General features: G+C 35.4%; 6 protein-coding genes, 2 long non-coding RNA genes and 1 pseudogene across 11 annotated transcripts; 6 read left to right on the top strand and 3 right to left on the bottom strand.

Annotated features, from left to right (window-relative positions):
- Window positions 1–8,939: 8,939 nt before the first annotated feature.
- On the bottom strand, window positions 8,940–10,845 carry LOC125584513 (annotated as a pseudogene).
- A 168-nt stretch (window positions 10,846–11,013) lies between these two features.
- Window positions 11,014–15,674, top strand: LOC106389179 (choline transporter protein 1-like). Its single transcript, XM_013829380.3, has 9 exons — window positions 11,014–11,308; window positions 11,387–11,745; window positions 11,821–11,966; window positions 12,030–12,213; window positions 12,295–12,368; window positions 12,449–12,562; window positions 14,344–14,970; window positions 15,054–15,281; window positions 15,372–15,674. The coding sequence occupies exons 1-9, from the start codon at window positions 11,127–11,129 to the stop codon at window positions 15,570–15,572; spliced, it is 2,115 nt and encodes a 704-aa protein (XP_013684834.1). The 5' UTR covers window positions 11,014–11,126; the 3' UTR covers window positions 15,573–15,674.
- A 1,127-nt stretch (window positions 15,675–16,801) lies between these two features.
- LOC106389182 lies at window positions 16,802–18,312 on the top strand. 4 transcript variants are annotated; one of them, XM_048753103.1, is made up of 4 exons: window positions 16,802–17,016; window positions 17,285–17,394; window positions 17,480–17,614; window positions 17,806–18,312. In XM_048753103.1, exons 1-3 carry the CDS (start codon window positions 16,847–16,849, stop codon window positions 17,593–17,595), a joined length of 396 nt encoding a protein of 131 aa, XP_048609060.1. In that variant the 5' UTR covers window positions 16,802–16,846; the 3' UTR covers window positions 17,596–17,614; window positions 17,806–18,312. The 4 variants fall into 4 exon arrangements, with proteins under 4 accessions (XP_048609060.1, XP_013684836.2, XP_048609061.1 ...); XM_048753104.1 differs by having other exon boundaries at window positions 16,894–17,016; window positions 17,293–17,394; XM_013829382.3 differs by lacking the exon at window positions 17,806–18,312 and having other exon boundaries at window positions 17,480–17,798.
- Window positions 18,100–19,944, bottom strand: LOC106389180 (ribosome biogenesis protein BRX1 homolog 1). Its single transcript, XM_013829381.3, has 7 exons — window positions 19,575–19,944; window positions 19,258–19,336; window positions 19,046–19,170; window positions 18,857–18,958; window positions 18,712–18,780; window positions 18,531–18,629; window positions 18,100–18,434 (listed from the first exon to the last, which is right to left on the bottom strand). Exons 1-7 carry the CDS (start codon window positions 19,911–19,913, stop codon window positions 18,297–18,299), a joined length of 951 nt encoding a protein of 316 aa, XP_013684835.2. The 5' UTR covers window positions 19,914–19,944; the 3' UTR covers window positions 18,100–18,296.
- A 2,079-nt stretch (window positions 19,945–22,023) lies between these two features.
- LOC106385794 (NAC domain-containing protein 55) lies at window positions 22,024–23,388 on the top strand. Its single transcript, XM_013825694.3, has 3 exons — window positions 22,024–22,272; window positions 22,355–22,623; window positions 22,723–23,388. Exons 1-3 carry the CDS (start codon window positions 22,092–22,094, stop codon window positions 23,164–23,166), a joined length of 894 nt encoding a protein of 297 aa, XP_013681148.1. The 5' UTR covers window positions 22,024–22,091; the 3' UTR covers window positions 23,167–23,388.
- An 11,649-nt stretch (window positions 23,389–35,037) lies between these two features.
- LOC106374907 lies at window positions 35,038–36,129 on the bottom strand. The gene is made up of 3 exons (XR_001275136.3): window positions 35,889–36,129; window positions 35,675–35,785; window positions 35,038–35,543 (listed from the first exon to the last, which is right to left on the bottom strand). It is a non-coding gene; the product is annotated as an uncharacterized LOC106374907 (long non-coding RNA).
- A 2,526-nt stretch (window positions 36,130–38,655) lies between these two features.
- LOC106389178 lies at window positions 38,656–39,986 on the top strand. Its single transcript, XR_002656994.2, has 3 exons — window positions 38,656–38,989; window positions 39,066–39,110; window positions 39,600–39,986. It is a non-coding gene; the product is annotated as an uncharacterized LOC106389178 (long non-coding RNA).
- Window positions 39,987–41,509: 1,523 nt separating this feature from the next.
- LOC106384322 lies at window positions 41,510–43,261 on the top strand. Its single transcript, XM_013824307.1, has one exon. It carries the CDS (start codon window positions 41,510–41,512, stop codon window positions 43,259–43,261), a length of 1,752 nt encoding a protein of 583 aa, XP_013679761.1.
- A 4,493-nt stretch (window positions 43,262–47,754) lies between these two features.
- LOC106404091 (NAC transcription factor 56-like) lies at window positions 47,755–49,195 on the top strand. The gene is made up of 3 exons (XM_022712877.2): window positions 47,755–48,009; window positions 48,260–48,567; window positions 48,952–49,195. The coding sequence occupies exons 1-3, from the start codon at window positions 47,820–47,822 to the stop codon at window positions 49,192–49,194; spliced, it is 741 nt and encodes a 246-aa protein (XP_022568598.2). The 5' UTR covers window positions 47,755–47,819; the 3' UTR covers window position 49,195.
- The last annotated feature ends 22,151 nt before the right edge of the window (window positions 49,196–71,346 follow it).

Genomic DNA, 71,346 nt, shown 5'->3' on the forward strand with positions numbered 1-71,346 from the left:
GACATGCATAAGAAAAAAGATGGCAAAATTATAAATGAGTGGTAAACCTGAAGTTTACTGATATATAGCCATCTCCAATAATGTTATCGACATTATTGTGAAATGTTGAAAAACCAGAAGTTTTTCACATATAGCATGTCAAGAAAATAAAGGAAACCATCATGGGTGATGAATCATCAAATAAGTTCATAATATGTGATTTCTTTAAGCTGACCCCAAATTAAGATCTCACTCTAAAGGATCTGAAACATAATTCATCTCAAATGGGAAAACTGAATATGTTATTGGTTCTAGAGTGGGATTCAGTACGAGATTTTTGACATGGAGTGTCATCATCTCGATAGGGAAAATTAAAGAATCCTAGTGAGTAGAACATTGAAAAATTATGTTCGCACTTGAAAAAGAACTTGATAAATTAAATTCAAGTAAGATGATCCACATGATCGGGTGTAATGTAGTTGTGCATGTAATAAAGACATATACAATCCAGAGGGATAAAGTATATGGATACTTAAAAATATGCTCGCAAGTTTGCTAGAAGCATATGATAAGCTGATGGAATGAGATATGTGAAATGGATTACAATGAAAAGTAGAATAATCCATTTACAAAATGTCTGCCAGACATTTTGATGAAATAATGAAATCTCATATTCCAGCTTAAAATGCTCCAATAATAAAATGTGTTCTAAAAGGACGATATATGAGTCTATGGCACGCTAGAGACGTGATAGACCACTTTGGTTCCAAAGAGTCCTCGAAAAGGAGTAATATATGAATAGAGGATGAATCTCATGATGAGACCGTTGATATGGTTAATATTACAGTTAGGTACCTGGGTAAATCATCGATGATGATAAAGAGATCTCGATTAACCATATCAGTACGGATAAAAAGATGGAACCAAAGAGAAAATAGATTGTCGACGATAAAATGAAAAAGCGCTATATAAATAAGGATTATGAATCTACCTCTATGTATGAGGGTAGAGTGAATTGATTGGCCATCAATTCGATATAAAGCTCGTTAGAAAAATGAGAGATTTTTGGACCAAAAGTCCAAGGTATAGTTCTCCAGAGAATGAAATAAAAGATGACCTTGAGGTATGAAAAACAGCTTGTTCCGAGGTCCTGGAGAAAATTTAAAATAGATGCAATATATTGAAATGTCTGGCAGGACAAAAATGACTTGAGTTGCATCTTGATATTTAGTAGTCCCTTGAGAGTTAAAGATGCTCACGGGAATGTATCGAACTCTGGAAGAGTTAGAACAAGCCGTGTATAAGGTATCTTGAACCGGTAACTGGTGATATATTTATGGTACGATTTGGCGATTACCATTTTAATGAGGATGAATTTCCAGCGTTAGGGGGAGGAATTTGAGAAATTCCTGAAGAGATTACATAGTGTACATAGTCGTTGTTACACTTGATCCCCCTATGGATCAAAGAGAGCTAGAAGTTCAGAAAATTGTGCATTTGCAAACCAGTTACCAGATGTGTTCACAGATACGACATGATATACCCACTGAAAATGTTCCATCAAGATTTGATGTTCCTAAAGAACAAAGTGATGGTAACAAAATAAATGTACCTAGGGTTCAGTTAAAGAGGGGGAGACTAGCGGGTTCTAGAGATAAAAATCCCCGAAAGAAATTGGTTGAGAAAAGTTGCAAGGTTCCTGAAGAACCTGATACTGAAAAATGTCTGAAAGAAGACATAAGTGGAAAGGTTCAAAGAGAACCTGATACTGAAAGATGTCTGAAAGAAGACATAAATGGTAAGGTTCCAGAAGAACCTGATACTATAAGATGTCTGAAAAAGGCATAAGTGGAAAGGTTCCAGAAGAACCTGATACTGAAAAATGTCTGAAAGAAGGCATATATGAAAAGGGTCAAGATGAACCAAATAAAGATGATCCAGATGACGAGAAGGGAACAGAAAAGTATGAGATTTACATCAACTACGCCCTTGATGAAAAGTAATAGATAAAAGATGTTGATGGAATGTTCTCATTTTCTGTGTCCAAAGATATCGATCATGAAAATGATGATCCCGATCCAAGGTCTATTTTGGAATGTTAAAAGACATGATTGGGAGGAGTGGCAGAAGGCCATTCGAATTGAATTATTCTCCCTAAATAAAAGGAATGTCTTTGGACCTACAGTCATAACACCTGAGAATATAAATCTTGTTGGGTATAAGTGGGTAGTCGTGAGAAAAGTAACACGATATAAAGCCTGATTAGTTGCCCAAGATTTTTCTCAGAGACCAGAAATTTAATTTGAGAAACATATTCCCCGGTAATGGATGCAGTTACGTTTAGATTTTTGATGAGCCTAACGGCATCTAAAAATCTTGAAATGCATCTTATGGACGTTGTGACTGCATATTTGTATGGATCGTTGGATAACGATATATATATGAAACTCCCTGAGGGATTGAAAATGGGGCATTAAAAGAAAAATCCAGGGAGATTTGTTCGTTCAAGTTGCAGCGATCACTTTACGGATTAAAGCAATCCAGATGCATGTGGTACAATCGCTTAATTGAATATCATTTGAGTAAAGGATATGTGAATAATGCGATATGTCCATGGGTTTTTATAAAGAAATCGTAGGTTGATGATGCTCGAACTCATATGAAAGAGGAGTTCGAAATGAAAGATCTCGGCAAGACAAAGTTTTGTCTTGGGCTCCAAATAGAGCATCTCCGAGAAGGAATATTTGTGCATCAATCAAATTATACGAAAAGGTTATTGAAACGCTTTTATATGGATAAAGCGACTCCTTTGAGTACTCCAATGGTTGGTAGAACTCTCGATGTTGAGAGAGATCCTTTTAGGCCTTGCGAAGATAGCGAGAAGATATTAGGTCCTGAAGTACCTTATATGAGTGCTATCGGTGGGCTTTTGTATCTTGCAAACTGTACTAGGCCTGATATTGCCTTTGCTACTAATCTACTAGCAAGATATAGTTCTGCTCCTACTCGCAGGCACTGGGACGGAATAAAGCATGTATTTCGTTACCTCCAAGGTACAATTGATTTAGGGTTAATTTATTTTAGAAAACCCGAGTTTGGTATGGTTGGTTTTGCAGATGCAGGATACTTATCAGATCCTCATAAGGCTCGATCGCAAACCGGCTATATTTTGACGATTGGTGGAACCGCAATCTCTTGGCGGTCCCAGAAACAAACTCTGGTTGCGACATCTTCAAATCATGCATAAACTATTGCGCTTCACGAAGCATGTCGAGAATGTGTATGGCTTCGATCAATGAGTCAACACATACAAGAAGCAAGCGGAATAGTCAATGAGAAAGAGCCGAGGAAAATATTTGAAGACAATTCGGCTTGTGTTGCTCAACTTAAAGAAGGCTATATCAAGAGCGACAGAACAAAGCACATCCCTCCAAGATTTTTCTCGTACATAAGGGAGCTCGAGAAAAATAAAGAAGTGGACATCGAATATGTACGATCATGCAACAATCCAGCTGACTTGTTCACCAAAGCTCTTCCGACTACAACATTCCGAAAACACATCTACGGTATCGGAATGCGGCATTTGCGTGACCTGTAACGACGAAGCTAGGTCCACTACTTTCAGGGGAAGATTACGACAGTGTACTCTTTTTCTCTTGTCATGGTTTTTATCCCAATGGGTTTTTCCATGACCAGGTTTTTAACGAGGCACTACGTAATACAAGATGACTAATCAAGGAGATGTGTTAGAAATAGTGATTAGTCATCAAAAGACACATGTCTTTGTCTTGATAGCTAAGTCATCCTTGTCGGATCAACACTTGTCTTACTTATGTATCATAGGTGTTGTCTTGAGTCGGTTTATGACTCATATATATATATATAGCTTGTGCTGTAACACAAGAAGAAAGAATAATGAGATAGCTCTCTTCTCACTTACATCTCTCTCTCGTTGTTTTCCACTCACACCAAACATATACATAAATAATTATAATAATAGATTTAAATATACACATATACATAGGTATATGTCTCTTAAGCTAATATTCAACGACAATAAATATTTTGGAAAAAGCAAGGAGCCCATGCTTTTCAGTTTTCTGATACCTTTTTGTTATATTCTCGAAGAGTTGAATTTTCAAATGGTGATTGTTGTTATACTTACACCATCTCCAATATATTACTTCGTATTTTACTTCCAAATAGTGCAACACCAAAATGGAGTAAATTTTTACTCTAATGTATTACTATATTTTTTACTCCAAAAATAATATATTTTATTAATAATTGTTAAAAATACCTTAAACTTATAAAAGTTTACTAATTAACCTCAACTATTTTATGTTTATAAAAATTCATTAAAATATAATTTATTTAAATTAATCATTTATTAGTAAAAAGTACAAGAAATGATAAAAATAAAATAAAAGGCAATATATAAGTTGTTTTAATAATCGCATTAGAATATTTTCTTCACAAATGATCAACTAATGCATTACGTAATGAAACATAAGCTTCTTTATCTTTGATATTCTACATCGAATAAAATGTTTTTGAAATCAGACATTTTCATCTTCTGCAATTTTGATATTTGGATTTGGAACTTCTCTTCCAAGTTCAGTTGGTGCATTGAAATCACGTTCATCCTCAAATATCATGTTATATAAAATTATACATGTAGTCATGATGTCATGTTACACATCTTTTTTCAAAACCGAAAATGTCCTTTCACAATAGCGAAAAGCAACTGTAGATCATTTTATGTTATCTTTATTTTATATTATTATTATTTTTTAATTATAGTATATATTTTTATGTAAAATTATTAAATAATGGAATATCTTGTTTATTTATGTTATGGTATCATTTTAAATATTATTTAAGTAAAAAATAAAAACATTAAAGATTTAAAGGACTATTTCACAAATAAAAAAAGTTCAACACCAAAATAGAGTAATGGATAAGATTACTCCATAAAAATGGAGTAATCTAACCCATTACTCTATTTTGGGGTTGAAAATAGAGTGGGGTTGGAGAAGATTTTACTCCAAAATGATGTTTGGAGTACAAAATGGAGTAGGGTTAGAGATTCCCTTAAAAGTCAGTAAAACCAACTTTTTTATTTTCCTCCTCCTCTGCAAGTTTTCTATGAGTTTAATTAAAAATTAATTAAAAAACTACAAAACTTTCTCATAATTTTGAATGTGTAACCCACATCCACTTCTAATTTTATTTTCTGTGAGTCTGATTAAACAGGTTTACCCATCCCGTTCCGTCCCGTACCGCAGCGGGTTAGTCATCGAGCGGGTCACAGCAGGCCTATTCCGCGCGGACTGCGGTCTTCAAAATGTCGGCCCAAACCCATACCGCAGAATATATAGGCCTTCCCGGGCCGTCCCGCGGGACGCCTCCTTATCAAACCGCCTGCTATAGCTTCTTTCATGAATGTTCAAGTAGAAGAGTTGTGTAAGAGAGTTAAAGAGAGCTCATTTAGCTTCACTAAACCCTTATCAAAATTAATGCCACAAAGCTCCGTTTATGCTTGCGTTCTTGAGTTAAAAGTGTTCTTTTTTTATCAGCATAAGCTTTTGTTAAGTTTGAATCTGATTGAGTCGTTGTCTTTGTAATAATTTGGCTCAAGTGTTGTATGTCTTCATCAAACCATCTCTCTTTTTAATTATTTGGATTGCAAAAAAAATTGTGAATCACTTTGTCAAATTATACAAGTGACGTGATATACAACTAACTTTTCTCCTAAACAACACCATTGTAACCAAATTTAATTTAAAAAAAACACCACTTCACAGTACCGAAAACAAAACCAATTAACTTAAACAAGAAATGTCACATTGTAATAAAGAAATTCATAGTTGTGTGTAATAAAAAGAGAAAACCAAATCAAAACACCACTAGAGCTCGAATTGTCATCGCTGAAGTTCGAGTTGTCATCGCCGGAGCTCGAATCATCATCACCGGAGCTCGAATCATCATCGCCGGGATTCCTTATGTTTTCTGGGGGAAAATTCACAAGAATCGCTTTCTTCTCACTCTCTTTCTCTTTTTTTTCAGTTAAAATAAGAAATGAAGAAAAAATATGGGTCCATGTAATCTCGCATGACCCGTTTCGGCCCATCCCGCAAAAGGCCTAGTCCCGCAAAGATCCATCCCGCGAGGCCCGCAAATTTGCGGGCCTAGAAAACCTCATCCCAATACCATCCCGCGACAGTCCTTTACGGGTCAGACCCGCAGTCCAGATCCATGATTGCCATCTCTGAGATTAACATATGCTAAGAATAATCTATTAATTAAATAAAACCAAATTTCTATAAGTTATACACATAACTTTATTTTGCTATCAATGAATTTATAGTGGTCCTTTTTTATTCATGTTTTAAAGATACTAGAATCTTTTTCCGCGCTTCGCATGTATTATGTATTTTAAGTTTTTATATTTTTATATTTTTATATTTTATTTTATATGATTTATTAAACTTATAAAGATTATTAATATTTTATATGTTTGAACAAAATGGTTTATTTCCTGTTTCATTTTGGGAAATTAATGGGGAAATTATCTTTAGTCTTTGTAAGACCAAGTTCCGGTGAGTATAGAATATGTTTACATATCATAAAACAAAAAATCACACAACGGACACAGTAATGATGAGGGAAATAGTTTTTATTTTCTAGCCATTGGCAATCATTGACATTTGATCTTATTTAGTATAATGTAATTTTTTGTATTTTTATCTTTCTTTGACTGTGCTTTCAAACTTCTATTAATGTATATCGAATTGTTGAAGTAAAATATTGTTAAAATGAGTACCAATTTTCCTGCATTTTTATAAATTTAAAGAATATATTGAACATTTTTTTGTATTTTTATGGTACCAAATTAATTAATTTATATAATGTCAAATGAATGTCGGTTTGATTCGATATTGAGCATTGAAAACAAATTGGGTTCCTTTTTACCTTGATAAATTGAGGTTGTCAGATTTTTTTTGGCGCTGGTTGGTTTCTTTTAATAAAATCGGTACAAATTGTTTTTAAGTGTTTAATATAATTTAAATCAAACTGGTTAACTTGGACCTGTTTAAATCTGATGACAGCTTTTGTTAGACGTTTGTGTGTATATATAGGATTGAGATTGTAATAACTATAAAAATGTAGACATTTCGGTTATATATGACTTGGTATGGATGAGGTTTTTCTAAAAAATGTTGGGGGAGATAGTTTTAGCGTTACAAAGAAAGTGGTAGGTCTAAATTTTGATATATTGGTTACATTATTCAAGATTTTTATTTGCGATGACGAACACAATGCCAGTTTTCGGGTTAATGTTGTCAATGTGGCTAAGAGTGAGACTGAGACAGCGATTTTGTGTATATCCATTTAAGGTGAGCATGATGTAATATATGTCTGTTTGATTCGAAGATGTGTAGATTTGAAGTAAGACAAATACCGAACTGAGTGGATAATAATTGATGTTTATGAGTGAGCAGAAGCTAGGAAGGATTTCAAGTTGTCGACAAAAAAGTAGGAAATATGTTTTAGAAGTGCATGGGCACTTGGTCGGCGATAATGTATACACAGTTTGAGTTTCTCAGAGTGTTGTAGTGTTTAATCATTTTACAACAATTTTTTATGGTAATGAAATATACTTCAGAGATGCTCTAACTCTTCTTCAATTGAAAAGAATGTTATGTTTTTGTAATCTATGGGAATTATGTATGTTAATCGTGTACATCACACTGATTTAATATACAAAGTGTGTATTGTCATCATGTGAATGTAGATGATCTTTCAATTGATAATATATACACATAGATCTATAGTAGATCCTATAATAAGATCTATTTTTTCAGTCATTGTAATGGGTGTGCCATGGTCATAGGGGTTGGAGAATTTAATGGAGATTTCAAGTTCCATATTTACAGACCCATCTTTTATCTTCCTTCTCTAACTGTACAAAAAGAAGTTTGAAGCTAAGATTTATAATAATTAATTTTAAAAATGACATTGTAATAACCATGCTATGATTTGATATTAGAATAGTATTTACAGAATCACCTATTTTCTTATAAGAAGAGACAGTGCCGCTAAAACAAATGATTTTACGTTTGATTTTTCATGGTGATTTAAGATATAGTTTATGTTTTGACCATCTCTGTAATAGTAAAATTGCTTATTATCCTACTCATATCAGAATATGTCGTGATGACTATCAAATATGTGAAAGCTACATTCAAATAAAATCAAATTCGTGTAATAGTGCTAGTCAATTGTAGTTGTAATTATTTCAGATTCTCATCTTCCTCTGTATATAAGACATATGTAACACTTATAACCTACAAAGAAGAAAAGAAAAGTAGGAAGAACAGGAAAAGAAAAGCTTGTTTTGAGAAGGAAAAACAGATATGAGAGAAAACAGAGATTAGCGTAACTGTAATTAATCAGCTTTGGGTAACTTCTTTATACATAGTTATTACAAAAATAAAGGGGTGTTCAAAAAACTGAATCCAAATCTAAGCTTTTAAGGGGAAAATGCTTCATAAAATGCTATTACAAAAATAAAGGGGTGTTCAAAATACATAGTTATTACAAAAAATAAAGGGGTGTTCAAAAAACTGAATCCAAATCTAAGCTTTTAAGGGGAAAATGCTTCATAAAATGCTAATGAGAAGGGCTGGTGAAGCATTTTTTAAAGAATAGTTCAAGTGTACCTACTGTTGTCTCTATAAAAATAGCTTAAACGGAGAGCACTCACAGAGTCAAGAAAATTATAAATATACACGCAACGTTAGCCAATAGTTTCAACAGCAGCCCTCACCAGATTCTCATGTCCCAAGTAACAAAAGAAGAAGCTACTCCGGTCGATCATGATGAACGCTAATATTGCTCCTTCACGGGTCTTGTTGCAACCATTGCACCTGGATCTGGAACTATTGCAAGAATCTCTGCAGACACATAGCTCGATTCCAGCATGTGTTCCATAATCTCATCCGGTCAGAATGTCAGATCAAAGAAAAAAAAACTAAAGATGGTTGTTGTTAGTGCAGAGTTCACAATGGTGCAAAAATGGTAGGGAAAGGAAGCTGTTATACACCATTATGCCGACCAAGGAAAGCCGTCTTCTGCACCAGACTTCTCAACCATCACAAAGTACATAATCTGCTAAACATTTTTTTTCATTTATCATATGGTTTACTAGGAAGATAGATACAAGAGAAGTAAAAAGAAAGATGAAACCAACCTGGAAAAGGACAGATGTTGAAGCCAAAACTATACCCAAAAAGATCAAAAGAAAAATCTTCAAAAGCTGCAGTTACACAACCTGCACCTGTCAGTAGTTACAATTAGAGCTATCTGAAATTTGATCAAGAGATTCAGCGCTTTAAATATGATAAAAATTTTAAATAGATAGATCAACCCTACTTCCAAACATATTATATACCTGAGTTGTTGGATTGCCTTTACCAAACAGAGATAACTGGCAATCAAAACACCGAGAAGAGGTGAGTCTCTTAATGGTGATATACAGAGAAATATTGACTCCTTACAATCTTGCAAGAACAAATGCAATGTTAGCATTGTAGAAGTTGGAAACCAAGAGAAGCCTTTTGGCACTGGCCAAATCGATTCCTTTGGATATAGTGTATCCCATTTGTCTATAAGCAATGAATTAGCCAGTTGCTAACACGGCCCAAAGAAAAGCAAAAGCAAGACCAATTCATAATCAGTATTTCGTGGGGTGGGGGAAGTGAGTAAATTTTAGTTTGACGAAAGGAGATAACTTTAATAGTTAATAATCATCAATAGATGAAAGGGTTAGAAGAGTTGTCGAGTGTGGATACTGCGTAATCACAGCTTTATTGATCGAACCCATGATTAAGCTCCTCTCTGTATAGGTTTAATTCTCTGAGAATTTAGAAATCAAGATATACACAGTCACCAATTTTCTAAATTTCATAACTTTAGGAAGCAGTCGAATCATAAGAGCCAATAAATTACTGTTCCTATGTCCTAAATCGATCAAACTTAATCCCAAACACTTGGCAGATCGAACCTATGAAGTATTAACGAAGTTGGATGCACATAAGAAGAAGATTCAGAGGAAGAGTACTTAATGGATGAGCCAGGTTGCGTTTCGGCTTGAACCTCCATGGAAAGATGAGTGCTTTCGAGTTTGAAATCTTGTTATAAAGTTGAGTATTGCTACGCACATGATCAAAAAGAAATGGAAACTGAAGAATAAACGCGAAACGCTGTTCTTAGCATCACGGGAAGATAAACATGTGATTGAATTGATTATTTTTCAGCTTTTCATTGGATCAATTGTTTTAACGATGAGCATCCTATATTCCTATATATAGAGAGTTGCAGGAGAAGCTGAAGAGTGAGTGGACATGGAATAATTGCTTTGTTGAATGCGGGAGTTATCTCATCGGAGGTGGAGACACCGGAGAGTTGAAACTGATGTATGATGATGCTAAACGACAAATAGAGGAAACGAAAAGGTGACCGTCGGATTTGTGTTGAGATTTTTTTTGAGAAATGATGCGGCTATTGTTTATGACATGTCACAATATAATTGGCTAATTTTTTTATCTGAAGTGTCATCCCTCTTCATTGAACATATCTCTCTTTTAACATTGTTAGATAAACAACAAAAAATTGAATTAACGAATGTTTAATCAAATGAATGGCATTAACAGTTACATTTGCAGATCTCACAAGAGGGAATAAGAACAAAAAAGTTTTGTTTTAAATCTATACACAAAAAGCAGAAGAACAAAGAATTTAAAATGGGTAACACATTAAGGAAGGAATTAAAAATGGTAAAAAACACTCGAAGCCCATGAGAACCAGACATGGATTCTTTAGTTTTCATGTTCCACGGATGATAGATTGAACAGTACCATTCTTTTTTGAAACACTAACAGTACCATTAAATTTCATCCTTTACCAAAAAGAAAATCACTTTAAATAACTAAAAGACACTAATACCCTTCAAATGCTTTCACACTCTTCTTGAACAATGAACGCAGAGAAAAGAGAGAGAAGACACTCTTTTAGTCTTTAGCAAAAAGGCTCCTCCGTGTTGTTCTTGAGGGTTTTCAGACAGTGAAAGAGAAAAACAAAAGATGAGAGGACCTCTGGGAGCTGTGATTGGAAGATACACCTCAAGCGACGGGAGTGACAAAGATGGGATCATCAAACACAACAGAAAGTGCAGAGACATTACCTTTCTCGTCATCTTCATTGCCTTTTGGGTCTCAATGATTGTTAACTCCAGCTTCGGCTTCAACCAAGGAAACCCATTAAGGTAAAAGCTAAGCTTAAGCCAAAGTTTGTGTCTTTAGTACTATTTGTGGACTAAAGTATTGATTTTTATCATCCACAGACTCACGTATGGATTGGACTACGAAGGGAATGTGTGTGGCAGCAGCCACCGTCACCGTGACCTTGCTCAGCTCGAGCTTAGATACTGGCTAAACCCCAACCAAGTCTACGAAAGCGGTTTGAAAGACGGAGAGACCACATTGGCTAACGCTAGAACCATCTGTCTCTTGGACTGCCCTGAGCCTTCGGATGATACTCTCAGCTGGGTCTGTGACTATCCAGACGGCGAGATACGTCTCAAGATGGATGATTGGATCGACAGGAACTATGATTACTTTGAGTTTCTTACTCCGGAGATGAGGAACTCTTCTCTTCAGCTTCAGGGTCCTTGTTACCCTTTAATCTTCCCTAGTGTCAATGGTAAGAGAGAGAGAGCACAAAGGTTCAGTCTTTTGTTTTGTTTCTTAATTTGTAACGAACTTTTTAATTATGTAGTTTATTGGAGCTGCCAGTATATAGCACGTGCTTCGAACTCATCACTGCGGCATTGGGAGCAGATGGGTGGTGTGAGTATTCAGGAGGATATGATCATAGACAAATCTATCAGAAGATCAGTGAACTCTCGTGCCTCGGTTCTTAAGGTTAGAGAATGATCATCTTTCTCTGCTTTGAAGAATGTTCTAAAGTGGTTGTTTAATTTGCAGCGCTATGTGGCTGATGTTGGCAAGTCATGGCCGGTTCTGATTGTTTGTGGAGGCCTTGTCCCGTTGTTTCTATCCATTGTTTGGCTGCTCCTTATACGTCACTTTGTTGCTGCCATGCCTTGGATAACTGTTGTCCTTTTCAACACGCTTTTGATATCTGTGACCATCTTCTACTACTTGAAAGGTTGGTTTTAAAGAATGCTATGTCTCTGTGTTTTCAAGTTATTTGGATTCATTCCACTCTGTGTCTTTTTTTTTTTGGTAGCTGGGTGGATTGGGGATGATGCTGTGACACCTATTATCGGTGAGCATGATCCATACATTCATGTGTATGGTCGAGTAAGTTCAACCATCATCCGCTTGTCAATTACATTAAATTATGAGACCGTTTTAGTCTCAATGCTTATGCTTGTTCACAGGAGCGGACTCATGTCCGTATAGTCGCCCTTCTGATGACTTTCATCTCAGCTGTTGCTATCCTCACTTCTATAGCCATCATTCGCCGCATCCTTATGGCCACATCAGTCCTCAAGGTGAGTAGTAGTTTGGTTACTAGTTTGGTTTTGTTATGAACGAACGAGAATCAACCTGAAGAAAGCAAAGAAACTGAGAGCAAAACGAAAGCAAATACTCGTTTAAGAGTGGTGATCTTCAAATTTCTAATAATTTATAGACGTTTTGAAAAATTCAAAATATAACATATAAAAAAATATAAATGTTTTTTATTATATATTTAATGTGATTTTTAATATCTTTTAATAATATAAAATTTTTAAAAAGAACTAAGATACAAAAATTGTTATCAAATATTTATTATTCATAATAATTAATTTTCACATATATGTTAATCATATTAGGTAATTTCGTAGCTTTTATTTAAGGAAAGTGCAAAACATTTTTTGGTACGTTATTTATCAATTCGATAGTTAGTTTAATAAAAAGTGTAATATAAGTTAAGATGGACCAACCTATTTTTCTAAGAATAGTATATTTTATATAGTTATTTATTAAATAAGAATTTATAATCATACGGTTCTATGATCATTCATATCATTTTATAACAAAATATTTAAATCATCGATAACAAAATTTTCAATCTGAAATCTTTAATAAGTTTATAATTTATAAATGTTCTTGAAAATTCATTGAAACTTTTAATATTAAAATATTTATGTAATCCTATGGTATATAGTGTTTAATCTATATATATATATTTATTTTATTATTAAATGATATTTTTTACTCATATGGTTTTAAAATCATGTGTATCTTCTTATAATAAAAATGTTAAACCATTGATCATTAATTTTTAACATAATAATTTTAATAGTTTTAGTCATTTATTGTCGTTTTTAAAAATTCAAAATATAACATATACGAAAAAATCTAAATTTTACTTTTATAGCTAATTTGATTGTTTAATTTATTTTAATAATATAAAATTAAACAAAAAATGATGGAGGAGATATAAATTGTTATCAAATCTTTATTATTAAAATCATTAATTGTCATATATATATTAGTCATTTATGGTAATTCCGTAGGTTTGATTTAAAGAAAGAAAATAACATATCATATCATTATATCATATAGTTTGACCAACTTATGTATCTAACAACATATAAAAATCGAATGTGGACCTACTTATTTTTCAGTTGAATGTAATTGACTACCTAATTGAGTGCCACCTATGCATTGGGGCCTATTTTAATTAATACAAAATTGAGGTTACATCTTTTCAAATGTTCCTCAATTAATATATAGGGGATGTGAATAAATAAATTTACAATCTTTTACACCGTATTTATAGCAGCTTCCGAACTGGATTTCCTTTCCTTTTAGGAAAACATTCTTTTCCTAGAAAAAGTAATTTTCCTAATCCCGGCTAGGCCTGTGGGTTCGGTTAATTCGGTCGGTTAGTTCGGAATCTGAAATCTCATAAAAGTGAACCGAAAAATTTGGTTTCGGTTTTTGGTTAGTTCGGTTTCAAAAATTTTTATCAATAGTTTTGTGGTTAGTTCGGTTGAATTTTTAGTATAAATTGAATAAGAATCAAAAAATTTTGGTTATTTTGGTTAGTTCGGTTATTTCGATTCGGATTTTGGTTAGTTTGGTTTGGAATTTCGGTTAAGATTGGTTCTGTGTGGATTCTTTTTAGATAACCGATTACCGAACTGAAAACCAAAATGTATTTTAGTTGCCGAACTTTCTAACCTATTAACGAATACTGGTGCACAAAGATTTAAGACCCTTTCAGAATTAACAGGCTTTTACCAGAAATGTCATTTAGTTGTGTGTTGTGATATTCTTCCAGGTAGCTGCTAAAGTGATAGGAGAAGTGCAAGCTCTGATCATATTCCCAGCTATACCATACGCAATGCTCGCAATATTCTACATGTTCTGGCTATCTGCAGCTCTCCATCTATTCAGCTCCGGTCAAGTTGTTGAGAACAACTGCAACAACACCAACTGCTGCGCGTACGATCTCGTGTTAAAGAAAGTAAACTGTGAGCATTGCTGTGGTTACAGCATACGTTACACTCCTCACATCACCGTTGCCATATTCTTCCATCTATTTGGTTGCTATTGGGCCACACAGTTCTTCATTGCGTCTTCAGCCACAGTGATTGCTGGCTCAGTTGCTTCTTATTATTGGGCTCAAGGGGAGGAAGAAGCGTCGCCGGAGATACCTTTTCTTCCTGTTTTCGCCTCGATGAAGCGGCTTGCACGTTATAACTTAGGATCAGTGGCTCTTGGTTCGCTTGTTGTCTCTTTTGTGGAGTCTGTTAGGTTCATTTTAGAAGCTATTCGACGTAGGACAAAAGTGAGTGGGACAAGACCTGATCACTGGCTTGGGAGGATGGGTTATTACACTTCACGTGGCTGTCTTAAAAGCGTTGAGTGGACTATCAAATCAGCTAACCGCAATGCTTACATAATGGTAAGTTGGTAACAGAAAGTCTCTTCTAACTTTTTTAAACAAAAACAAAGCTCAGTTTTTGATGACGTGTTGTTTTGTTACAGATTGCTATAACGGGGAAAAGCTTCTGCAAATCATCAGCAATAGCTACAGAGCTGATTAGAAACAACATTATGAGGATAGGGAAGGTGAATGTGATAGGAGATGTGATATTGTTTCTAGGGAAGCTTTGTGTGAGTCTCTTCAGTGCTCTCTTTGGGTTTCTGATGTTGGATTCACACAAGTACCGGTCTTCTCACAACAAAGTCTCCTCCCCTCTCTTACCCGTTTTGGTAAAAAAAAAAAAAAACATTTTCTTTTCCTCTCTAAGACTGAATAGGTTTTGGTTTTGTGAAACTCTCTCTTTGTCTCTATGTGCACAGGCGTGCTGGGCTTTGGGGTATGTTGTGGCTACACTTTTCTTCGCGGTGGTGGAGATGTCGATAGACACGATCATACTCTCGTTCTGTCAAGACTCGGAGGAGAATGAAGGGAATGCTCAGCATGCGCCGTCTCTTCTGCTTGAAACTTTAGATAGCAATCATGAGGAAGAGGTCACTGATGATAGATTCCATACTATATAAGTTTTGTTTCTTCTTTATATGGTTTCAAGAAGTGGGATCTTTTTTCTGTCAAAACATTATTAGACAAGTATTTTTGTAATGTCAGATGATGGTTTGATGATTCTTCGATTCTGAAACCAAAATATATATATATATATATATATATATATATATATATATATATATATATATATATGCCAAATAGAGCTGTAAACTGGGTTAGTCCACGTCCATTAGCCAATATCCATTTATCTATTTATTGTGTACATTAGGAACCATGTCTATTAAGAACCAGATCCACTAATACCCATGTTTACATGGGCTGTCATGAAGTCCATAATGGACCATATAAGAAAAGTTTAAATTTTAATCAATAAGCCTACAAATTTTACGGTTTTGGTGGAAAACTCGATTTTGCGGTTTCGGTGAAAAAATCGATTTTGCGGTTTTGTCGGAAAAACTTGGTTTTAACGAACAAACTCGATTTTGCGGTTTTGACAAGAAAACTCGATTTTCCAATCTTGCAAAGAAAACACGATTTTCTCGTTTTTGCCTCGAAAACTCGATTTTTCTGGTTTTTGCGGGAAAACTTGATTTTCTGGTTTTGGCGGGAATACTTGATTTTCCGGTTTTGGCGGAAAACTCGATTTTCCGGCTTTGGTAGAAAACTCGATTTTCCGGCTTTGGTAGAAAACACATTTTTTTGGTTTTGGCGGAAAAACTCGATTTTACGGTTTGTGGGGGAAAACTCGATTTTCCGGTTTTGACGGAAAAACTCGATTTTCTCGTTTTGACGGGAAAACTCGATTTTGCGGTTTTGGCGGGAAAACTCGATTTTGCGGTTTTGGCGAGAAAACTCGATTTTGCGGTTTTGGCGGGAAAACTTGATTTTGTGGTTTTGGCAAGAAATGAGTTTGCGGTTGTGGTGGAAAAAAATGTTTTTGCGGTTTTAGCGAAAACACTTGATTTTATGGTTTTGTCGGAAAATTCGATAATAAATTTCAGAAACCCCAACTTTTTGTGACCATTGGACCGACCGTATCTACGTAGTACAAATCCGTTAACGTCTATTACCCATTTATCTTGTGATTCTTATCCATTTATAATCCGCATGGACAAATGGGTATCACCAAAATAGACTCGGACATGGGCAACCAATGGTTAGCCCACCCATTTGACAGCTATACTGCCAAAGAATTGGGGGTAATTTACATGTGAGATGGTATAATTAGAAGAAGAAAAAGAAAAAGGAACAAAATGTGATTTGTCTAAAATTTGAGGATATATATAATAATATGTATGCAGTCCTTTATATTTTATTTATTGTGGAAAAATCCTCCATAGTTTTATTCTTATCAAATTTAGCCCCTTCTGTTTCATTTTCCGTCATTGTTTCCTCTTCTTCCTCCCACCGTCAACAATTGTCTTCTCCGTTCTCACTCCTTTCAGTCGCCGACGTATTCTGGTACGCTCTCATACTCTACTAATGTTCTCATCCATTTTGTTTATCTAAACAGTTCATTGATCTACGTTTCGAGCAATCCCACGGCTTTGATTCCTCCTCATCTTGTTGCTTCTTTAAACGACGAGGGTAGCTAGATAGATAGGATAGGGTTGTTATCCGATACCAAAGAAGAAGTCTTTAGGACTCTAGTGTACTCGTGAACGCAGGCTGATGCAACCTGAAAAGTTGTTACTTTGATGTTTTTGAGTCATAAAGTTTGCGTTTTTAGTGGTAAAGCTACAAGCTTTGACGGGGAAGTAATGATGGGTTCGAGGGGAGTGATCAGCGATAAGTGGTCGATGAGGATTCTATGGGGATGTGCACTCGGAAGCGCGATCGGTGATGATCTTATCTCCCCCCCCCCACTTTGGTATGTTCTTTTTGTGAGACACCATTGTTAACCATATATGTATGATTGTATTAGGTTTATACATGGTTGCTGTGGAAAGACAAACTCAGAACAGGGCACGTGCTTTGGCTGAAGGTATGAGAGCTGCTGAGTCCCAAGGTGGTGGTGGTGATGGTGATGGTAGTGTCTGAATCTACCCAAGTGCCATCAGTTGAGTTTCTGTTTCTTTTAGATGTATGGTAACATTCTGTTTGTTCCAAAGGATGCAGTTTCTTGTTGGCAAATAAGGTTTTGAATACTTAGAAGTTGCTGAACATACAGTTTGTTGTTATCAAAAAATCCTCTTACTCTCTCTCTCTCATGCTGTGTTTATGATATCACTTTTTCATGTGTATTATCAGCGAGGTAATTTGCGTTTATGGAGGATGTGTGTTGTGTGTTCTTCAATGTAAAAGTCTCACATCCTATATGAGCCTGATCATAAACTGCAATTCATGTGGAGTGAGCCATTAGAACCTGATTCTTAAGAATGGCTAGTGAAGTAGAAGTGGCAATGGGGTATGGTGTTGGCAGGGGATATAGAAGTGGCAATGGTATGGCATTGGATTTGGAGAAGAAACTGGCTCTAGTGGAGGCAGTGGCTTTGGAGAAGGAGTTGGCTGGTGGTGAGGTTCAGGTCCATGGAAACACAAAAGTTTAACAAAATCACCACAAGATATCATATTTTGCTTTAATAAAAGCTTCACGGTAAGTTGAGTAATCCAACATTACAAAATGTGTGAAATTTGCTTCAAGACATAGTATTCATTAGCTGCAGACAAGATGTGTGAAGAAGCATGCAAATGGAAAACAAAATTCTCTTAAATTTGATTGTTACGAGAAGAAAACTTTTTCATTCATCATCCTTCCACATGTCAGCAAACTCATCAGGCTCCAATGGGTTCGAGATCTCATGCATCTTCTTCCTTGTTTTTGCTTTGATCTTCTTTGCAAACTTCCCAGCTTTATTTCTCTTCTCCAACGCTCGGATCTTAAGGAACAAAATCGAAAACAAACATATGATTTACAGGTGCATCAGCAGCAAACGTGTTCTCAATCAAGCTGAACAAAGAGAACTAGTCAGTACCTGGTTTGGAGATACGTAGAATGGGTTCTCGTAAAGGGTTGGACCTCCAAAGCTGCCTCCAAATATCTTAATCGGATTTAAACAAAACCTTGGACCAACCTGTCATCCAGTTTTATACTTCAATCAATACTAACTAATCAGAAACATACAAATTCATTGTTACTAATAGTCATAGCCAGACCTCTACAAGGGTCATTTTATCCAGACCACCTCTTGCAACCTTGTCTGCCTCATTATGAGGTACTGATATCTGCAACAGACATTAACTAAGTTAAACCAAACTGAAGTAATGTGTAATCCCAAAGATACTAAAAGTTCAACCAAACCTGGTAATTACGGAACCAGATATGGTCATCAACAATAGAGAAAGCAAACACATGGTCATGGTAAGGTTTAGACTTTCTATGTTCCTTGGGGATTCCAAACACCTGGACGAGATAGGAGAAAAACTAATCAGCATGATGCATAAACCAAAACTAATCAGGAGGCAGTAACATAAGGATGTGGATAATGACCTGTGTTAACATCTCTTTCAAAAGCTTCCAATGCACATCTTTATCAAAATTAGATGAGAATGTCAAGAGTGGCCGTGACCCTTTCAGATGGTTTCCAGTGAGCTTCAGCTCCTCCATTGTGTGCACTAAACACCATATAGAAAAGTTAAAGAGCCATATAAGTCAAAGAGTGATTAGCTCCACAAGCTAAGACTAAGGACTAGAGACAATACCAGCATTAACCAAGAACTTAACAGAGGGTCCACTAGGAGACTTAACCATCCACATGTAAAGATCTTTATGCTTCCTACACTGTACACACAACAACAAACAAAACCCAACCTCAGTTTCTTGAAAGAAATCAACAAAGATGTTGACTTTACAGTTTACTAAGAGCAGAGGCACAAAGGAAACGACTTTGAATAAGAAAAAGATGGAACCTTTACTTCAAAAAACAAGCAAGAACAAAAACCCTTTAACTCCACAAGCTCCTTAAGAGCAGAGGGGCAAAGGAAACCACTTTGAACCAGAAAAAAGATTGAATCTTTACCTCGAAGAACAAGCATGAAGAAGACCCTTTAAGCTCGACAAGCTCATTAAGTGTAGCGCCTTTACTGCTCTTAGCTTCGACTTTACTATCTTTCTTACAGTGAGGTAGAAGCGACACCATGTTCAGCATCAGATGCCGATACCTGAAACTGATACGACGGGAGCAAGTGACGAGAACCTTCTCTTTGTTCCTGAACCCAGGCGCTGGTTTAGTTTCCTCTGCATCTTGAGCCTTATCTTTCCAACCCAGTAGAGTTCTTTTAGGTCTCTCCGGAGCAGAGTCGTCTTTCTTCGGTGGTGCCGCCGATTCAGTCTCGCTGTGCTTTCTCTTCTTCCCCATTGCGAGACGACGACGATGAAAGATTCAAAATATCTTCTAGGGTTTTAGTACCAAAGAGACGACTTGTTTCACGAGCCAACGACAACGTTTCGTAATTTAAATATGGGCCGAACTTTAATGGGCTTTGAAATGCTTTCTACAGAAAGTTGAAGATATGCATAAAAAAAAATATTCTATTTACTTTCCAGTAACTAGGAGTTTTTCTGCACCATGCGCAGAAATATTAATTTTTAACATAATATTTTTTTATTTCAAAAGAAAATTTTGATTTATATTTCAACATTATTAATTTATATTTTAACTTTAATAGTTATAAAAAATCATAAACATATTTTTGTAATCTTATTTCTTTTGATTTGGTATAACTATTTAAATTTTATTTTATTTAAATTTTAATAAAGATAAAATTATATTTTATAAAAATAGTTTTAATTATATTATTGTGTTTAATGATTATTTATTTTAAATAAATAAATAAATATAAATATATATATATATTCCCATCTAATTTTAAATATATACATATATATATATTTACATATAAATATAAATTCTAATAAATTTGAGACTTTGTTTGTTTTAATTAAACTGAAAAACATTTTTGTTAATTTAAATGATGAAGATGAACAGATAAATTTAAATAATGTTTAAATATTTAACTATCAATTTTTTTTGGATTAGTGTTACTTTATTTAGTTTATTTTTATTAATGTGAGATATATATATACATATATATTATTATTTTAATTTTTATATATGAATTATCAATATATTCAATAGTTTACCATAAATAAATATTTATATGAAAAACTGACATTAATGATGATATATGAGTTATTTTTATTACCATATTTAAAATTCCTGCAAAAAAATTTAAATTTTTATAAGGAAATTTTACATCTCACAATTAATATGATGTCATGTCACTATTTTCTAAAACCATGTCATCTATTTTAAGTGTCATGTCATCTTTTTTTCAGCGAGAATGATTGTAATGACGACATGTATATAAATCACTTCACAAATATAGTCTAGGAGATTAGGTATCCGGCGGACCAAAATCCAACCGACTAATTGCACCGACAAATCCTTAAGAAGCCTGCCCAGTTATTTACAATGAGAATTATAATCTATGTCGTATGGCCACCAGATAATAGGTTTGGAAAATAAATTTCCGTCTTTGTTTACTCACCAACCATTCAACTCCATGTAAAAGGTTGTAATCTACAGTATGCCATCTTGAGAATTGAGATCCACGTCATAAAATTTGTTTATAGGATTTGCTCTTGTTAACTAATTTTCATAAAATTTGTTTATAGGATTTGCTTATGCATGACCATAGCGAAAAAGAGAAGAACAAATCTTCAAAAACAATTTTAACCAACCGTCTCTTTATCATTTGGTGGATCATTAATTGTTCTTTTAACCTCCCACATGCACATACATATATGATGAGAAAATCATGAAACAAAAACCACTTAATTTGCTGAAAAGAAAATCTTAACATACAACCTTAAAGTTTTTTTTTTTTTTTTTTGCTTTGACAAAGGGATATAATTATATATACATATGAATCTTTAAATTACGTGTATTTTCTTCTTTGACCAAAAAAAAAAACAATTTGGCACATACCCATTAGAAAAAAGAAAGAATATTCTGTTCGTTTTCAGAATATTATTTATATACTTTTCGTGTTTTGTTATTTCAAATATGTGTATCCCGTAATTTGCAGGAATTAATCACGAGTCTTGAACAATAACCTACTTTTGCTTTCACCGTACAAAATATCGTGGAGTTTGTGTGGATATTAATTCCCTAACATTTGGGAAACCTTTGACAAAAAGAAGAGAAGACACTTTAGGTAAACAGTAAAAATCATTACATGCAATTCGGACACACAATATTAAATTAAATAATTAATACTATATAATCAACTTTCTTGCATATGTTCAACGAACCCAAGTGATCCCATAAATCACGACGCTGTAACTGATCCACTTGTCACGATAAACTCAAAGTGGGACCCATGTTGTGTCTGCACGTTAACGAAAATCAAGCGGCGATGTAGCAATCTCTCTCCCTCTATATATACAAACGCACACACAAGTAGCAGAGCTTCATATCTCTAAATGTGAAAATACTCAAAACATAAAAGAAGAAAGTTCAACGAAATATCAAATGGGTATCCAAGAACGTGACCCGTTAACCCAACTAAGCTTACCACCGGGTTTCCGGTTTTACCCAACGGACGAAGAGCTGATGGTTGAATATCTATGCCGGAAAGCAGCCGGTCACGACTTCTCTCTTCAACTCATCGCCGAGATCGATCTATACAAATTCGACGCGTGGGTTTTACCAAGTACGTTACCCAAACCCGGGTTATGTTAAAACTAGATATGATCATTGTAACTTATGTATCGTGTGTTGTTTGGTTTTTGCAGGTAAGGCGTTATTCGGGGAAAAAGACTGGTATTTCTTCAGCCCGAGAGATAGGAAGTATCCAAACGGGTCGAGACCTAACCGGTGTGCCGGGTCGGGCTACTGGAAAGCCACCGGAACGGATAAGGCTATATCAACGGAGGGAAGAAGAGTGGGTGTCAAGAAAGCTTTGGTGTTTTACGTTGGAAAAGCACCAAAAGGTACCAAGACTAATTGGATCATGCATGAGTACCGTCTCATCGAACCCTCTCGTAGAAATGGAAGCACCAAGGTAACGTCTAAACTAAATAAAAGTATATAAATTAATTGTATTTATTATAAATTTTGTTTATTCCAAATGGTATATAATGATCATTTTCTTTCTATCCAGCTTGATGATTGGGTTTTATGCCGAATATACAAGAAGCAATCAAGCGCACAAAAGGATGATTACAATAGTAATTTAATGACCAGAGAATACAGCCATAATGGTTCGTCGACGTCATATTCGTCTCATCAATACGATGACGTTTTCGAAGATAAAACCGGGTTTCTTAACTTAGCCAGGGAGCCAAGCTTTGACTGGGTGAATTCTACTGGACACAACTCGGTTCCCGAACTCGGATTGCGTCATAACGTTCCAAGTCTCCGTTACGGCGACCTTGGTGGCTATCTTCACACAAGCGGAGAAGGCAATAAGACGCATGAACAAGCTGAGGTGATTCCTCGATTTAATAACTCGGGAATGTTGTCTTATGATCAGGGATCCAGTGTTGATCCGGTAAACGGTTTCGGACACTCGGGTCAACAACCTAGTAGATTCGGTTTTATGTGACTGTGTGACGTAATAAAAAAGTAAAGATAGTTTAATGTGAGTCAGATTAATTAATCAGCTAATATAATATAGAAAATTGGAATTCTTTGGGGTTAGGCGTGCGTTCCACTTGTATATTCGTCATCATATGTCCTCAAAGATACATTTTTGCAAACTTTCCAGCTGGATTTTCATTCGTCGGATTGATTAATTGATTATTTGTCAAACATGTTAGGATATTGATATTTGATCTCATCATCCCTTCGCAGTCATTGATGACAAACAACATGTTAACACGATAACACGATAAAAGTGTGATCGTTTCATTATCTATTAGGAATATATGAATATACCGTTAGGATATATTCCAAGTCGGTTTAGTATATTTCATATTCTCTTGTTGTCGAGTTTATATATACATTGTAAAGCACGTTTGTGATAAACAAGAAAGACTTCTCTAAATCATTGAGACCTAGTTTTACATGGTATCAGAGCACAAAATTCTGTGACCTAGTTCTCATTCTTATAGTCGGTTTAGTATATTTTCTATTCTCTTGTTGTCGAGTTTATATATATACATTGTAAAGCACGTTTATGATAAACAAGAAAGGCTTCTCTAAATCATTGAGACTGAGTTTTACATTATCGAATTCATCCAGCTGTTTGAGCAGCAGTATCAAAACATGAGTTAGGTCGAAATCGTTGATAATGTCTAGCCTAAACCAGAGGTCTACATTTTGTATAAACATAAGAAAGAACATTTTCGCACCAGATAATTGTGCATGTTCGTTTATGTACGACATATACCAAAACGCAATGTTTGAAATAGTCATGTACACCCGTACGGCGTGAAGATTATAAAAATGCTCAAATTTTGTTAGATAAACTCAATAAATATATATGCACCATGCCATATAGCAACACATCAATTAAACTGGTTTTCTCTCAGGCACGTTTCTCGAGGTAGGTTCAAACCCCAGTTTCCCAACTCCCACGGTTTCCCTCCTACCCAGTTTATTTCCTCTTTCGGTTATTGCTTTTGGTCCAATCCTCCTGACCAATCTCTCCTGCCTGGTTTTTTACTACTTTGAGCAAATTTTCAAATCTCAAACCGCCTATCAAAACTCCTATGATCTTTCAACGTCGCTATGACCGGCGGCTTAGGTTCCGGCGTCGCCTGTTTCCCCCCAAATTACTCTCTGCTCATGTTACTTCCAACCATCAACGATATGCACTCTACCTACTGAGTGCGAACAGGACCTAGGGTCGACTGCTACTCCTCTAGGGCGGGAAGTACCACAACTTCACTCACGGACTTCACCAGTTGCCTCTCTACTCCTACTGCTTCTCCTTATCTACTTGATAGTCTTCCAGCTCAGACATGTCGCGACGCCTTACAGCACAAGAGAAAGGAAAGTACCACGCTTCTAACCTCCCTACTAGTGGATGTAAGAGGATTCGAGCTCCGGATCTGGATACCTCGGAGCTTATCCAAGCAAACTCGCTCACCCTCATTGGACGTTTAACTAATCCCCAGGAACAACAAGTTAAGGACATCATCGCCTTCCTCCCAAAGAGATGGAACCTCGAAGGCCCAGTTGTTGGCTCAGACCTTGGACTGTCCTGCTTCCAACTCTGCATGTGGTCAGAAAGAGACCTGAAATCAGTCCTTGACAATCGACCTTATCATTACGGTAACAGGATGGTTATTATCGAGCGCTGGGAACCTATCATCTCAAGCTCCTTCCCCTCACAAATCCCTCCACTTCTGGCATCAGAAGATGATATGCAAAATCAGCCATGAACTTGGTACTTTGGATGACTACGAGATCACAGACTCATCGGCGCGTATGAGACTACTCATTGATGGCCTCAATCCTATAACCAAGGAAATGGTTATAGACTTCGTTTATGGGGAAGAGAGTCTCTTCACATTGGACTACGAGGGACTTAAGAACCACTGTACCCTATGCTATCGGCTCTCCCACTTGGCAGCTGACTGTTCTGAAAGGCCTCCACTGAGCGAAGGAGCCTCCAACATCCCTCCAATGGAAATAACACCAAGACACCAGGAAAAAGCCGTCTATGACGACAACATGGAGCAACCACGATCTCACCAGACCCGCTCGCCAGCTAGGAAAAGCCCCACTGGGTACCCATTGCCTCCCGCTGCGCCCAAACCTTTCAGCCAAAGGCTTGATAGACATGGAAGGCGATTCGGTGATAGAGTCTCTCTATCCTCTAACCCGGCACAACCTTTGAAGAATAAGATCACCGCAGAGATAGTACCACGCTCCTCCAACACTGATAGTGTACGACGTAAAGACTACCACTCGCGACCATTACCTATTGCTGGCCCTTCTTCCCAGCGTAGCAGAAGGGAGGACATGTCTAAAGAAAGACCACAAGACTACAACAGCCCTCGTAGAGTGGTTCGCAGGAGAAGGGAACAACGAAGGAGCCCTCTAACAGCGTCATGCCTCTCCCTCTTATAACAGAACGTCACGCCAATCTCGAACTCACCCCCATGGATCAAGTGGAGAAAGAAGACCGTCGCAACAAGCCAATATTCTTGAGATAAGGCATGAAGAGAACCTCCCCATTGCCTCGCACTCCAACAATGATATGCACCAAGCCAACTTGCATTACTCCTCTGGTACATACAACCTCCCTCCACGACCACCACTGGAGCGCAACCTCAACATCTCAGACTTCACCCCACCCCCTACCCTCCCGGTTCCGTCCATAGAGGAGGTTATGGATGAGCTCTGTGAAGTTACTTACCAGTACACCAACTGTCCGGACCCAACCGAATGTGCCGCTAGGAGACAGAGGGTCCTTGATAGTGAATCGTGAGGCCTTATGGAAGAAACAGCAGCAAGAATCATCGCGGCAGCGAGTGCTCCGGCCATAGCCTCTTCTCTGGCCCAACAACTGATCTCCTTCCAACCCGAAGCTGGTTTCGAACGATCATTGGGCCAGGAGATTACCTTTGCCCACCCCACTGAGGCAGGACCTTCAGCCCCAGGACCTTCAGACCCAACACCGCGATACATAAATCACCGCCCACGTCCTCCAAAGCCAAAGAAGCGAGCATCGACTCCAAGAGGTTTACTGGGAGCTAGTCTCAGGAAACATAATCTGGCTGTCTCTCAAAGATCTCCGATAGTCAGAGCATCGCCAAATGATAATCAGGCTAGGAATCCACAGAGAACACCAAGGAGAAGGGAAAGATGTGTGGAACAAAATACCTCTGCAAGCGGGACATGCGAAAGCCAGTCACCTTCTCACTCTCAAAGGAACCAGGGAAGGGCAACGTCAAGCGGACATGAGCCTAATCACACAGCTCCGCAGGTGGATTTTTGCCACCAGGCGCGGGATCTTCCTTAGCTGTTGTAAGCTGGAACTGTTGCGGCTTAGGAAACACCGAAACAGTCCAGCGGATTAAGGATATGTGTAAATCCATATGTCCTCATATTTTATTCCTAATGGAAACCAAGAATTCAGACACCTTTGTTTTAAATGAACTGGAAACAATCCCTTTGGACTCTCACTTTCTTGTCTCGCCTCACAACCCAGGAGGCGGCGGTTTAGCCCACTTGTGGTCACAAGAAGTCTCACTAACAGTCTTAACCCACTCGAACAACTTTAGAGACGCATTGGTCTCTTTTACAGGATCCAAGGTTTACATCTCCTTCGTGTATGGTGAACCGGACGTCGCACGTCGTCAATCGGTTTGGGATGCAATCTCCGGTTTTGCGGCTGACCGTTCAAGCCCGTGGCTTCTCACGGGAGATTTCAACGAGATCCTTGATAACACAGAAAAGTCAGAAGGACCGGCTCGACCAGAAAGATCCTTCACTGCCTTCCGCGAATTTATGGCGCAAAACAATCTGTTTGATCTCCAACACACGGGGAACTTCCTGTCTTGGCACGGGAAACAGGGTTGTCACTTGGTACACTTCCGCTTGGATAGGATTTTGGCTAACAGTGCTTGGTATGATGCATTCCCACGGGGACGCAGCCACTCTTTGAAGTTTGAAGGCTCGGATCACCGGCCGGTCCACTCCACTTTTGATGCCACAAAGAAGATACATGGGAGAATCTTTCGTTTTGGTAGACGCCTAAAGGACATACAGGAGGTCTGGGAGCTCGTTGATCATATGTGGAATAGCTTACCCGACTCCACTGTTTACTTGCGCATATCAGTGTGTCGCAGATCAATCGCAAAGTGGAGTAGACTACACCATATGAATAGCTGGAGGCTTATTGAAGAGCTCAAGATCAAACTGGACACAACAATGGCAGATCAAACACCGGATGAAGTTATTGCAGAGATTAATAAAGAACTCCTTGATGCATATAGAGCGGAGGAAGCTTTTTGACCAAAGAAGTAGACTGCTTTGGCTGACCTTGGGTGATAAAAATACAGGTTTCTTCCATGCTGTCTCCAAAGGACGAAAGGCACGTAATAGGCTAATGTTGATGGAGAATGAGCATGGAGAACCTTTCTATGAGGAAGAGCATATCGCGGCAGAGATAGCTCGATACTTCTCGGATATCTTCACAACCACAGGCACATGTGGAGGAGGAGTTGTATCACGGGCTCTTTCTCACCGGATCTCCGACGAGACCAACCTCATCTCTATCCCTTCAGCGAAGGAAATTAAAAAGGCCCTATTTGCTATCCATCCCGACAAGGCGCCATGACCCGACGGTTTTTCGGCCTCCTTCTTCTAGGCGAATTGGGATGCAGTAGGACCAGCCATTGTGGCAGAGGTGCACGAGTTCTTTATCACAGGAAGTATGCCGGATATGATTAACATGACACACGTGAGACTCATCCCGAAAGGACAAAATGCGATTAAAGTGGCAGACTTTCAATCCATCGCATTTTGCAACGTCTACTATAAAATCATCTCGAAGCTTCTCTCTCTCCGGCTCCGACCTGTCCTCAGCGGGATAATATCCGAGAACCAGTCTGCTTTCTTACCAGGCAGAGCAATTGCGGACAATGTTCTCATTACCCACGAGATACTCCATTATCTCAAAACGTCGGATGCAAGGAAACATTGTTACATGGCGGTAAAGACCGATATGAGTAAAGCTTATGACCGCTTGGAATGGCACTTTATTCGACAGGTTTTGGAGAAGTTAGGTTTTGACCAGTGTTTTTAAAACCGGACCGGCTAGCGAACCGGTAATTTTTTGGGTCATGGGTCATTGTGGTTCGACCGGGTCTGAACCGGGTTCGATCGGGTTTACTTAGATTAAACTAAATTTAATGATATTTTTTTAAATAATATGCATATTCTTAAAAAAATGGATCATATCAAATAAAATGTTTAAATAGCCACAAAAACTTAAAAATAACAATTAAAATTTAAAATCAATATGAAAAACACATTTAAACTTTATTCGCAGATTTTTTCACTCTAAATTTTCATCACCTTAAAAAACAATTATATACACATTAAGTAAAAGTTATATTTTGAAATACAAATTTCACAAACGTAAATGTTTCAATTATTTAAATTCTTCAAAACAAGTGATCATGAAATAAAATTTAAACAAAGTGAGAGATAGACAAAAAAATATCTTGACGTGAATATTAAACTTTGTGAATCTTGTAATTTATGAGTTGTAGAGACGACAAAAGAAAAAAACAAGAGACAATATTTTATTAATCTTTAATAAATCTTATTTTTACTTTAAAAACAAAAAAAAAATTGTTTCATTAACAAAATTTTGGCTTATATACGAACCGGGGTTTGGCCGGTTCATTGGGTCGCTGTTCCCGGGTTTTTGACGGTTCGATAGAGGTTTTTAACTGATTCAATTTTTGTTGGATTTTAGCATTAACCCAACCCGGATTATTTTCGGTTCATGGTTCAACCCGGTCCGACCGCCGGTTCGGTCCGGGTTTAAAAACACTGGTTTTGACCCAAGATGGGTTAACTGGGTGATGCAGTGTATCTCAACGGTCTCCTATTCCTTTCTAGTGAACGACTCAGCGCTAGGGGAGGTTATACCTTCCCAAGGTATCCGACAAGGAGATCCCCTCTCCCCCTATATCTTTATTCTCTGCGGGGAAGGGTTATCGGGTCTATGTCGAGCAGGACAGAGGAGTGGAGATCTCACGGGAATAAAAATTGGACACCACTGTTCTAGGATCAATCACCTCCTCTTTGCCGATGATACGATGTTTTTCACCAAAGCTTCGAAGTAAAACTGCTCTTCCCTTGTACTGATCCTTAAGGATTACGAGAAAGCCTCGGGTCAACTTATCAATGCTACCAAGTCATCCATCTCCTTCTCATCGAAAACACAACAGGAGACTCGAGCTCGAGTCAAACTACTCCTTGGTATCGAAAAAGAAAGTGGAGTGGGGAAATATCTTGGCTTACCGGAGCTATTCTCGAGGAGGAAACGCGACCTCTTTTCTTCAATAGTTGACAGGATCAAACTCCGAGCCGCAGCATGGTCCACTCGCCGTCTCTCCTCTGCCGGGAAGCTCAATATGTTGAAATCAGTGTTATCAGCCGTGCCGACTTTCTCTATGTCGTGCTTCCTCCTCCCGGTGGGTCGGCACTTACCCGTTTTTGGTGGGATCATGATCCCTCAACAAGGAACATTTGCTGGGTGGCCTTGGATACTCTTACGCAGCACAAGGATGTAAGTGGCTTAGACTTTCGGGATATACAAGATTTCAACATAGCCATGCTTGCGAAGAATGCGTGGCGCATCCTGACCAACCCGAATTTCCTTCTAGCACGCCTGCTCCTGGGAAAGTTCTGTCACAGCTCCAGCTTCCTCTCATCTTCGTGCCCTTCCTCCCCTTCCCACGGCTGGAGAGGTGTGGTGGCGGGGTGTCAGCTGCTTCAATTGCAACTAGGAAAAACTATCGGCAATGGAAATTCTACAAAGGTCTGGACAGATTCAGGATATGTTCAACCACTCGCACCATCCCATTTGGGTCGCCGACGGAAGCAAGCAGGGATCTCTTTGTTTCAGACCTTCTCACAAGAGGCTCTGGTGAATGGAACCGATCGATGGTTGAATCCATCCTCCCTAACCTGGCTCAGGCCATCTTCCTCATCAAACCGAATATCTTCATGGCATAGGATACCTATTGCTGGCTCAAAACAAAAACATGATCCTATAGCGTCAAATCCGGTTATTATGCCTTACGAGAATCTGCCACAGACCAACGCGCTATGCAACCTCCGCACGTAACCTTCAACTAGCAGAAACTTGTGTGGAGAGTATCGACGTCTCCAAAGCTTAAGCTTTTCTTATGAAAGTTGTGTCTAGGAGCTCTTGCTTTGGGTACGAGCCTCCAAACACGGGGAATTGACACGAGCGGAGCTTGCTCACATTGCGCTGAACCGGAAACAGCTATACATTTGTTTTTTCTTTGCCCGCACGACAAGCCTGGGACCTTGCTCCCCTACCCTCATGACCGGACTTCTCCACAGCAACATCACTCCATGACTGCTTTGAGATCATGTCGACCTTAGTGTGCTTGCACCAACAGGTATATGCAGTAACTTCTACTCGTAGTTGTTATGGGGCATTTGGACTTCAAGAAACTTGCTTCTCTTCGAGAACAGATCAACATCGGCGCGGTCCATGGTGGTGAAGGCAGTGTCATCAGCTCGCGAATGGCTCCTTGCTCAGGCGGTAGGGCATGTCATGAGATCACATACATCTCCCGGCTTTGAGGTATTGCCCCCTGATACAGATGTGGTCTTATGCAACGGGACACGGCGTGGTCTGTATCCAAACAAGCATGACTAGGTTGGTGCTTTGAGAAGACATCACAAGGTTTCTACTCAGAAGGCTCAAAGGCGGTTAGTCACATCTCCTCTCCTCTCATGGCGGAAGCGCTGGCTATGAGGGAGGCACTGCAGGAAGCAAAGCGCAAATCTCTCCTCAACGTCTGGTTTCGAACCGACTTACAAGAGCTCGTTAGAGCTATAAACTCGAGGTCATATCCGGTGGAGCTTTTTGGAGTTCTCATGGATATCAAGTTCCTATCCTTGTCTTTTTCTTTCATCTGTTTTTTTTTTATTGGTCGCGAACACAATAGTGCGGCGGACTCTATTGTGAAGTCTGCCTTTCACCGTCATGTCTCGATCTTGTACTGAACCTCCTTCTCGTTTAGATATATGAATCCGTTTTAGTTGCCAAAAAAAAAACTCAATAAATATAAATGGACGTCTGTATTGTTTAATGGGAAATCGGACAGTGATGGGTTGTAGATTATCAACATATAACCAAATCTTAAAGATCAGTCGGTTTTTGAGATAAGATTGGACCATTTGGAGTTTTCGGGAATTGCACGTGTGAGTCAACATGGGCTGCTTAAATAATTTCTTTCCTAAAATAGTAACTGTTCACAACGTACAAGTTTCAAACATAGCAGCTTTTTACTCGTCTGACCGGATCGTTTTCATAATTCATTATTTTATTAGTTACTAGGGAAACCCGCCCTACATGCGGGATGCGGTCTATTAGTTTTAGCAAAGATATAATTATTGTGTAATTTTTTTTTTTATGTTCGTTTGGTTTTGAGTGTGATTATGTTAATTTATTAGTATTGTCTACGCCAAATTTGAATTATATAACTAAAATGACATGTGAGCATACTCAATATTGCTATTGATTTGTTTTTAAAGGCAACTCGGATAGTAAATTCGTGGATTCGTCAAAATCGAATCTGGTTTCGATATCTTGATTTTTAGATCTGGATTTATATTTTAAAATTATACTCCCTCCGTATACAAATATATGATATTTTTGTTTTTTTTTCTTGTATACAAATGTATGATGTTCTACCTTTAATTAATGCAATTTGCTTAAAAATAAAATATAAATCAAAATATACAAATATATGTGGTTGAATTTAATTGAGAATTAAATAAAAATTTACACTAACTAAAAGTAATACCAAAAAGTATTAGACAAAAGAAAATATTTAATTTTTCTTAATATGTGTGATTGTGTGAACAATTTTAAACATCATACATTTGTATCGAGAGGGAGTATTAAACTTTGAATCTTATTAATAATTATATTTTATATATTAATATTCATACATAAAAATTAGTTTTATAATATATATTTTATTCATTTATAATATTATATATATATATTTATAAATCTTATATATATTTAGTTTATGTATATTTTTAAAATTGTAGTACATTTAAAAATTATTCTTTATTTTTTAAAATTATTTTTACTGATCCAAATCCGAATATCTGCAAATAATATAATACCTCGATAGAAACCCAGAATCCAGATATCCGAAAATCACGAATTCGGATCTAGATATTAAATTCATCGATTTGAAGGATCCGAATATCCTAAATTTTCTGGATATACGGATCCATCTTACCCCTGGGAAAAGCAACAATATGGTAAATAGAATTTTCTCCTTTTCGTTCTTAGAGATTACTCTATTTATTTTGAAGTATTTTTTTAGAAATTATGTATTTTTAACTAAGGGTCTGACTGATGTAACTGCAGCGGTTGCGTGAGTTTGCAGATGCGAGTGATTGCGATTATAAGCACTTTTTAGAGATTTGTACGACTGGTACATCGGTTACGAATTGGTACGTGGACTCTTATGAATGGTAAACTACCAAATGCAACAAGTGTTAAATAATAAATTAACAATATTTACCTTTTATATTATTATAAAATTTAAAAAAATCATAATACTATAATAAATATAAAAATTATATTTATTAGATCATATTATTAAATATTTAAATTTTATATTATTTCAATTTAAAATTTGGTTTAAAGTTTTATAATATAAATTAAAATATAATGTGTATACATTTTAAAATTTATATTATATCAATTTAAAATTTTATTGACTATTTTTATTTTTATTTTTATTTGTTTTACAAAGAAAAAAATTACTCTTCCGCAACCGTCCGCAATCGCAACCACAAACGTTAGCTGGAACCAGCTTTTAATTTTAAGAGATTTTGAGCGGTTTGAAGTGATTTGTAGTATTTTATGTGATTGTTTCAAAACACCAACAACCGCTACCAATTGCAAAAGCTGCGTTTGTGGGTGGTAGCAGAGAAACTAGTTGTATCCTAAATTATTGTATGTTCATGAAACTTTTAACTAAAGTCAAGTTGTATTATGTATCATCATAAAAAAAATTGAAAAAAGGCTTTTGTTAATATTTGTTTTTCAAACTGATTTTTTTAGATCTCTATTTTTATTATGTATTAATCATTAATTATTGTTTTATATCATTTTTCTAGGTTAACTTTTAAATTTGGTACTAAAAAGGGAATAAACTTGCGTGGTTCATTATTTTCCTATCTTTGTTGGTAACCCTAGCCACTACTCCATCTTAGAGTTGAACTTTTTTTATTTATGAAATAGTCTTTTTAATCTTGAATATTTTTATTTTTTATTTAAATAATATTTAAAACAATACAATAGCATGAAAATAAATACTTCACAAAATATTATTTAATAGTTTTACATAAAAGATGCATAAACTAATAAAAATCAAAACTAAGCATAAATAATTTATAATATAATATAATATAATATAACTCAAATAAGTATTAATAATTATATAAACTGTTTTTGGAATCAGTGAAGTATCGTTCAAATGAAATCAATGAGTTTGTTTATCTTGTGGGTCAACATTTCGGTTGATAACATTTGTACTTGTTAAGCTTAATATATGCACACACATTTGGATCAAGTACGTAATTTAAATTTCAAAATAAAACTTTGTTTTCTTCTTTATGTTCTTTTAATGCATAATTTTGTTTTTGAATTAGGAAAATTGCATATGATGAAAACTACACCAATTGAAGTTGGAAGAGAAACTCTAACTATATTTTTATTAATAAATATTTAATTTATATAAAATATATTTTTATGAAATTTTTGTAAATATAAAATAATTGGATTAATTGTTAATTTTTTATAAGTTGAAGGCACTACTAACAATTATTAACTAAATAAAAAAATCATTTGTGAATAATTTTTTAGAATAAAAAATAGAATAATACATTGGGGTAAAATTTAATCTTATTTTAGAGTTATACCATTCTAAAGTAAAAATTGGAGTAATACATTGAAGATGCTTTTATTTGAAATGTAAAAAGAAAAAGTCGTGAGATTCATTATTTGTTACATTTGTCATAATAATATCAGGGAGATTTTTTCTGGTTCTCACTTCTTACAGCCTTTTCACCGTAACCCACCGTAGACAGAAATTAATAGCTGTAAAATATGTAGCTAGGAATATTTGTTTTGAAGTAATATACCAGTTTAATATTCGGTGATTCGAAGTATTTGTCCCACCAAACATGTTGGGAAATTGCATCACATAACCAAACAAAAAACTTAAATTAGCTAAATAATCAAAATCATCTTCTCTCTCTTTTTTTTCATTCCTATCTCTTTTATCCCTCTCTCTAAATATCTAATTTTGATTTTTTTTTTGGTTATTTCACAAATTGGCCCAAACATGTATTATTGTCAAGTCTTCTTATAGGTGAAGAAGGTGTGATTGTGATACTTTTATTGCTTCCTTCGCAGCTTGATCAAGCACGTTTACTGCTGTCTCATAACTTCCTTTGTTTTCTTCAACTATCTTTCTCGTCTCTTTGCATTGTAAAACTCCATTAGCTCATCTTGTAAATGTGTATTGGTAGATTCAGCTACTGAAAATGGAAACGGTAGAGGACACAGATGAGAAGCAAAGCGACTAATATTCCCGGTTTGGATGGACCATGTAAACTGAAGAAAGTTCAAGAATGAGTAATAATCAAAGAGAATTAAAATAATCAAAGATAAGTTTGTGTAAAAGATCATTTTAGTTATGGAACAACACACGAATAAAGCAAGAAAATAAGCTTAGGAGGGGCAAGCTTTTCATTTATGTTTGGAACACTTTAAAGGTAGATTCTTTGTAACCATTCGTTGTCATACCAAAAGCGATTGCTAGCCATGCCTTATTTTTTTTAACATTTCATGGAACTATATAATGTATGAAAACACCACGTGCCAGTTTACAGTCATATTAATGACTCATCTAACATAGATACTTGTCTTGGCTTGTCAATTAATCTTATAGTGCATAGATAATTAGATGCTTAGCAAGAAGCATGTATACATGGCAAATACTACCTTACTCAAACAACGATGAGCATCAAGTAGTACTGACTTCAACGTGCTCTCTACTAACTTAAGCTTCCATGAATGGCAACTTATCAAATCCACAGCGATTGCAGATTTTCCGATCGCCACTGACACCAAAGCTCCGGCGTAACCAAACCTCCTCTGGGGCGACAACTATATTCTCTGTGACGACGCCCTAATCTTTCCGGTTCCGTTAAATAACTCTGTTTATGAACAAAACTTTTTTAAAAGATATTTCACTTCGTAATATAGATTCAATACGGTGGAAATGGCTAAAGAACTAAACCTGTTAAAGACAAAGCTTATAAACAACAGGCGGAGTTAAATAAGATACCTGAGAATCCAGAAAGAACATATCCGCTCCCATAAGCTCTCCACCACGGCGAAAATTTCTGGCTTCTCAGAAACGGCAGCCGGCTCCAACAGAGGAGGAATAGCAGCCCGTCTGCAAATCGAAGAGGAAGACCAAACGTTAGCCATATCTCACGAATTTAGTTTACTGGTTAGTTTAGAGGAATGAGATGATTTTCAAAGTAGAAAAATTATACCTTTTTATAGATGAACCTTCACAGCCTTATGGAAGCAGAAATCGCATTGAATAAAGATCGTGTGTGAGAGATTAATGGAGGGGTTTAAGATACAGGTATCGTTTCGGCATCTGAGTAGAAGATGAAAAGCGATCGAGAAGACCTAAGCAACATCGGTTCTGGAGGCCCGAAGCAGAAGAACACGGAGTCAACCCTAATTGAAACGCTACGCTTCATCTATGCGTAATAACAAAGGGCCGTATATTTTTTAATGACCAACCCAACTGCATAGAAGAATGAAATTAACATGAAGCCCATAACAAAAAAAAGCCCAACCCAACTGGACGGCTGACTTAATGAAACGCAGCGGATTGGCAAAATTGGACACATGTCGAACTGAGGTCGAACGAATTGATGACGTGACAGTCTCACCGGAAGAAAGTAACTCTTCTTTATAATATTAGATATATATATTTTGTAACTATTTAGTTATATTTATGAAAACAGAGAATATAAGACCATGATTAAACCGGAGTTGTTAGAGTGAAATTTTTACCAGAAATTAAGAAACTGTTTCTTAACTTATGCTAAGAACTCATCATAAGAACTTCGGGTTAATCATGCTCTAAGATACTGAATCTAGGGGTGTTTTCTTTAATATATAAAACACAAATTTTTATTTTAGAACCTTAGTCAAAAAACTAAATCTTTATAATTGAAAAGTATGTCATATTTTATTTGAAATCATGTTATTATTTTTCATAAATTATATCTTTTTTTAAACAAATATGATGATTAGATAAACAAATTTACAAAATCAATTCAAATAATATTTAAAGGTTATCCATAAGAATCATGATCACCGGTGAAATCAATATTCTTCTATTAAATCTAATTAAAAATAAATATAAATTATAAATTATCAACCAATCAATTTATAACAATTTTTTAAGATTACATAAATGATCGACACAAAAACAAAAATCTCTTAAGTGACTTCTCAATTAATATATAGTAGGATAATAAGATGAGATTTTAAAAAAGATTTTATAAATTAATCTATAAGCTTTTATAGATGACTTACAAACTCTTTTTATAATTTGAAATATAAAATAAGCCAAGACAAATAATTTGATAAATGTTTTTATAAATGATTTATAAAGCATACAATATGAACTTTAGAAGATGTTAATAGTTATTATGATAATTTATATAAAATATAATGCTTTTAAATAAGAATATAAAATCAGTGTATTGATTTATATAACCTGTTTGTCATTTATTATTTTATGTATTTTAAAATATAAAAAATTGATCTACATTAAATAATATCGACCAATCAATTTATAACAATTTTTTTAGAATTTAATATATGATCGACCCATAAGAAAAAATCGCTTACGTCACTTCTCAATTAATATATAGTATAATAGTAGAATGAGATTTTAAAATAAATTTTATAAATTAATTTATAAGCTCTCATAGATGACATACAGACTCTTATAATAATTTAAAATATACAATAAGCCAAGATAAATAATTTGATAAATGTTTTTATAGATGATTTATAAAGCATATAATATGAACTTTAGAAGATGTTAATAGATATTATAATAATTTACACAAAATATAATTCTTTTAAATAAGAATATAAAATCATTATATTAATTTATATAAAAAGTTTGTCGTTTATTATTTTATATATTTTATAAATATAGAAAATGATCAATTTATTTCTCTTTCTATAATTTAAACAATTAGTTACCATAAATCATTATATGTATATTATGTAAATTATTTGGCAAGTCATATTAATTGGTTATAGACTTACCTTTCTTTTTAGATCTAAATAAAATAAATAAAAATTGAAAATCATCGACCAATCAAATTATAACAATATTGCAAGAGCTCACCTATGATCGACACGTAAGCAAAAGTCATTAAAGTGACTTCTCAATTAATATATAGTATGATTATAGCAAATATATCGTCTATATTAATATAGGGCTTTGATGTGTTATTTTAGATTGTCACCAACTAACGAATATCGGGGGATATATGCAGAGCCGGGTTCGAGCAGAGTCTCACGAAACATCCGTGTAGGGCCCCCACCTAATGGGAACCCATTTCCAATTTGTAGATTTGTAACGTAATGTTAATATATTAGTTTTATGTGCAAAGTGAAACTAAAAAACAAAGTTTTGGTTTGTACTGTACAAAATAAAAAATATAAGTTATTAACATTAGCACAAGTAACTTACGGTAAGTTATTCGACTCTGTACTTTATTTTTATTTAAATAATCGTAGATATTATAATAAATTTAAGTAAGTAAAAAAACATCATTTTTAACTCACTAGAAAAAACTTACGAGAGAGTCTTTTCAACTTCTCTTGTTCTCTTTACTCTGTAAAAGCAAGCAAGTTCGTAAGAAAACTACAATAAGTTCATCTTTATTTCGAATCGAGTCTCGAAAATCTCAGGCCCGACTCTAGATATATGCTATTTTATTATCATATAATATAATATAGTTTTGTCGCCGCCAAAAGAAAATAGTAACATACATCGTTTTCAACGTTAATTGAGCCTCATCTCCCGTGTCATTGTTCGTAGTGGCGAAAGCCGGCTATCGTGGGGGTAAGTGCATCCTCAATTATATTAAAATTTAAAAATTTGTATATAAAACATCAAAAAATTGTTAGTTTATATGGTAAATATAGCTCAGAGCACCAATAACCCAGGTGCTTAATGGGTTGCTTATTGGATTTTGGATTAAAAAAAAAAAAAAGGAAAAGAAAAGAATTAGAGAAGCAGCTATGCTTAATTAAGCCTCAGAAGCAGCGTGTCTTATTGGACACGTGTTGTCCAAACAACGCTCTGCGTTCCTTTTTCTCTCTCTTGCGAAACGGAAACGTCTCGTTCTCTCTCACTCTCGACGACTCCACCGTCTTCTCTCTCGACGAAATCGACGCCTCCTCGACGCCAAGCGCAGCTCAAACCCGACACAGTGCCCAAGCTCCGTGAAGCTTTACCTGCTCTGGCCGACTAACTCATCGGCGCGATGATGTCTCCTCTGTGGCGATCGTATGATCCAAACCTCATCGAAAAACCTACCGTCTACAGGTTTTTATATTTTTTTTTCATTTGCCACGAAGTTTATTAGTTTCTGTGGGTTTTAAAGTTGATGGCTTTTTATCAGGTTGAATGAAGCAGTGATGCATTTTGGTGAGAGTATAAAGGAGATGTGTGTTCCTTTTCTGCTGTTATGACATACGTTCAAGATGTTTAAGGCTATTAGAGATCTTGTCTTTTTCCTCTAGAATCTGTGGATTTGATCTCTCTGATTCACTTAGTAGCCATAAAAATCTCCTTTTTGCTTTGTTTATGTCTCTGCTATAAAAGATTACTAAAAAAACTGAGCCACTTGGGATTGTTTTATACCAGAATCTATTTACATGTTAGTGTTTGCTTGTGGAGAAAGATTGTTTATTTGAGTCTGAGGTCTTGTTTGCATATCTGTGCTATTGCAAAGTTAGTATCTTTTTAAAGAGTCAAGTAAAGGATATCAAGCTTATGTTTTTACTAGTTCCAAGTAAATGATCTAGAGATCTGAAGGACTAGCTATGTCATTGATTCAAATTCAATCTCTTTATGTGAAAAAATGTTGTAATCTCTTTATTGTGCTTGAGAAAGGCCTGAACTTTGACATGTGTTACTACTTGGTGATCATCAGGTGAAATAAAAATCTACTGAAGATGTGCAGACCTCTCAACCGAGCGGAACACACTCGGATCTTTCAATTCAAATACCGCCTAGATCAATCCCATTCGGTGGTGCCGGCCGTATCCCAAAAGGTTCTCTGAAACAAGCGCATGTACATGTTTCTAACAGATGTTAACCAAACAGATACAGACTTGTGAGAAAACTTGAGGTCCGCATAATAATTGTATGAGTAATAGATTGAGTCATGTGCACTGTTTTTGGTGTAAAGCATGTCAACGTTTAATCAGTGAGAGAAATTGCATATTCATTGAAAGAAATGTGCACTGTTCTTCTTCTATTTTGCATGCTTTGGTTTTTTTAGTTCATTGCTATTGTAATTTACTTCTTTTCTTTATCTCTCCGCTGCACTTTAGGTTAGTAGTCTTGACTTACGAGTACTTGTTCCTTTGGCCATGTTATTTGGAACCATAGAATTGCTTGTTTCTGTGAGAACTAGAGAAAGTTTGAGCTTTTATTTTTGTTTATAAATTAGTTGAAACTGTTGGATCACAGTAATCCAATTTGGCTGATTCTATCTTCTCTCCTTGTCCTAGACTAGTACACATGACTACTTGTTTTCATTCTTCTTAACTTGTTTCATTGTAATTTTTTTTTTAAAAACCCCTAAATAAGATACTTGCATTGAAAGACACAAATTTAGAAGTATCTTAAATAAAATTCTTAACACACATTTATTACTAAAAAATGATTAAGAGCCCCATCAAGGGTGCTATGAATAATCATGCTCTCATGCACCCTCAATTTCCAAGGTTCAATCCTTTTCATATGCAATTTTATTATTTAATCATTAATAGTGCACCCATCATTTAAATTGTCAGATTCGCCTCTGATTGTTCGTGTCGTCGACACTCAGAGAAAATATTGACTAATCAAGCCATAAATGACTAAGTAGCCCTCATTCAATTTGGTTAATCTAGTAATTACATAGTCTCGACATGAGTAGTCAGGCTTTGTAAATGTGTCGCATTGTCGCCACATATAATCCTCTAATGCAAGTAAGTCACACTAAAACGGGCTGAAATAGGGGGAGCTTATACTTTTTAATTTGCCCTGATTCACATTGGTTATTGATTATGTTATCAACAATGAATTGGTTCGATAGTTTAAACTTATGACACGTATAAATTTTTGATGATCAATATTTAAATTGGCTATAGATTGTGATTACTACACCATCATAGACTTATAAAGTTTTTATAGTTGCTAATAAATCGTTTTCTGGATTTGGAATCCAGATATTAGGTTGTAAAAAACATTAATTAATCATCAATTAAACTATTGGATTAAAGAGCTGAGCTTATTACCCGTGTTTCATATTTCTTATCCATCTAGACACAAAATCTAATACAATAGAAATTCTATAAATTAATATCCGAAATATTAATAAACACGGTAAATTAATATTTTTTTTGGATCTACGGTTCAAAATATGACATGAAATAATAAAATAATAAGATCATAACTTTTCAAAAATCTTATATAAATATATGGTCCCATTAAAATCATAAATTAATAATTTATACATATATAATTTATATAAATACAAAAAATATATTGTTTATTTTATATTCACAAAATAATTTATTTTGTTTTTCTTAACATTTCAATATACTCTAATAATATTTAATAAAATTATATCCAAAACAATACTTAAATTTTATGCAACATATTTTACATACACTAGATAATATAATAAAATAATAATAATATTTTTTTTCTAAAATTTAATTAATTTATATACGGTAAAATCTAAAAAAAAATATTTTTTTTTTAAATTAGTAATTCATAAATTAATAAAATACCGTAGTACCAACATTATCAATTTATAAAAACATAATATAAAATCTTTCAGATCTGATGATGGCGAACGGCGATTCTAGAGTCTCGACTACGGAGGATCAGGACGAGAACATGACGGAGGTGGGGGAGAAATCTAACCCACCAGGAGAGCCGCCTGATAAGTGGATCTCAGGGACTTCGAAGGCGGCAAGTACGGAAGGAGTGGAGGGCATGGAGGCGAACGGTGTTTCTATGGTTCCGAATTCGGAGGATCACGACGCGAGCATGACGGACGTGGGTGAGAGAACCAACAGACCAGGAGAACCGCTTGATAAGGGAATCTCATGGGCTTCGAAGGCAGCAAGTACGATAGGAGGGGGTATGCCGGTTCCAGAGGTTTTGATCGAGGACTCGTTTGTGTCTAACAGACTCCACGTGGAGTTCCCGAATGGGGAGGATGGAGAACCATCAATTACGATTGAAAACGAGGTCCTCGAAGCGATGAATGGGTTGTGGAAGAAGTGTATGATTGTTAGGGTCTTGGGGAGAAACGTTGCGATCTCTGCAGTGAATAGGAAGTTACAGGAACTATGGAATCCGAAGGGGAGAATGTATGTGATGGATTTACCGAGGCAGTTCTTCATGGTTCGCTTTGAAAGGGAAGAGGAGTATCTGGCAGCATTGACAGGAGGACCATGGAGGGCCTTTGGTAGTTACCTCATGGTGCGAGCGTGGTCACCAGAGTTTGATCCATTACAATATAACATTGCTACAACACCGGTTTGGATCAGATTAACGAATATCCCGGTAAATTTTTACCATCGATCGATTCTTATGGGAATTGCTAAGGGTCTAGGTAAGCCAATTCGTGTGGATCCAACTACGTTGAACTTTGAAAGAGCGCAGTTCGCGAGAATTTGCGTTGAGGTTAATCTAGCAAAACCTTTGAAGGGGACCGTCCTAATAAATGGAGACAGGTACTTCGTTTCTTATGAGGGACTAACTGAGATTTGCTCCAAATGTGGGGTATATGGGCATTTAGTGCATGGATGTCCAAGATCGATTGCGGAACGAATGGCCATTTCAATGACTTTAACGGAGGTGTCAGCACAAGTTAAACAAACGACCGCACAAGTCCCACAACCGCAGGACGATGGCTTTATTCAAGCACGAGGATCGAGAAGAGGAGCACAAGCATTGCCTCGGTCGTCTACTGGCATGACAGGAAAAAGTTCGAAAGGAGAGACTGACAGATCCAATAGTGAGATGAAAGAAACTAAGAAGATTGTGTTATCGAACAAGTATGGAAGCCTTGATATAGACAGAAAAACGGGGGAAGTAGGAGATGATGTTAGCCCGGGTGAGGAGGATAGGGAGAATCAGAAGATGAATATCAGGGATAATAAGGGTAAGGGAGTCTTGCAAGAGAAGGGAAGCATTGTTTTTGGCGGGACTACAAGTGTACCATCTGTTTCGAAGTGGGAGACTAAGGAGAGATGGATGGGCAATAAAAAAACGATGGAGGGAGCAAGAGGCAAGTTGAAGAAGATTAACAACAGACCGGTAAGAGGTTTGATCTTTGGGCCAACGAAGGGGGAAATAAACCTATCAGAGTCTGGGAAAAGACTGAGAGTAGAAAACTACAATGTAGGGAGACAAGGTGGAGCATTCAGAGATAACATGGAGAAAGCTAAGGCTGTGCCTAAGACCCCTCAGCTGTGTGATGAGGAATTGGAAAATCCAATGGATGGTAGTATCAGCGAAGCAGAGCAGCGAACAGCTGGTACACAGACGAACCTACAGGAAGATGGGAGAGTGTTATCTCTCGCATAATAGGGTGCCCCGGGAATTCAATCAGATACTATTATATTTATGATGATGAATTGCTTATTCTGGAATTGCCGGGGGGCAAATAAACCCAATTTCAGACGGTCTATTCGGTATATTTTGAAGAAGTTTAAAACTGATTTTCTTGCTTTATTTGAGACTCATGCGGGCGGGGATAAAGCAATGAAAATATGTCAGAGTTTGGGATTTGAGAACTCTTTTCGAGTGGATGCCATTGGTCAAAGAGGAGGTATTTGGGTTTTATGGAGGGATCAGGTCGGGGTTATCACGGTTGTGGAATCTTCTGATCAGTTTGTTCACGTGAAGGTGGTGGTTGGTATGGACATCATACATCTCGTCGCTGTCTATGCGGCCCCTACGGCTAGCCGCAGGAGTGGTCTTTGGGGGCAGTTAAAACGAGTACTGGAAAATATAGATGAACCGGTTATGTTGGGTGGCGATTTCAATACTATTGTGAGGTTGGATGAGCGAACTGGAGGGAACGGTAGACTTTCACCAGATTCACTGGCGTTCGGGGACTGGATCAATGAACTAGCATTGGTGGATATGGGTTTCAAAGGGAATCGGTTTACTTGGAGAAGAGGTAAAGAAACACGCAATTTTGTGACCAAGCGTCTTGATAGAGTTTTGTGTAGCGCACAGACGCGAGTGAGATGGCAGGAGGCGGTGGTCTCACATCTCCCCTTCCTAGCATCGGATCATGCACCGGTATATGTTCAATTGGAGCCAGAACAGAGAGGAAACACAAGAAGAAGACCATTCAGGTTTGAAGCTGCATGGCTAAAACATGACGGGTTCAAGGAGTTACTCTCAACGTCTTGGAACAGGGAACTGAGTACTCCTGAGGCACTGGTAGTTCTCAAAACAAAGCTTCAGAAATGGAATAAAGAAATCTTTGGGGATGTACGAAAAAGAAAGGAAAAACTACTGGGGGAAATTAAGGAAATCCAAGAGGAGTTGGAAAGGAATCTGAATGATGATCTTCTGATAAGGGAAGCAACATTACAAAAGGAGTTTGATGTTGTCCTCGAGCAGGAGGAGGTGCTCTGGTATCAGAAATCACGAGAAAAATGGATAGTACTTGGAGATAGGAACACAAATTACTACCATACGAGTACTATAGTGAGGAGGAAGAGAAATAAAATTGAGATGCTAAAAGATGATGATGGGCGTTGGATTGAGCAGTCGGAAGAGTTACAGAGACTAGCAATCAACTACTATAAGAGACTTTACTCGACGGAGGATATATCCCTAGATACACAAAATTTACCTCAGCAAGGTTTCACTGCGCCTACATGGGATGAGCTGGTGAGTTTGAATAAACCTTTCTCGGGAGTAGACATGGAATCTGCGGTTCGATCGATGGGAAAATATAAGGCTCCGGGGCCAGATGGCTTTCAGCCGGTCTTTTATCAAGAATCGTGGGAGGTTGTGGGCGAATCAGTCACTCGGTGTGGACTGAGTTTCTTTGAATCCAGAGTCCTAACGGAGGGCATGAATGATGCAATGGTAGTTCTCACACCAAAAGTTATAAAACCGGAAAAGATTATGCAGTTTCGTCCCATTAGCTTATGCAATGTTTTGTTCAAGACAATAACAAAAGCGATGGTGTTGAGATTAAAGAAGCTAATGCCAAAGCTAATAGGCCCAGCACAAGCGAGCTTTATTCCAGGGAGGCTAAGTACTGACAATATAATTGTGGTTCAGGAAGCGGTCCATTCCATGAGGAGGAAGAAAGGACGGAAAGGCTGGATGTTGCTTAAGTTGGATCTTGAAAAAGCATATGATCGCATCAGGTGGGATTTTCTAGAAGATACTCTCTATGCTGCGAAACTACCACATATATGGATTAAATGGATTATGGAATGTGTTACGAATCCTGGTATGAGTCTACTATGGAATGGAGAGAGAACAGAAGCGTTTACGCCCCAACGGGGACTGAGACAGGGGGATCCGTTGTCTCCGTACTTGTTTGTGCTATGCATGGAGAGATTGTGTCACCAGATCGAATTTTCTGTTGCCAATAAGCAATGGAAACCAATCACATTATCTAGGGGCGGACCATCCTTATCACATGTCTGCTTCGCGGATGATCTGATATTGTTTGCTGAAGCATCACTATCACAGATTCGAGTGGTACGTAAGGTTTTGGAGAGATTCTGTGAAGCTTCTGGCCAGAAGGTTAGTTTGGCGAAATCTCTAATATTCTTCTCGGAGAATGTTCATCGAGATCTAGCTAACTCGATAAGTAATGAGAGTGGCATTAAAGGTACAAAGGAGTTAGGAAAGTATCTAGGAATGCCTGTTTTACAGAAGCGAATCAACAAAGAGACGTTTGGAGAAGTGATTCAGAAGGTTGCATCTAAATTGGTTGGGTGGAAGAGGAGGTTTCTGAGTATGGCGGGTAGGATAACTCTCACTAAGTCTGTCCTCGCATCAATTCCGGTCCATATAATGAGTTCTATAGCTCTCCCTGTGTCGACTTTGGAACAGCTGGATAGAATTGCTAGGTCCTTCATCTGGGGGAGTGGAGAAGGGAACAGAAAACAACACATGGTGGCGTGGGAGAGAATATGCAAACCAAAAAGAGAAGGTGGGCTTGGTTTAAGGTCAGCTAAAGGAATGAATATAGCTCTACTAGCTAAACTTGGATGGCGATTGCTTAACACACAGGATGGTTTATGGGTTCAAATCCTGCGAAAAAAGTTTCGGGTGGGCGAGATATATGAAACATCGTGGTTGGTTGCTCAAGGAAATTGGTCGCCTACATGGAGAAGTTTGATTTTGGGAATCAGACAGATCGTGGTTCCAAGCGTCTCCTGGATACTAGGGGATGGGCATCATGTCCGGTTCTGGAAGGATAATTGGCTATTGAATGAACCCTTACAGGGTTTAAGCAACGTCGCGATTCCGGAGGCCATATTGGAGGCAACAGCCCGTGATTTATGGCAACAGGGAGTGGGTTGGTTAGTACAACAAATTGAACCGTATATATCGCATCAAAATCGACTTAGGCTCGCCTCGGTCGTCATTGATGAGGTTACTGGAGCTAGAGACAGAATGTCTTGGGGAGAAAGTAAAGATGGAATCTTCTCTGTGAAATCAGCGTATGCCTTTCTTACAAGAGATGACTTACCAAGACCGAACATGGAAGCTTTATTTGCTCGAGTGTGGCGTGTTATGACACCAGAACGAGTAAGGGTCTTCCTATGGTTGGTCTCACACCAAGTGATCATGACTAATATGGAGCGGAAACGAAGGCATATGAGTGATAATGGCATGTGTACGCTATGTCAGAACGGTAATGAGACTATTCTTCATGCCCTTCGAGACTGTCAGGCAGCTGCTGGAATATGGAGGAGACTTATGGCACCAAGCAGATATCAAAGGTTCTGTAACCAGCCACTTCTAGAATGGTTATATGAAAATTTAGCGCAAGACTCAACGGCTGGGGGAGATAAATGGCCAACGCTTTTCGCCCTTACTGTGTGGTGGTGCTGGAAGTGGAGATGTGGGTATGTGTTCGGTGAAACAGGGAAGTGTAGAGACAGAGTGCAGTTTGTTAAGGATAAGACTCAGGAGGTGATAAAAGCGAATAACAATCAGAGGCACAAACAGGTGATTGGGGCGCGAATGGAGAGACAAATCACATGGACACGACCAATGTCGGGATGGTGCAAACTGAACACAGACGGAGCTTCTAAAGGGAACCCGGGGCTGGCGGCAGCAGGTGGGGTGATAAGAGATGAAAATGGAAGGTGGAAAGGGGGCTTTGCTATTAACATTGGCATTTGTTCCGCCCCTTTAGCAGAGTTGTGGGGTGTTTATTATGGATTGTGCATAGCATGGGACAATGGTATTCGACGGCTCGAAGTGGAGGTGGATTCGGAGAGTGTGGTGGGTTTTCTAAAGACAGGGATACATGATACTCATCCCTTGTCGTTCCTAGTACGCTTGTGCTATGGCTTCATATCAAGAGACTGGATAGTCAAAATATCTCATGTGTATAGGGAGGCTAATCGTCTAGCCGATGGATTGGCAAACTATGCGTTTTCTCTACCTTATGGTTTACATTTCTTTGAGTTGGTTCCGGAGCATGTTACTTCTATGCTATCGGAGGATTTCCATGAGATAGCTAGAACTCGGAAATGTTGCATGTAGTTGTCTTTGAAGTTTTTGCTTAATAAAAAGTATGGGGCTTTTGTCCCTTGCATCCTACCAAAAAAAAAAACATTATCAATTTATAGAGTTTTTACTGTATATACTAAAATAAAAGTTTCCAGACAAATTACAAACTTTAAATTTATGCGGGTGTATATATACAATGTACGAAAAAGCAGAGGATTAAAAACCATAAAATGGCGTTTCTAGTATAAGCCCATTTAATAGAACGGTAACGCTCATAGAAACATTTTTCAGGAAACCTCTCCAAAAAACAAAAAAAAAAATCTAAGAACCGAAAAAAAGTAATAATCTCAGATTTATGATATGAACTTATCGTACAGGAACAACCAAAACCTCCGATCAGGGTGCTAGATTATCAATGGAGATTACCGATTCTCCCGGTGGTTCTCCACCGCCGCAACCTAACCTTCCTCCTGGCTTCCGTTTCCACCCTACCGACGAAGAGCTCGTGGTTCACTACCTCAAAAGCAAAGTCGCGTCCGCTCCTTTACCTGTCGCCATCATCGGCGAAGTTGATCTCTATAAGTTCGATCCATGGGAACTTCCCGGTACGTACCATCTCATCATCGGCATCCAAGTTTTCACGTCTTTTTTTATATGAATTTTTGTTAGTTTTTTTTTTCCTTTTACCTTTTTTTTTAAAACTGGTTTACTATGTTATTACAACTCATAAAACATGTAGAGTTTTTTTTTTGTTACCAAGGCTAAGATGTAGAACTGTTCCTTGTTGAATCTTCTATATAATATTTTTCTTCACGAATTAATTTCTGGATTTTATTTTGTTTGTGTTTGTTGCAGCAAAGGCATCGTTTGGAGAGCAGGAATGGTATTTCTTCAGTCCCAGAGACCGGAAGTATCCTAACGGAGCGAGGCCGAACAGAGCGGCGACGTCAGGATACTGGAAGGCGACGGGGACTGATAAACTGGTGCTTGCCTCGGACGGGAAGCTGAAGGTGGGCGTGAAGAAGGCACTCGTTTTCTACAGTGGGAAACCTCCAAAAGGCGTCAAAAGCGATTGGATCATGCATGAGTATCGTCTCATCGACAACAAACCTAATAACAGACCACCAGGATGTGTCTTCGGCAACAAGAGAAACTCCCTCCGGGTATGTAATAACATACTAGTAACTAAGACCGGCTTAAGAATTTTTGGGGCTTCAAAAAAGATTGGTATATATCTTTCAACAAAATTTGTTTACCTAGTTGAAAATTAGAGTTCTTAACATAATTTTATAAAATTATTTGTATGAGATTTGTAAAGATAAATTTAGTTTTGAAAATATACATAACCAATTTGCGTTAATGGTATATATCTAAATATATGTTTGTCAAAAAAAATTCCAAATTATTTTTAACATAAAAATATCCAAATTTTGATTTTTAATATCATGGGGGCACTCTACTTAAGCCGGCCATGCTAATAACTATCTTGATTCAGCTAATAAGATATATGCGTTTTTGTTTGATTTTGGAATGTTCCTTTATGTTAGCTTGATGATTGGGTGTTATGTCGAATCTACAAGAAGAACAACGCAAGTCGACATGTTTATAACGATAAGGATCCCGATATGTTTGATTACATCTTCAGAAAAAATCCTCCCTCGTTATCAAGTGGACTCCATCACAACGTCTCTAGGTCAATGAATATCTTCCCGGGGAAATTTGTTGGAATGAAAAGTTTTATAAAGATGGAGAAAGTGTTTAAAGTGTTTGAAGAGAAAGAAATTTTGTGAAGAATAAAGATTTTATAACTTAGAAGAAGATTTTTATTACTTGTTACAAGCTTTGTTTATTTCTTGGTGATTCAAAATGAAAGGGGAGTGGAGGTATTTATAGCCTCCAAAATACAAAATATCTTACATATTTTAATCATAAATCTAGAGAATTCTACCATAATATCTAAGATTTTTTTATTATAATTATCTAGATAATTCTATGAGAATATCTAGATTTTTATTCTAAGGAGGTGGAGGATGATTCTAGATATTGGACTAAGTTTGGACTAAAATGATTAGTAAATTATTAGCCCAAAATGTGATCCAAATCAAGTTTAACTTTCAACACCCCCTCTTAAACTTGATTTGGTTACTCCTAGCAAACTCCTCATCTTGATAAAGTCTTCTCGCTTGAGTGGCTTGGTGAAGATATCAGCTACTTGATCATTTGTCTTCACATACTCTAACTGCACATCCATCTTGGTAACACATTCTCTAATGTAGTGATAACGAGTATCGATGTGCTTACTCCGATCATGGAAGACTGGATTCTTCGCCAATGCTATTGCCGACCTGTTATCCACAAAGATCTTTGTTGGCTCCTCTTGTGGTAGGTTCAACTCCTTTAGCAAGTTTCGTAACCAAATGGCATGGCAAACACATGAAGTAGCTGCCACATACTCCGCTTCACAAGTAGAAAGAGTGACAATTGGTTGCTTCTTTGACATCCATGTGAAAGCGGTTTCTCCAATGAAAAACACGAAGCCACTTGTGCTTTTCCGGTCATCTACGTCTCCACCCCAATCGCTATCGCTATATCCAACAAGCTTGTAATCGTCAGAAATAGAGTAATACAAGCCAAAGTTGATTGTACCTTTGATATAGCGTAGGATCCTCTTGGCTGCCTTGAAATGAGTTGTTGTTGGATGCTCCATGTATCGACTCACAACTCCAACTGCGTGTAGGATGTCGGGCCTTGTGCACGTTAGATATCGTAAGCTTCCAACCAAACTCTTAAAAAGTGTTGGATCCACACTCTCTCCTTCTTCTTCCTTTGATAACTTGACTCCACATTCCATTGGCGTGCAAACTGGATTTGAGTCATCCATCTTGAACTTCTTAAGCACCTCTTTAGCATAGCCTTCTTGAGTAATGAAGATTCTATTCTCTTCTTGCTTTACTTCAATGCCAAGGTAGTATGACATCAATCCAATGTCGGTCATCTCGAACTCCTTTGTCATCTCCATCTTGAAATCTTCAAACATAATCGGATTGTTGCCCGTGAATATCAAGTCATCAACATATAAGCATGCAATCAATATATCATTGTTTTGAGTTTTGATATAAAGTGCATGCTCATATGGACACTTGATGAAGCCTTTCTCCTTGAAGTACTTATCAATCCGAGTGTTCCATGCTCTTGGTGCTTGCTTTAATCCATAAAGCGCCTTCTTCAGCCTTAAGACTTTGTCTTCTTCTCCTTCAACCATGTAGCCTTGTGGTTGCTCAATGTAGACTTCTTCCTCAAGGTCTCCATTTAAGAAGGCTGATTTGACATCCATTTGATGTATCCTCCAACTCTTTTGGGCTGCCAATGAAATGATTAGTCTAACCGTTTCTAAGCGAGCAACTGGAGCAAATACCTCATCATAGTCGATCCCGGCTCTTTGACTATAGCCTTTTGCCACCAATCTTGCCTTGTACCTTTCAACTTCTCCTTTAGAGTTCTTCTTTGCCTTGTACACCCACTTCACACCAATTGCCTTGTGTCCATTTGGAAGTGAAGCTAACTCCCATGTATCATTCTTTTGAATCGACTTGATTTCCTCATCCATTGCACTTCTCCATGACTTCTTTTCTTGGGCTTCTTCAAAGTTCATAGGCTCGCAATCCGCAAATAGACAAAATAGAGTAAGATTGTCTTGATTTTCGGTTACCTCGTAGATGTCTTGTACACTTCTAAAACGTGGAGTCCTTTCACTTGAGCTTTCATCTCCTTGAGAACTTGTTGTTGGTGAAGTTGGTGGTGTAGCTGGCTCTTCTCTCGGTTGCTCCACATTCTCTTCTTCAAAGGATGGAAAGAAGTTGTAGTCTTCATTATTTGATCTCCAATCCCATTCTCCTTCTTCATCAAAGATGACATTCCGACTAATGATTGTCTTCTTTGTTTCAGGATTGTAGAGCTTGTAGCCTTTGGAGTTAGCGTCATACCCAATGAAGATGTACTTCTCACTTTTATCATCTAGTTTGCTCCGCTTCTCGTCTGGAACATGAGCGTGAGCAATGCTTCCAAAGACTCTTAGGTGTGAGACTCCAGGCTTCCTTCCGCTCCAAGCTTCTTGTGGTGTTTTTTCTAAAACACTCTTTGTTGGAGAACGGTTTGATATATAAACCGCACAAGCAACTGCTTCTGCCCACAACTCCTTTGGTAGCTTCTTACTCTTGAGCATGCTTCTTGCCATCTCAAGTATTGTCCTATTCTTTCTTTCCGCTACTCCATTTTGTTGAGGGGTTCTTGGCACCGTCAACTGTCTTCGAATGCCATTATCTTCACAATACTTCAGAAACTCCTTGGACATGAATTCTCCTCCCCGATCTGATCTCATGGACTTGATCTTAAGACCACTTTCCTTCTCAACATGGGCTTTGAACTTTTTGAAATTTTCAAACACTTCTGATTTTTGATTCAAAAAGTAAACCCATGTTTTTCTTGAAAAGTCATCAATAAAGAGAAGAAAGTAGTTACTCTTACCAAGTGAACTTGGTTTGATTGGCCCACATACATCTGTATGTATGAGTTCTAGTGGCTTTCTTGCTCTTGTCTCCGACTCCTTTGGAAAACTCATCTTGAATTGCTTTCCAAGTAAGCAACCTTCACACACTTGATTTGGATGATTGATACAAGGTAATCCTTTCACCATTTCTTTCTTGGAAAGTAGCTCTAAGCCTCCGAAGTTGAGATGACCAAATCGAAGATGCCAAAGCCAAGATTCCTCCTTGTAGCACATCTTGAGACATCGTGCAATGTCATTTTGAATGTTTAGGACAAACATTCTATTGCTTGACATTGGCACCTTTGTGATGAGATTATTTGCATTATCTCTTAAAGAAAGGCTATTATCTTTTAGTCGAATGTCATAACCTTTCTCTAAGAGTTGTCCTAGGCTCAAGATGTTGGTCTTCATGCTTGGAATGTAGTAAACGTTGGAAATGAATTGATGATCTCCATTCTTCAAGCGGATGAGAATATTTCCTTTACCTTTCACTTCCATCCTCGATTCATCTCCTAAAGCCACATCAGTTTTCACCGATTCATCAAGCTCCACGAACATGCGTTTATTTCCACACATGTGGTTGCTTGCACCACTATCAAGGTACCACTTGTGAACCTCATTTGGTTCATCCTTCTTGTAAGCCATCAATAGCATATCTTCTTCTTTACTCCTTTCTTCAACATAGTTGGACTTCTCTTCAACTCTATTCTTGTTTGGAGTTTTGCACTCAGAAGCATAATGTCCAAATTTTCCACAACTATAGCATTTGATGCTTGATTTATCGTACCTTGATTTTGGGTTTCCTCTTCCACGATCTCTTGATGAATTCTCTCCTCTTTGGTTGAAGTTGTCTTCATATGGTCTCCAACCTCGTCCATTTACACCACAACCTCGTCCTCGAAAATGACCGCCACCACGTCTTAGATTGCTTCGGCCACTTTCTTCCTTGTGATCAATTCTCATCTTGAGAACTTGCTCCACAATATCTTCTTTCTTCTTCTTCTTTTCTTCATAAGCTTGTAGTGATCCAAGAAGTTGCTCCATTGTCATAGTCTCCAAGTCTTTTGTCTCTTCAATAATGGTGACGATATGCTCGAATTTTGAATCCAATGATCTAAGAACTTTCTCCATGATTCTCACCTCATCTAACTTCTCACCATTTCTTTTTAGGTTATTAGTAACCGTCAATACTCTTGAGAAGTAATCTGAGATGAGTTCTCCTTCCTTCATTTGTAATGCTTCAAATTCTCCTCTTAGAGTTTGAAGACGTACCTTCTTAACTTGTTCCGCTCCCTTGTAAGATGTCCGAAGCTTCTCCCATGCTTCTTTGGATGTCTTTGCTCCAGCAACCTTCTCAAATGTATCTTCATCTAATCCTTGATGGATTAGACAGAGAGCCTTCTTGTCTCTCTTCCTTGAATCTCTCAAACCATCCTTTTGTGTTTGAGATAAACCACCATCATTCTCCGGTTCAACGAAGCCTTTCTCGACTATCTCCCACACATCATGTGCTCCTAAGATAGCCATCATCCTAAGACTCCAATTGTCATAGTTGCTCTTAGTGAGCAATGGAACTTGGAAGGGAACACCATTATTTGCCATCTTCAAAAGGAACTTGTGGCTCTGATACCACTTTGTTGGAATGAAAAGTTTTATAAAGATGGAGAAAGTGTTTAAAGTGTTTGAAGAGAAAGAAATTTTGTGAAGAATAAAGATTTTATAACTTAGAAGAAGATTTTTATTACTTGTTACAAGCTTTGTTTATTTCTTGGTGATTCAAAATGAAAGGGGAGTGGAGGTATTTATAGCCTCCAAAATACAAAATATCTTACATATTTTAATCATAAATCTAGAGAATTCTACCATAATATCTAAGATTTTTTTATTATAATTATCTAGATAATTCTATGAGAATATCTAGATTTTTATTCTAAGGAGGTGGAGGATGATTCTAGATATTGGACTAAGTTTGGACTAAAATGATTAGTAAATTATTAGCCCAAAATGTGATCCAAATCAAGTTTAACTTTCAACAAAATTCTCCGGTGGTTACGGGATTTTCTCCGATGGTGATCCCGGTTTGTACGACGGAAGCGGTATGGTCTGCAGCAGCGATGTTTTTAATGGTAATCCTAATGGTTTGAATCCTGCTTCTTCCTCCGGGCCCATGATGATGATGGCGAATCTGAAACGAGCTCTTTGGCCTGTAGCTGAGGAAGAGCAGGATGCATCTCCGAGCAAACGGTTTCACGGCGTAGGAGGTGGAGACTGTTTGAACATGCCTTCTTCCGTGATGGAGGAAACTCCTCCACTGATGCAGCAAGGTGGTGTGTTAGGGGATGATGGATTATTCAGAACGACGTCGTACCAACTTCCTGGTTTAAACTGGTACTCTTCTTAAGAAAACGGTTTGTGTTTCGCCGTGTGCGAAATTTACCGGTCATTTGCATCATATAGTTTGAGATTAGTGTATATGTTTTGGGTTAATGAATAGGTCATAGGGGTTAGAGAAAGAGGTTTAGAGAGGGGGACAAGTGAGGCATAGATCATATTCAAACATAAGGTTATTTAAAATATACAATCTTTCTTAATTTAAATGTTGTGTAAGTAAATTATACATGCTTAGATGTTCATAAATAGTTCGTATTATTGTATAGATGAATATAGTCCACCATCAATTATGTGAAGGATTTGGTTAAAGAAATGATAAACAAACAGATGTGTAACTGTGTAATTTTATATATGATCAAAATATTTACATATTCATCTTGCTCTAACTTTAGTAATTGTTTACTTAGCTATAATTAATAATATGATTTCAACAAATAACCCCCTAATTAAGAGTGTTTCCAGATATGTTCAGGTGCGGGTGTAATTTTACCCACGCATTTTTATGTTTGTCCTACCTGCTCATGAGTGCTTGGATTTTGATTAGACGTCGCCAAATATTATTAACCGTATGTCATACAATTACACTACAAGCATATAGAATGAATCACTTTAAGGCGGATTTTTTTACTTAATAAAAAGCCCAGAAAGGTCGTGATTGATCAAAGGTTTTGATTTAAAGCTTTTCTATAAACGCTGATAGGCATTAAGTATTTTTTGGACATGTTTTTGACATCTCTATCTCGCCATTAAGTTTTGAGTTCTTTTAAAATTATGACCTACCTATGGGGAGTAAATATATCTACTTCATTTAAAAGATCTAACTTACCTAGGGCACATGTACAATGTTTTTATTTTTTTGAAAAAAGCACATGTACAATGTTCTTAAGATCTTTTTCTTAAAAAAAAAATGTTCTTAAAGATCTTTCCACGTTTAATGCATTCGAAACCTTAGATACTAACTTAAGATCCACGCAATTTACGCGAGATAAATATTATATATAAAAATATTTTTTATCTATTATTATTTATTTGTATTCATTTACGTATTATGTATATAATTAAATTAGAGTAAACACATAAATCAAAACAATACATCTTATTTATTTAGGATATTTTTTTCGTAAATAAATTAAAACAATCCTTTTATTTATTTTATATGGTATATAACTAAATTTCAATGACATGGACATGGACATAGATATATAGTATATTTTAATATAAATATTTAGTATTGAATGTGCGATTTTTTGAATGCAAATTTCAAAATTAAAATATTAAGGTTTCAATACTTTTCCAATACAAATTTTGAAATTATCATATTTAAGTATTTTCTATGTTATATAGTTTAATTTTAAACTATATTAATATATAATATGAATGTCTATTAAATGAGACTTCATATTCATACGATTTATGATCATTTGTATCTTGTTATTACAAAAAAAATTAAATCATTGATCACAAAATTTTATTATGAGATATTTAACGTTTTTAGTAATTTATGGTCGTTTTAAAAATTCAAAATATAACATATAATAAAAAATGAATTTTTTTATTATATGGTTAATGTGGTTGTTTAATATCTTTTAATAATATAAAATTAAACAAAAAAAAACTAAGATACAAAAATTATTATCAAATATTTATTATTCATAATCATTAATTGTCATATATACGTTAACAATATTAGGCAATTTTGTAGTTTTTATTTAAAGAAGGTGCGAGAATATTCTTTTGTACACTATTTATCAATTTAATAGTTAGTTTAATAAAAAGTATAATATAAATTAAGATGGACCAACCTATTTTACTAAGAATTCTGAATTTCATTCTCATTCTCATGTGATACGTAACTACAAAATAATGTTGTAATGTTTTTCGATTAATATATAAGGGATAAATTATATACACTTTAGTGTTGTTGTTCATAAGGATAGAACCACTCTCCTTTGAAATTGAAATCGGAGTATAGTAATAGTTTATTTTGATGATCGGACCCCAGTTTAGATGTGTCTGCCACCTGACAATCGTATGAAAAAAATTTTGTTAAAGTTTCTAGTATTAGGTTTGACAAGTCAGTGGTTCTTCCCAAGACTTTAGAGCATGATTATTGCGGAGTTTTTAAAGTGAGGTTTTTAACGAAATATAAGAATCCGTCTCTTAACTTTTAACTAAAAAAACTAAGAATTGGTTCTTAAATAAGAGTTTTAAGAACCGGTTCTTAGCTTTTTTAGTTAAAAGTTAAGAGACGGGTTCTTATATTCCGCTAAGAACTCCACTTTAAGAAACCTCCAATAATCATGTTCCTAAGAGCAGTAAGATATGATATAAATCTGACGTAGCTGATGTTAGGAGTTTTCAAGCTCCTAAGATAAATGTTGTAGTATAGTGAATGTCGAACCAGTTCTGAGAGATATCAAAGCAATGAGAATGCAAGTACTCACTTAATCTAAGTGCAACCAATGATTTAGATGAGTTTTAAGCTATGACTAAAACTAAAAAGCAATAACAAAATGATACTTTCTTGACTAAGGGAAAAGAGAACTCATGGGCATAGAGATTAGACCTTAGGCGATCAAGTTTCGAACTAAGGATGACAAATGATCAATCAAACTATCGACCTTAAGCCTAGACACAATTCTAAGCAAGCTCTATGTCTAGATGAATGCTCATTTGCTAACATATCTCAAACATCAAATGTCTTTGGTTGAATAATATGAAAGCAATCATTACTAACAAGTTTATTAGCTATTTTAGCACCTTTAACAACAAATGTCTTTGGCAAAGTATACTAAAAGCCTAGGAGAGTTGTCTCAGGCATTTCATCAAACACCTTTTGGGTGGGAAATGCCTATTGATCAACTTTTGAGTGGCCAACTCAGAAGATGCATTATGAATACTCTACTAGCAAGGAACAAGAATGATCTACACTAAAACATCCTAGAACTAACCTAATCACCCTTGATCTCCCTAACCCATGAATTCAAAAGGTGATTACTCACTAATCTCCATGATTCCTCTTAAACCCATATTGGATTTCAGATTAATCATGTAGAGAAATAGATAAGAAATCAACAATAACACAAGAACATAACAATCAAAATCCCAGAGATGAACTTCTCAAGAGAGTTTTTGTATATTTCTCAATAGATCAAAAGATAATCTGCCTGCCGGCTACAAAAGATGTTTAAAACATAGATTTTTCCAAGTGCAAAACGTCCAAAATAAATTGCAAAAAGGTCCTTCAGAAATCATGATTTTCGGTAGCAAAATAACGCGGAGCGACTTGCAGGTGTCGCTCCGGAAAGTCGCTCCAGGGCCGATTTTTGGTGTCTCCGGGCGAGAGGTCCCGAGCGACTTTGGTGTGTCGCTCCAACGGTCGCTCTGGATCGGGAGCGACATTGGTAGGTCGCTCTGAGAGGTCGCTCCAGGGTCATCTAAGACTGTTCGGAGTAACGAGAACGCGAGCGACTTCATGGCGTCGCTTTAGGAAGGTCGCTCTGAGAAGTGGGACACAACGACTTCGTGATGTCGCTTCGGGAGGTCGCTCCCATGCTCGGTTCGTCCAATGGTCACCTTTTCACCTCTTTTGAGCTCCAAATGCACTCGAATGTCTCCAATAACCTCATGTGGTACTCCAGTACCTAATAGAGACTCATGTATGCAAAATGCAACCTAAACATGGCTAAATCCTAGTCTATATGATCAAAATGGACATGGACGAATGAATAAGATAATGAAAATACGCAAGATATCAGTGAACCAAAGCTGGTGCATGCAGCTGCTAAGTTCGATGAGTCGCAGCAATGGTGTTCTCATGGCAACGGGAGAAAACATCTTCCAACTTTCGGGTAATTAAGTACTAAACAAAAATACCACTGGAAGAAGATATCGCCCACATGGCTACATGTCATGACTTGAGTCGTCAATATCTAATGAATACAATATATCAATTCATTTCACTACAAGAAACAACTTTCCGGCCAAATTCGTTGGAAACTCATCGGAAAGTCAGATCTACATCGTCAGAAAAAAAATTTTGGTCGAAAATCGTTGGAAATGTCCGATTGTTAACAAACGATTTTTTTTGGGTTCAGACGGCCCGTTTGTCCGTCGGATAAAAATTTATTGCAGTTCAATCACTTTAGAAAATAATCACATTTAACTAACAAATTATAACTAAAAATCAACGTTTTTATATTGGTGCCACTTCGAATTTTTCAAATTATCGCAAAAAGAAATTCACAATAAACATACAATTCGTATACATAATTGTTATATGATATATGCTTTAAAAAATTAGTCAAAAGTTGTATTGATTAAAATATAATTTTTTTATAGATTTTCTTTAATTTTTCTGAATTAGCCGTGTACGAATTTCAGAAAGTAAATTTAAAATTTAAGAAATTGGATATTTTTAAAAGGAGAATGAAAAGATATGTACACGTTCTAAAAGAAAATAGTAACTATGTCCCTTTAAACTAATCTATATTTTGTGTCATATTTTCCTATAAAACACTTTAATATTTATGAAAATAATTTTAATAAATAGTTTTACAAACAAAAAAAATTTGGAAAAATAGTAACTTTTGTTAAAATACCTATATGAACTTAATGATATATTTTCCAGTTATAAAAAAGTTAAAATTATAAATTTCAGATTATGTTCTAAAAAAAGTAGAAATGACATTCTACGAAGTAGAAAACGAAATCTACTTTTTTCATTGAATCTATAATATTTAGAATACGTGATCTACGTAAATAAGAGTATTCTACAAATATGTAGAATACACATTCCGCGCTTAAGCTACCATTCCAAAATTCTTAGAAATCAAAATCTACACATTAATCTAATTCTAAAACATGTAGAAACCGACTTTTACAGATTTACTATAAATCTAAAACATGTAGAAATCAAATTCTAAACATTACTATAATTCTAAAAAACTGTAGAAACTGATTTCTACATATTAGTTGTATTCTACGGATAAGAAATCAGTTCCTAAAAATATAGAAACAAAATATTTGAGAATATTCACTTTTATATTTTTTAAAAAATCGATTTAAAAAAAAAACAAAAAAGGAACAAAAAAAAAGCGACAAATCGATTTGAGAATATTCACTTTCATCCCAGAGAAAAATATCCTATTTTTATAAATTCAAATTCAAAGGGGTGCTACTGGTTGTTGTCGATGGAACATTCTTGAAGAGGCGTGTCCTATTTTTAGAAATTCAAATTCCTATTTTTAGAAATTCAAATATTTGAGAATATTTGAGAATATTCACTTTCATCCCAGAGATATCGAGTTTAAAGAGTTGAAATCATGCTTGGTCGGTTCAAATCAAGTGGGAATCAATCCGGATATAATCATACAAAACCAAAAAAAATCGATTTGGGATTCTTTCCTCGGCACGGGATCGATCGATCTATTCTTACAGATCGGTCGATCTGTGTAAATCAACCTTCGCCGATCGAGTGAAATGGACCAGGTCGATCAGTATATATTTCGCTTTTTTTTTGTTCTGAATAATGATCGGGATCGATCGATCCACTATAACTTGTAAAGTGGGATCGATCGATCCCCCTTGTCGAACTCAATATATATCTTTTTAAAGAAATTACAATTTTAAGGGCATTACTGTTATTTTGGAAAAAATTAGTCTAATAGGACATAAAGTAGTATAATTTAGTTTAAAGGGACATAGTTACCATTTTTTTACTCTAAAAAAACAGATTTCCCAAGAAACTATAAACAATGGATAGCGATGGACCATAGACTTCTACGTCAACAAAAGGAATCATTGGCCATGTTCGTTTACGTGTCGCGCGACCTGCGACCTGCGACTTGCGACTAAGATTACGTTCGTTTACGTGTCGCGCGACCTGCGACTTGCGACCTGCGACTAAACCTGCGACCTGCGACTAAAACTATGTTTGTTTACGTGTCGCGCGACCTGCGATCTGCGACCTGCGACCAGTCGCGCGATCAAAATTTTCTTAATTTTTAGTCGCTGTTTTTTCGGGCGACTTGAATGGGAACCCGCGACTGGTCGCGCGATCAGTCGCGCGACATCAAAACGAACAACAACCTGCGACTTGCGACATGCGACTAATCGCAGGTCGCATGTTACGCGACAGCAAAACGAACAACAACCTGCGACCTGCGACCAGTCGCAGGTCGCATGTCGCAGGTCGCAGGTCGCGCGACACGTAAACGAACATGGCCATTATCTTTAACAAAGATATTAAATACGCCCTTTAATTGCATTCTCTTCTTCTTTCTTTTTTGAAACACGCTTGCATTCTCTTCTATATAATAGGTTACAGGTAGGTCTGAAACGGATCGGATATCCGGGAAATTTTAAGATATGGGACGGATCGGGTATCCGGGAAATTTTAAGATATCCGGATCCGGATCCTTATCCGGCGAATCCGTAATTTTACTATCTTTATCCGGATCCGGGGTTCACGGATATCCGGGTGTCGGATATCCTTCTAAAAATTATAATATCCGGCGGATATCCGGATCCGGATTTGGATCCTTAAAATAAATAAAAAATAATATTAATATATACAAAATATTAATAATAATTTAAAAATAAAAAAAGATAAATAATTTTTTTAATTATTGCTATGTATAATATTACAAAATTTACATAGAATTTATATATAGTATTATAAAAATGAAAATTTATTAAATAAAATTAGTTTTTATATATAGATATTACTATTTTTGAAATAATTATTAATAAAATTTACGGATCCGGATATCCGGACTAAAAAATCAAGGTATCCGGATCCGGATTCGGCTTTGACGGATCTAACATTTTACTATCCGGATCCGGATTCGGCCTTTTCGGATATCCTAATTTTCGGATCGGATCCGGATCGGATCTCGGATCGGATCCGGATCTCGGATAAAAGTCTCAGGCCTAGTTACAGGTACAAAACACCTTTCAGAAATTTGAAATCATTATCCCTTAATTTTGGAAATCATAGTGTTTATTTCAGGAAACACTTGCCATACTTTTCATACCCATTTGTTATTTACATTTCAGAAAATACATCCTTCATGCTCAATCAATTTCTTGGAATAACTTGTTCCCAAAGGAAATCATGCGTAATTTCTTTTGTTTTCACCTCAGACAGTGTTATAAGAAAACGGACCGTAGAAGAAAGATTTAATTTGTATAATTAAATACAATTAGCAAAGTAAATAAAACAAAGCGATTGAAATGAAATATAGAGGTTGATTGGCAAGTGCTTTAGAAGTGCTGTAAAATCTCTCTATAGTCTAAATTATTTCTACAATCCAAATTTTTGTCAATTATGTTTTGTAAAGATTTTTTAAAGCTACATATTTTTCTTTCTTTTTTATTTATTTTTTAGCTTTGGAAAACCATAAATCTAGAGCACTTATTTTTTATTTTAGAAAATTTATATGTAAGTTTTTGAATCTTTTAAACCTACAACTAATATTCTACAGCAAAATTATCTACCGCCACAGTAAAAAAAATATACAGTTTTATTTCTAAAGTAAAAATATAAAGTTACAGCTTTTTCCGATCATCTCTGTAGAAATGGGGAAAAGTGAGAGGCAAGGAAAATGCACAATGCAGATCGACGACAGCTATTCATAGAAAACCACAACAGCTGTTACATACGTGGAGAGATTAACCTAAAACCAGTGGATACATTATTCTTCTGGTCACAAAATGTATTTTTTATATAGTTGGTTTACTTTGAAAACATTTGTAAACAACAGAAAAGGTGAAAACAAAAAAGAACTTAAGTGGTGCACTAAGTTAGTAGTGCAATTGACTTATCACATAAACACAACTATGTTATTCCATTACTGCCACACACAAAAAACAAACATACATGCGTGGATTAGAAGTTTTTGTCGTGGATTAGAGATTCTAAACACAGAAAAAAAGTAAGGAGAAAATATTAATGAAGGTAAATAAGGGCTGGTTGGTAGAGAGGAAGTGCAAGGATGAAATATTGACAGATCGAGGAAGATGAACAAACGCTGTCTTCAACTCTCTATTGGCTACATGACGATCTTTTGATTACGATAGGAGTGAATTTTTAGAAACCCTCCAAAATATATTTAATAGAATCATTTATTATTGTATTTAGGAGGATAATAAACTCTTTTTCACAATTTCAGTTATATATTGAGTCAGCATTACAACATGATGAGATTCATGGACGTCTTGCAACAAGCAACTGAATTCAAGATTATGACATTATACTAATTATCTGTATTTTTTTCTTTTATTTTGTTGGAGTAATGCGTACATTTCTCTTATCGTATAGGTAGAAGAGGGATTGGTAAAGAGAAGAGCATTCATCTGAGTTTTCACTGTGCGCCATTGCAACAAGCCATCCTTCCGATATCAAAATGCAAAAGGAAAAGACATCGTTGTGTCTGAGTTCAAATCCAACTAGCATATTACTGAGAAAAACTATTGAATAATTTTCGTGATAATAAACTATTGAATAGTTTGTATTTTGTTATTTTTTTTAGATCCTTGACAGAATGAGGGAGAAGAGATACCCAACAGGCCAACACATATTCTTAAAGGATCGGTTGCATTTTTGGGCTTTATCTTCCTCTCGTACTTCAACACGGTTTCTACACGAATAGGATCAGCTTCCTCAACTGCACTTTCACAATCTTCTTTAGTGATAAACCAATCGCTGAAGCTCATCATATGCTTGTTCATCCAATCTCATGCTCAGTTTTTTTTTGATTCACCGTTTCTATTGTATATTTTCCTTTTGGTGAGAAATAAAATTTACATTTCAAAACAAAAACTTCTTATGTATTTCTTGTTGCATATACCGATTCCTATCTTTAAACGCTTTTGGTAGGCTGAGAAACAGAAAACACGGTATTGGTAGAAGTGAAGTTGGGTCAAATGGACAGAAACCTAAATATTTTTCCAACGTGGGACATAAGCAAGTTACTGTACAAGAAAAAGAAAAGAAAGTTCTTTTTTTGGTCAAAGAAAAGAAAGTTTTTATATTGTATCTTGAAGGAAAATGTGAGGACTAAATTAGTCTTGATATGGTCAAACATCATCAATAATAAATTAACAATGCTGTAGTTAATGAAGATGTCTTTATAAATCAACCCTTCCACTGCAAAAAAGAGGTGAATGAAATCACTTAAATTGTATCATAAAATTAAATGATTTTATTTTAAATTACTTATTTGCAAATGATACAAATATGTAAAATTTAGCGTCAATTACAAAAAGTGATGTTTTAATTAAATTATTTGACATCAGCTAAGTAATATATTTTTTATTACTTTGTATCACTTTAGCAAAACTGATGTTATTATATCAGTTATATAAATGATGCACCTATTTCGTAGTTTAAAATCACTTATCTAAATGATATTCCTTCCGTTTTTTTAATATAAGTCGTTTTAGAGAAACTTTTATGTTTTAAATTATATGACATTTTCGGTTTTTTATGTAGAATTTATTAACACTTAATGTAATATGAGCAATGATAGTATACCTTCTATTTTATTATTGGTTGATTTATGGTTAAGTAAATAATTAATGATGTTTTTGTTTAGAAAATATAAAAAATTAATGATTTCTTAATTTATGTGCACAATTCTAAAATGATTTATATTAAAAACAGAGAGAGTATAAACTTACATAAAAAAAACTGATGCCAATAAAAAATAAAAATAGCTTAAATAATATTATAAATTAACTTTAACTGCGAAAGTTAAGGTAACTAATTTTTTTCCTTAATATCAATTAAACAAAAATGATGTAATTAATGAAGATGTCTATATAAATCAACCCTTTATACGTATTTACTTTTCTTACGATTTTATAATGTACATATCTTCCAACTTATTAATGCCTAATAAACTCTGGTATAGTGCTGCTATTTATTTTGTATAAGTAGCCGTGTTTCTATGTTCAAATTGTTCAAAATATGGTGGAAACTGCTAACAGACGGCAAATTTTAGCTACTAAATTTTGTAAAACATCGATTTCAAAAAAAAAAACTAATCATTCAATTTTTTGTTGTTGTTGTGGTGTATACAACTTAAGTCTTTGGGGATGTGTATATAAACGTTTTCTACTATTGGCTTAGTTTAATTACACGACAAAAGAATGGCTCCATAAATTTCTCTTTTTTAAAAAAAATCAGGAACTGCGTTACTTCGTATTGGGTTATATGATCATCTTATTTTCTGCTATAGACTATTACGCCAAGTTCACATGTATTATATAATGGTTGTTCTCGTTGACAAAAAAAAGTTATATATATAATGGTTTTTCTCTATGAGAATACTTTTTCTTAATAAAGATATAGGTTATGTAATCAAAACTTAAACCGCAGAAACGGGACATGTGTCGGCAGATTCAAAAAACTAGCGAATTCAAAGTCCAGCCAAGATCTAGTATATACGCTGTTCATTTTTTTTTTTCTGTTTAAATACGTGTTAGCAAGTTACGAATATGCAGGAAATATGCTAACATATCTTAGCAATATAAATATGTTTTCTCCTTAATATCCGACGACTATTCGTATAATAAAAATAATACTTTCACTTTAAAATTTATTTGTTCGATTATAGAGACTAACGATCCGCTAAACACTTATGCCCTTTTATAAGCGTGTTGCTCATTTGTCGGACAATATAAAATTTATATTATAGTTTTCGAGACGAATAAAAAGTTCTTAATGTTTCACTCTTTTTTTGTCCAAAAAAAAAGATGTTTTACTCTTTAGTGAGGTTGGGAGAATGATAGATATTTATTGAAGATAACCTTGTTGAAGATATAGAAAACTAAAAGTTTTATATTTAAAATATTTCTACGGCTTATTAATACTGATCCATATTTTTAATAATTTGATTTAATATTAAAAAATCTGAATCATTATATTTATCTATATATGCCTCTCTTTTTTCTGACACCATACTCTAATGGTTACCTAAATTTTATAATTCCTGCGCTTTATATGAAGTAATAAGAATATTGACAATATTAACAATAAAAAAGCATTTGCGATTTCGTAATTTTGTTTAAAGTTTACGCTGCTTATCGACGTGGGAACATACTTGTAATTTTATTTTTATTTGGTCGTCCATTTAATCAAAATTATACCTCCCTGATCTTCTTTTTTGGGAAGATACGTACGTATTCTTTATATTAGGGCTTTGGAACATAATTATGACATTTGAGACTTGTAATATTGTATTAAGTTGCGTTACAAAAAAAAATAAATATATATTGTATTAAGTAACCGCAAACATAAGCAAAAAAATATTAATCGCTTAAATAATAACCTAACGTAGAAGAAACATGTGACAGATCACACAATCACTATGCATGTTTTCCGATCAAAACTCGAAAAGAAGAACATGGATTTTTTTATTATTATATACTCTGAGAAAAGATATACTCAATCTGTTCGGAAAATAAAATTTTCAAAAGTGTTCACGAATTCAATAAATGTTTATAATTTATTTTATTTTTACTTTATTATACACTTTTCAATAATTTTCATCAATGAAATTTAATCTATTCAAATATTTTCATTTAATTTTTTTTAAAAATATAAAAAATACCTTAAACATATAGAAAATCTATCTTTGTTGAACAAGTAAAAAAATCTAAAACATCTTACTTTCGGAAACAGAGAGAGCATACACTAAAATCATTATTTGGCAACTGATTTTTAATTAGACGATCTGAACTTTCAAGTTGAATGTCATTATATCTGATTCGGAAAATAAAGCATCATGGTCTAAGAAACAAAATTCACAAACATCGTAGGTTAATCGATGGTTTATAACATATGGTTGAACTACTCTCATAATTATTTTGATATATGACTATATATATTAGCACACTTTTTAGCTCGATCGGTTAGAAATGTACTGTTTAAGTGTTTCTAAATCTGAATTTCAATGTAAAATTAAACCCTTTAAAATAATAATCTTATAAACCCTTTAACCAAAAAAGAAAAAAAAAATAATCTTATATATTAAAACAGAGGTCACAACATTGATTCATGTGTGATTTTTTTAAAAAATGAACCTAAAAGACATATTCCTAGAAAGTCATGTTACATTTAATCTCTAATCTTATCATTTAAATTTTGGGCATACCAGAAATTTTTATTGGGCTATCAATAAGTAGAATTAAACAATAAATGATCCATTAGATTTATAGATAATATAAATTAAATAAATATAATTTAATATTGTAATAGTATACCTCTATATTTTAATTATTTAAATATTTGTCAATGTTAACTTTTAAAATTATAAAGATTTTTTTTTAAAATAACAAAAATCATGTTATCTAACAATGATTAATCTTTACTACCTTAAACCAATGAAAACAAGTTTAAAATATATAATTTATTTTAAAAATTAAACAAAAACTAAATGTTTAATTATTTACTCGATAATATAAATCTATGAAGCGAAAAGTTTAATTTCTTAAAAAATTTCTAAATTTGTGAAATGTTACAATATCTTTGAATATGACAATAAAACAATATTTTACTAATCTTTATATATATAGTTAGGATTTTAATAATGAAATAATAATCCAAAAAAATATATATAGAAGAAGATACAAATACATGTGAAAGTTTGAAAAAATCTATTCAATGAAAAAATATATACCGTAAACTTATTATGTTTTAAAAATTGATAGACACATATATATTATAACATATACCAATTTAAAATTGAAAACAAAATGTTTATATAAAAATAAATGAAAACAAAAATTTTAAATAACAAAAAATCATATAATCTAACAATGATTAATCTTTACTACCTTAAACCAATGAAAACAAATATAAAACTATATAGTTTATTTTAAAAATTAAATAAAAACTAAATGTTTAATTATTTACTCGATAATATAAATCTACGAAACGAAAAGTTTAATTTTTTATAAACTTTCTAAATTTATGAAATGTTACAATATATTTGAATATGACAATAAAACAATATTTTACTAATCTTTATATATATAGCTATGATTTTAATAATAAATTAATAATCCAAAAATATAGATATGGAAGAAGATACAAATACATGTGAAAGTTTGAAACAATTTATTCAATAAAAAAATATACCGTAAACTTATTATGTTTTAAAAATTGATAGACATATATTGTAACATATACCAATTTAAAATTGAAAAAAAATGTTTATATAAAAATAAATGAAAACAAAAACCTGCGCGGATCGAGATCTAGTTGAAGTTTAAAATTCTATGTATGAGAAGGTATGGTTACGCTTTGAAAATATTACATCTATCATCAAACTAATACTGGTATTATGCGTATAAAAACTATGGACTAAACATTTATAGCTTGTGGTTGACAAAAAGCTGGTTTCTATATGAAATTGTTTGGTTCAAGTAATTCTTGTTTACATACGTTTTTAGAAGTTTATGAGCATGCGTTTGAGATGTAAAGGCAAACGTTTCTCTGGCTCAAGATATGTACCAAGAAGTTTTTTTTTTTGTCACTGGTACCAAGAAGTTTAATATGTATATATAGGTACCAATTTTACAGACTCTGAATCGGATCATTATTTGGTTTTACATCTCAAACGCACAACTGTCCTCTTTTACATCTCAAAATATTGTTTTTTTTCTTTGGCTCAACTTCAATTTTCATTAACTAAAAAATTTTACAATAAAATTATACCTCCTACGAAATTCAACCACAAGACAATGGAGTGATCTAGTATCACCTAAGAACACGTCTATGGATCCTACGCTACCCAATCGAGACTCCATTGTACTCTTGCAACCACATGGGACGAGTCCACACTACGATTCAGTATAGACCACCCCTTAAACCACACCTACATTCTACCACTAACTACAAAGATACAAAACTATTTCAAACAGAGTCAAAAAGAAAACAAAGGGAAAACTAAGTAAGCTCAGAGCAGTTGATGTCTTATGATTTGAGTGCAGTACATGACCAACCACCATAACACCGAGATGTGCATTTTCCCCTGTGTAAATTCCAACTGGAAACATTATCTCAAAATGTTGTTTTTTAGTCACTGGAAACATTAAAAGTTAACTAAACAAACAAGAAATATGGGAATAATGACTCATCTCTCTCTCGCTTTATGTGGTTGTATTTCATATAATTTCACGTGGCCCAGCCTGTTGATGTTCATCAATCAATCAAAGTTGTAGACAAGAGTGAACCCACACTACACACGGTCGATCTTCTTTTCTATGCGTGTGTCCCTACATCTCTTAAGCCCATCATTACTTCTTGTGTTTTATTGGTACTGTGAGCAAAATATAGTTAGCAACAACCCAACAACGCGGGTCTAGCTAAGTTTGAACTTATTGGAGACTTTTTTTACTCCGCTCAAAGTCATTGGTTTGGAAATGTGTGTACTGCATGAAGAAACCCTAACTTAACGCACATGGTTATCGACTGAGATTAATTCTTTAGAGCACCCACATCAAGGGTTTCTTCCCTGAATCACAGAACATTTTAAAATTATAAAAAAAAGAAAAAGTAAGAAAAAGAATCAAAACATGGAAAAGAGAATAGAGAATCGATTGGTCTTTCAGAAGCGATGTGGAGATGGGAAGAGACTTCGAGGACACATGTCACTCTCCAAGTAATTCAACTGATTTAAAAAACATCAAACATAATTTTATGACTAAAATAATATTTTTAAGGGACCGTGAAAGATTTTGTTCAATGAGGATGTTCTTAGAACAGTTCCAACGCCGGTTTTTTTAAGAAATTCTTAACTTAAAAAAAGAAGAAGATAAAATCATAAAGATATTAAAATAAAGGAGCAAAAGTTCTTAAACTAAGGAAGTTTAGAACACCATTATCCCAGTTTCTAATTAAAGTTTCTCTTAATAATTGGTGATTTAATAAAATGAAAAGGAAATAAATAGCCAGTTACCGATCTTTAATCTAGTTATTTGGGAAACGTTGGGGAGTGAATTTTCAAATACACGTGTAAGCTTGGGAAGAAAAAGAGACTTATATATATATATATATTTTTTTCTTTTTTTTCTTTCTTTCTTTCTTTCTTCCTTTCTTCCTTCGTGTTTTCCGTCTTCGAAGAGTCTTGTCTTCGTGTTCTCCGCAGGACGACGGTCTGTTCCTCACCAACGATCCCATCCTCCGCATCAATTTCATCGCCTTCTTCTGTAACTCTTTTCCGCATCAAAGGCATCGCCTTCTTCTGTAGCGTCTTCTCCAGAATCCCCTCTCTTCGTTCTTCTCTGATTGAGCTTCTACACGATGACCTCGAAGCTTATCAGTCGCGCTCGTCTCGAATCTCCAGGACAAGTGTCTGTCTACTTCTGACTCCGTCGATATTACGGCCAAGGAGGAGGTAGAGGAGATCGATGTTACAAACGGCGATGGGATTGATTCGATTGGACTCGTCTCTCTCGTTGAGGCTTTGGTTAACGAAGGGCTCTACAACGTCCACGTCTATGCTCCTCAGACCTTCGGAGAATATGAGCAACGTCACCGCAGACCTCCCCTCCACCACCATCGCACTCCCTGGTTCTACAGTGAACGAGAGTTTGCCTCCGACTGATCGTCCCGTCCGCGTCTATGCCGATGGGATCTACGATCTTTTCCACTTCGGTCACGTCTGATCTCTGTCGGATAGGCCAAGAAATCGTTAGTAACCTCTTTATCTCCACTAGATAGCTTCTGACTAATTCTGCATATCCGTGATTCGATTTTGTTTTTGTTTTTGTTTGGGCGATTGATCTGTGATCTCGATGAGAATTTGATCTGTTTTGATTACTATTACTGCCAAATTTTGTGATGCGCAAAGCATTGTGGTATGTGATTTTGATAGATCAGAGCTTTGTTTGTTGAAATTTTGCAATAGCTCTGATGTGCTTTTGTGTTTGATTTTGTAATTTTGAGAAATAGTTTTTGTGTTCTTTATGGTTTTGCCGTTGCTTTAGGTTTCCAAACACTTACCTTCTTGTGGGATGTTGCAACGATGAAACGACACATAAGTACAAAGGGAAGGACTGTGATGACTGCTGAAAAACGATATGAATCACTTCGGCATTGCAAGTAATGGCCTTTTCCCATCTTGTGTTGTTATAGTATAAGCAATGGATGACCATAAATACAGCGTTTGTGTTGATCATGTCAAAGTCATGTTGATGATGATCGATGGTTGATGATCAAAGTCATGCTATTAGTTTTTCTTCCTTCACAAGTTCAACTTCTAAAGTTTTTTTTTTTAAGAACTCATACTTAAGAAACTTGCAATGGAAGATAAAAAATTAAGTGTCTCCTAAGTAAAGTTCTTAACACATATTTATTACTAAACAATTGATTAAGAGACCCTAATGGTTTCTAGGGATAATGGTGCTCTTATAACCGATTGAAACATTAAAGCAACAGTTGTCACCTTATTAATGTTTCTAGAGTTGTAACAATTAAAATATTAATTAATTTATTTTCTTTTAAAACCCTTCACCATATTTATTGATAATGCTGTTCTTAGGAATTTTATTTACATGCAGACTAAAAATAGGATTTACAATAGGTAATTTAAAACTGCATTAACTGAATCGATCTGATCTCTATACCAATTAAATCTAATACGATCGATCTGAAAGTTGAACCAAATTATAATCTGATTTAGGTATCTCAAAATCAGATCAACTATAAAGTGAACTACTTAACAAAAAAAAACACACACACACACACAAAATTCAAACAAGAACTTAGAAGCTATTCATTACAGTTTTTTTTTTTTTTGAACACATTTCATTACAGTTTAGACTATGTCATAACTGATACAAACTTGGAGCTGGACCAAAACATAAAACACTGCTATCTCAATCGTAACTAGATTAATACTGTAATCTCTAGTAGAAAACTAACATCGTACTATATTTACCATCTATACAAAGTATTGGTGTAAGCTCTCTCTCCATGTGAGATTTATGCGGT

The sequence above is a fragment of the Brassica napus genome, chromosome C3 (assembly GCF_020379485.1).
Source record: "Brassica napus cultivar Da-Ae chromosome C3, Da-Ae, whole genome shotgun sequence".
Taxonomy (NCBI): Eukaryota; Viridiplantae; Streptophyta; class Magnoliopsida; order Brassicales; family Brassicaceae; genus Brassica; species Brassica napus.

What these genes read in the sequence shown, in the direction of transcription:
- LOC106389182 (XM_048753103.1), top strand. Translation starts at nt 16,847, where the DNA reads ATGTATGCAGTCCTTTATATTTTATTTATTGTGGAAAAATCCTCCATA. An exon ending in TCAGTCGCCGACGTATTCTG is followed by an intron (nt 17,017 to 17,284) that starts GTACGCTCTCAT and finishes TTGCGTTTTTAG; the next exon opens with TGGTAAAGCTACAAGCTTTG. An exon ending in TGCACTCGGAAGCGCGATCG is followed by an intron (nt 17,395 to 17,479) that starts GTGATGATCTTA and finishes TGATTGTATTAG; the next exon opens with GTTTATACATGGTTGCTGTG.
- LOC106404091 (XM_022712877.2), top strand. Translation starts at nt 47,820, where the DNA reads ATGGAGATTACCGATTCTCCCGGTGGTTCTCCACCGCCGCAACCTAAC. An exon ending in CGATCCATGGGAACTTCCCG is followed by an intron (nt 48,010 to 48,259) that starts GTACGTACCATC and finishes TGTTTGTTGCAG; the next exon opens with CAAAGGCATCGTTTGGAGAG. An exon ending in ACAAGAGAAACTCCCTCCGG is followed by an intron (nt 48,568 to 48,951) that starts GTATGTAATAAC and finishes CCTTTATGTTAG; the next exon opens with CTTGATGATTGGGTGTTATG.
- LOC106389180 (XM_013829381.3), bottom strand. Translation starts at nt 19,913, where the DNA reads ATGGGGAAGAAGAGAAAGCACAGCGAGACTGAATCGGCGGCACCACCG. An exon ending in TAAGTTCTTGGTTAATGCTG is followed by an intron (nt 19,171 to 19,257) that starts GTATTGTCTCTA and finishes TATGGTGTTTAG; the next exon opens with TGCACACAATGGAGGAGCTG. An exon ending in TGAAAGAGATGTTAACACAG is followed by an intron (nt 18,959 to 19,045) that starts GTCATTATCCAC and finishes TATCTCGTCCAG; the next exon opens with GTGTTTGGAATCCCCAAGGA.
- LOC106384322 (XM_013824307.1), top strand. Translation starts at nt 41,510, where the DNA reads ATGGCGAACGGCGATTCTAGAGTCTCGACTACGGAGGATCAGGACGAG.
- LOC106385794 (XM_013825694.3), top strand. Translation starts at nt 22,092, where the DNA reads ATGGGTATCCAAGAACGTGACCCGTTAACCCAACTAAGCTTACCACCG. An exon ending in CGACGCGTGGGTTTTACCAA is followed by an intron (nt 22,273 to 22,354) that starts GTACGTTACCCA and finishes TGGTTTTTGCAG; the next exon opens with GTAAGGCGTTATTCGGGGAA. An exon ending in GTAGAAATGGAAGCACCAAG is followed by an intron (nt 22,624 to 22,722) that starts GTAACGTCTAAA and finishes CTTTCTATCCAG; the next exon opens with CTTGATGATTGGGTTTTATG.
- LOC106389179 (XM_013829380.3), top strand. Translation starts at nt 11,127, where the DNA reads ATGAGAGGACCTCTGGGAGCTGTGATTGGAAGATACACCTCAAGCGAC. An exon ending in CATCTTCTACTACTTGAAAG is followed by an intron (nt 12,214 to 12,294) that starts GTTGGTTTTAAA and finishes TTTTTTTGGTAG; the next exon opens with CTGGGTGGATTGGGGATGAT. An exon ending in ACCGCAATGCTTACATAATG is followed by an intron (nt 14,971 to 15,053) that starts GTAAGTTGGTAA and finishes GTTTTGTTACAG; the next exon opens with ATTGCTATAACGGGGAAAAG.